Genomic DNA, 72,089 nt, shown 5'->3' on the forward strand with positions numbered 1-72,089 from the left:
TGACCTGGGGAGTTCATCTTGATATTCATATTAATTCAATAATTTTATTTAAAAATCTCAACTTGAGAACTTACCTTAAGCTTATTAATAACAGCATCTCATAGGCCCAATCTTTTGTTAAGTTGAGAATATTCCAAGACCTACCCAAGATTTCTTACTCTATATAAATTTTAATAACATACAAATCAGGGAATGACTCTAAATTCAGGAATTTTTCCTTTCAGAATTGTATTTAATTTTTAAGTGCAAAGATATCTAGTCTGTTAGCACATGAAATGAAACATATTTGTATATGAGAGAAAAGGGAAAAATATGTCTTGTATAGAACTCTGTATTTCTTTGAAGTATGACTAAATTACAGCACAATTTCTTAGGTTTCAGGTATTACTTAGGAAGATAGACATTTTATCTCTATTGCAACATTTTTATTAGTATATATCAACAATAGAATGAAATTCTGTTGAATACCAAGGTAGGACATAGGCTTTAATTATAAGCCAAATAACTTCTTTTTTCAGAACCATTTGCTATAATCTCATATTGATCTGCCACAGTTAAAGCTGACCTGTTCCTTCAAATGATACAGACTGCAGAAAGTGAAAGTGAAAGTCACTCAGTCATGTCCAATTCTTTGCGACCCCACGGACTATACACAGTCCATAGAATTCACCAGACCAGAATCCTGGAGTGGGTAGCCTTTCCTTTCTCCAGGTCTCCCGCATTTCAGGCAGATTCTTTACCAGCTGAACAATCCTATAAAAAGATCAGAGAAGATCAAAAGCTGTCCAATGTTCCACAGAATAAGCATTGGCTGTTTTAAAAATTTCCCAGCAAGTACTATTTAATTTGTTGAATTTTCCCGAAGTCTGTCCTTAAGATTCCAGGACTTGGAATTTTATAATCGCCATTATCTCAGATTTATTCAGATGGATAACTACTGACATGTATTATTCTCAACCACGATCTAATCTGAAGAAGAACTACACAGTGATTTGGACAAAGAAAGTTACAAATAACTATTAACTATATCAGATCTTTGCAGTAATGACAGATTGGTTAGTAATAAGTAAAGAGGACTTGAAAATAAAATAGCAATAACAGATATAAGGAATATGCATTATCTTCAGAACCGAGATTGAGCATCCAGGAGGAGACCCTAGGACTGAAACCCAGACTGTTGGCGTTGCTATGGCTCACAGAATTGCAGAAAACTTTGTGGTACTACTTTGCTGGACCTCTCAGGACAGTCTTCATGGTGAACGGTCCCATTGGAAGCACTTGATTACACAGCCATCCTGGGGGTGCTGAAGGGATCTCCTGGCCATTGGATGTGTTGACCAGCATATATTTCAGGAGACGTTCTCTGAACAAGCCACTCACACTGCAGGGTCATCAGGAGTCTGGTGCTGTGACAGTTGCATATGCTGCAAAGTTGGTCCCTTAGAAGAAAAGAGCAGATTTTTCTTGATAATTTTTTCTGTTCTCACTAGCGTTTCCTGGGCTTCCCAGGTGGAACAGCAGTAAAGAATCCACCTGCCAATGCTGGAGATGCAGATTCGATTCCTGTATTGGGAAGATCCCATGGAGGAGAATGGAGAAGGAAATGGCAACCCACTCCAGAACTCTTGCCTGGGAAACCTCATGGACGGAGGAGCCTGGTAGGCTGCAGCCATGGGGTCGCAAAGAGTCAGTCACGACTGAGCGACTTCACTTTCACTTTTCACTTTAATGCACTGGAGAAGGAAATGGCAACCCACTCGAATATTCTTGCCTGGAGAATGCCAGAGACGAAGGAGCCTGTTGGGCTGCCGTCTATGGGGTCGCACAGAGTAGGACACGACTCAAGCGACTTAGCAGCAGCAGTAGCAGCATGGAGGAGAAAATGACAACCCACTCCAATACTCTTGCCTGGGAAATTCCATGGGTAGAGGAGCCCGGCAGGTTACAGTCTGTGGAGTCACAAAGAGTCGCACATGACTTAGCACGCATAAAAATTGGTATTTCCCAATACCCAGAGCAAACTCCACAGGAGGCAAAAAGAAAACCCAGAGAACTCATCACCATGCTGCTTCTCAAGCCCTAGTCCCCTAGTCCATCTTCCTTCTTCTGTTCGCCTTCTCATGCTGGACTGATATGTAGTAACTGTCATTCAACCCAACTGAGGTCTGCTTGCTTGACACATAGCAAAGCCATCTATGGACACCAGGCTGTGGTGAAGGAAAGCACAATACTTATTGCCAAGCACCAAGTAAGGAGAGCAGTCAGCTAGTGTTCAAAAAGCCCAAACTTGACAGTGGCTTTTGAGGAAGGGTTTTTAAAGGCAAGGTGAGGGAGAGGGTTGTATGCAATTAGCTCGTGTACATCCTTCTGGTTGACTGGTGGTGAGGTAACACGATGATTTTTCAGGAAACTCAATTATCAGTTTTCTGGTTCCCACCAGGCTGGGGTTTATGTGCTGGTGGTCAGCATGTAGTCAACTTCTTCCCTCTTCAGTGTTTCAGTATCTGCAGAACAACTGCAAGGTATGGCTCAGAATATGACTTACAGCACTTGAGGAACTAAGTGTCCTTGACTCTGTTTTATGGCTAAACTAAAAATTGTTTTGTTTTGCCTGACTGCTTTTCTGGGACATGGAGAGTGGGGTGTCTGGCCCTGGGAAGGCCCACAGGGTTCTGCTCAGTTTTACTTCTAGGGCTTTTAGCTGTACTTAAGAGAAGGAATGGAGAGAAAAGTTTCTACTCCGTTTCCCTGAGACCAAAAGTTTACCTTTACATTTAAAATTGTTTTGCTAGAGACAAGTGGTTAGAAGCACTGATTTTCTGGCCTTTAAATTACTCTTTGGAGACATTATCTGCTTTTTTTTCTCTCTTTTTCTGGCACTTACATTGGTGTTTATTTTTGAATTTTTTTCCTTTCCTTTTTTTTGTCTTCTTTTCCTCTCTCTTCCTCCCTTTCCCTTTCTATTTTCCCTCCCTTCCTGTTCTTCACTTCCTTTTCTCTCTGCCTTCCCTGTCCTTTCCTTCCTTCCCTTCTCCTGCCACATTCAGGGACTATTATCTTAAGAATTAATTTAATAACTGTTTATATATCATTAACCTTTCCAGTGAGATCATCTCCATGTTTATATTGGTTTTGAAGTGTGACAGGTAAAAATACAATTGTGGCAAATCAAAATATAGTTTATCTACACAAGTTTTGGGGGTAAAAATCGAGTTTTCATCACCAGAAATAATTTTATTATTTATTTTAAAGCAATTCAATGTAACTGGTAGCAAAATGGTACACAGAAAGTAAACAGAACCAAATCCCATGGGGATTCAAAAGCTAATATTGATTTCATATTTTATTTTCATATGCAAGTGTAAGTAATTTAAAAAGGCAAACATTTGTTTAAAGGCTTTTATAAGTATGTTTTTATTCTTAAATTAAAAGAAAGACTAATAAACCATCATCATTATAGCAAGCTGATCTGAATTGTGTTAATTATTAAATTTGGACTAATGTTCATAATCAAAAATAATTATTTTAAAATTTATGAAGCATTTTTTTTTAGTTTCATAGGAAATGCAGTCAGGACCCAGCATAAAATCCTAGTCTTGGCACTTGTCATAATGCAAAAATGCTCAACTTGAGATCTTGGGGGAAATAGAAGATTTCATAAAACCTTACATTTATTCCTAAATGTAGCTATAATAGAGTAAAGATATGGCAACTCAAAGAAACATCGTACTTAAACATCAGTGTGCAAATATGAAAAAAATTCTTTAAATTTATTGTTGTTCTTCATTATATATATTAATTCAATTGCACCTTCAGTTTGAATAATTTCCATGTGAATATGTTTGTCAAATGCATTTCACCTGTGTTTATAACACATACACATACCATCTTTGTTTTAAGCTATGTTTCCAATTTTAAGTAACCTGTTATAAATTCTACTTCCCTGTTTGGTTAAAAGAAAATTAAATATAGGGTCTCCCTATTTTAGGGGAAATTCTTGATGCTCATGTCTTTCTAAAATGAGAGTAATGTAAAATAGTAAATAAAAACAATAGCAACAAATAGGCATTTCATATTCTCAAAGCCCAATTATACAATAGCTATAATCTATAATATCACATTTTATGCTTTATATTTTATATTCACAGAATTGTTTGGGGAATATTAGACTTTCTTTTTTTATTACCTTTGATCCTATTTCCTTTTCAATTTATTGGCTTCTTTGTGAAAAGAAATGATACTATATCTCTAAGTCCTACTTTCTGTTGAATTAAGATTCAACCTAAAATTCAGAAAAAAAAAATGGAAGAAAAATATCTTTAAAAATTTTTCAGTATCTCTTTCATGGGAATGACAACACATTCCAACTACCTTGCAAACTAAGCTCTGTGTTTTCCAATCTGCTTCTGAAGGGGACTAATGCAGTAGAGGTAAGAGCATTGCAGTCACTAATGGTTAATATTTCTTTATTTAAAACTGTCAAATTCTGTATGGTTTGCATTAAATTTAAAAGGCAAACACTACCTTTTCTTTTTGGCCACACCACACAGCTTGCAGGATCTTAGTTCTCTGATGAGGGATAGAACCCAGGCTCTTGGCAGTAAAAGCACAGAGTCCTAACCACTAGACCACCAAAGAATTTGCCAAACTACCTACTTTTATTTTGTATGTTTTCTGCACAGTGCTAAAGTACAGTTCCTGTAGTCCAAAATTAGATTTAAAATTTGATATAGCATTTTTTGGAATATGATTACTTTAATGCTAAAAGTATAAAGGAGGACTTTTAATGTTTTGAAATTCTTTGTATTCTGTAAAAAGCATAATTTTACTTCTTTAAATGTAAAGTATCTTTCTAATGAAGTATACTATATAGATATATAAAAAATGTTAAAGTTCAATATTCTAATGAAAATCACTACTGAATATTTCAGTTTTAATTCTTGGATTATATTTAAGTCAACAAATGTGTTTCAAGTATTTTCCTTATGCTAGTTATCCTTTTGGGAGAACAATAAATATTTGATTTTAACTTTGCTTGGTATACAAAGTGTGTTGAACATAAAGTCAGGGAAAACTTCAGGTAGTTGATATCTTTTTTGGTTTGTTTTGGTTTCTTCAGAGTACCAAAACATGCTATGAACATGGCAATTTCGAAAAAGGATATGATATATAAAAAGGCAACAAAATGGTTAAAATGACTTAAAGATTCATGTTCTAAAGCAAACTATGATTCTTACACAGAACTCAGCCACATAAGTTTGTTTATCTGTGCAGAGATCAGTAGACGCAGTATGATGAGCTATTTTTATAAAACATCAAGTTTAAACAATATAATAGGACACATTTAATTTTAAGCAGAGCCAAAATCTATGTTCACTGGGATGCACCAAACGTAGTTAGATTTCTAGTGCACTTTCATAGTACCTTAAAACTTTTTAAAAAGTTGACTTCATATAGCTGTATCATTGTCAAACAAGGAAACATTAGGTTTTCAAAGTCATTTCATTGATGTCTTCAAATAGTAACAGGGGGAGTACTAACAAACAATGCTTCAAATTTCAAAATATTCTAAACTTCCAGGAGAATAGTTTGTTGTTTTTTTTAATTATGAGAAAATTTGGATATATTCCAAACTAGTTTATTTCATGCGAGAAACGCTTTTGCTTTTCTAAGACTTAAAGTTGTTCCAGGAAGTATCCTTGGAGGAAAAACAAACGGTCTCTTATTTTCTTCTTATCAAATCTGAGTTTTCTCTAGAGAGTCCTGGACCGCGGTGCTGCAGATGCTGTTCTTTCGACTGGGTTCACTGTTGGGTAAGTAAGACAGTGGATCCAAACAGATTCAGTTCAGTTCAGTCTCTCAGTCGTGTCTGACTCTTTGCTATCACATGTACTGCAGCACGCCAGGCTTCCCTGTGGATCACAAACTCCGGGGCTTACTCAAATTCATGTTCATCTAGTTGGTGATACCATCCAACCATCTCATTCTCTGTCATTCGCTTCTCCTCCCGCCTTCAATCTTTCCCAGCATCACGATCTTTTCCAATGAGTCAGTTCTTTGTATCAGGAGGCCAAAGTATTGGAGCTTCAGTTGTCGGCGTCATTCCTTGCAATGAATATTCAGAACTGATTTCCTTTAGGATTGACTGGTTGGATCTCCTTGCAGTCCAAGGGACTCTCAAGAGTCCTCTCCAACACCATAGTTCAAAAGCATCAATTTTTCTGTGCTCATCTTTTTTTATGGTCCAACTCTCACATCCATACGTGACTATTGGATAAACAATAGTTTTGACTAAGCAGACCTTTGTTGGCAAAGTAATGTCGCTGCTTTTTAATATGCTATGTAGGTTATCCATAGCTTTTCTTCCAAGGAGTAAGAGTCTTTCAATTTCATGGCTGCAGTCACCATCTGCAGTAATTATGGAGGCCAAGAAAATAAAGTCTGTCACTATTTCCATAGTTTCCACATCTATTTGCCATGAAGTGATGGGACCAGATGTCATGATCTTCAATTTTTGAATGTTGACTTTTAAGCCTGCTTTTCATTTTCTTCTTTCACTTTCATCAAGAGGCTCTTTAATTCCTCTTATCTTTCTGCCATAAGCGTGGTTTCATCTACACATATGAGGTTATTGTTGCTTCTCCCGGCAATCTTGATTCCAGCTTGTGCTTCATTCAGCCTGGCATTTTGCATGATGTATTCTGCATATAAGTTAAATAACCAGGGTGGCAATATACAGCTTGGTGTACTCATTTCCCAACTTTGAACCAGTCCGTCATTCCATGTCCGGTTCTAACGGTTGCTTCTTTACTTGCATACAGATTTCTCAGGAGGCAGGTAAGGTGGTCTGTTATTCCCATCTCTCTAAGAATGATCCACAGTTTGTTGTGATCCACATAGTCAAATGCTCTGGTGTAGTCAATAAAACAGAGGTAGATGTTTTTCTGAAATTCTCTTGCTTTTTCTATGATCCGACTGATGTTGGGAATTCGATCTCTGGTTCCTCTGCCTTTTCTAAATCCAATTTGAACATCTAGAAGTTCTTGGTTCATGTTCTGTTGAAGCCTGGCTTGGAAAATTTTGAGCATTACTTTGCTGGCAAGTGAAATGAGTGCAATTGGGTGGTAGTTTGAAAATTATTTGGCATTGCCCTTCTTTGGGATTGGAATGAAAGCTGACCTTTTCCAGTCTTATGGCCACTGCTGAGGTTTGCAATTCGATAGCATATTGAGTGCAGCACTTTCAAGGATCATCTTTTAGGATTTGAAATAGCTCAACAGGAATTCCATCACCTCCACTAGCTTTGTTTGTAGTGATGCTTCCTAAGGCCCACTTGGCTTCACATTCCAGAATGTCTGGCTCTAGATAAGTAATCTTGGTTATCTGGATCATTAAGATATTTTTTGTATAGTGCTATGTCACCCCTTCTTAATATCTTCCTCTGCTTTCAGGTCCATACCCTTTCTGTTCTTTTTTGTGCCCATATTTGCATTAAATCTTCCCTTGGTATCTCTAATTTTCTTGAAGAGATCTCTAGTCTTTCCCATTCTATTGTTTTTCTCTATTCTTTGCATTGATCTCTTAAGAAGGCTTTCTTATCTCTCCTTGCTATTCTTTGGAACTCTGTATTCAGATGAATATATCTTTCCTTTTCTCCTTTGCTTTTCCCTCTTCTTCTTTTCTCAGCTATTTGTAAGGTCTCCTCAGAAAACCATTTTGCCTTTTTGCATTTATTTTCTTGGGGATGGTTTTTATCAATGCCTTCTGTACTGTGTCACGACCATCTGCCCGTGGTTCTTCAGGCACTCTTTCTATCAGATCTAATCCCTTCGGTCTATTTGTCAGTTCCACTGTATAATCATAATGGATTTTATTTTGGTCATACCTGAATGGTCTTGTGGTTTTCCCTACTTTCTTCAATTTAAGTCTGAATTTTGCAGTAAGGGGTTCATTATCTGAGCCAGTCACCTCCCAGTCTTGTTTTTACTGACTGTATAGAGCTTCTCTATCTGGGGCTGCGAAGAATATAATCAATCTAATTTTGGTGTTGACCATCTGGTGATATCCATGTGCAGAGTCATCACTTTTTTTGTTGGTCAAGATTGTTTGCTATGACCAGTGCATTCTCTTGGCAAAACTTTGTTAGCTTTTGTTCTGCTTCATTTTGTTCCCCCAAGGGCAAATATGCCTGTTATCCCAGGTATCTCTTGATTTCTTACTTTTGGATTCCAGTCCCCTATGATGAAAAGGGCGTCTTTTTTGGGTGTTAGTTCTAGAAGGTCTTGTAGGTATTCATAGAACTGTTCAACTTCAGCTTCTTCAGCATTAGTCATTGGGGCATAGACTTGGGTTACTGTGGTAATGAATGGTTTCCCTTGGGAACTAACTGAGATCATCCTGTCCTTTTTAAGGTTGCACCCGCACTGCATTTCAGACTCTTTTATTGACTATGAGGGCTACTCCATTTTTTTCTAAGAGATTCTTGCCTACAGTAGTAGATATAATGGTCATCTGAATTAAATTAATCCATTCCAGTCCATTTTAGTTCACCAATTCCTAAAATATTGATGTTCACGCTTGCCCTCTCCTGTTTGACCACTTCCAATTTACCTTGATTCATGGACCTAACATTCCAGGTTCCTATGCCATATTGTTCTTTACATCATCAGACTTTACTTCCATCACCAGTCACATCCACAACTGGGCGTTGTTTCTGCTTTGGCTCTGCCTCTTCTTTCTTTCTGGAGCTATTTATCCACTCTTCTCCAGTTGCATATTTAGGCACCTTTTGACCTGGTGAGTTCATCTTTCAGTATCTTACCCTGTTGTCTTTTCATAGTGTGCGTGGGGTTCTCAAGACAAGAATACTGAAGTGGTTTGCCATTCCCTTGTCTAGGGGACCACATTTTGATAGAACTGTCCACCATGACCTGTCCATCTTGGGTGGCCCTATATGGCATGGCTCAAAGTTTCTTTGAGTTAGACAAGGCTATGATCCATGTCTGATTAAATATCTAATAAAAGAAAACAGTAAATGACTGCAGTAACAACTAAAAGGCATCCACATCAATGCTAGATTGTTACTTCAAGTTTATTTGTTTAGTGTTTATGGTTATCAAAATTTGTCTGTATATAATGTTGGTGGATGGACTTGCTGTTTATTTGGTCTGTAAAATTTTGCATAGCTTTTATTATTTCTGTACCTAAAAATGATGTGAAGTGAATATGGATCAATTTCAAATCATTGTTGTTCAGTTAAAATCCATCACCACTTTCACTTTATAAAACATTTATGTTTTATGTTAGTATTTTGCTGATTTATTATTTTTTTTTTCTTTTGAACTTTTTATTTTGTATTCTGGTATAGCCAGTTAACAATGTTGTAATAATTTCAAGGGACTCAGTCATACATATACGTGTGTCTATTCTCACCCAAACTCCCCTACCACCTAGGCTGTCATATAACATTGAGCAGAGTTCCATGTATTGTACAGTAGGTCCTTGTTGGTTATCCATTTTAAATATATTGATTATTGATTTATTATTCTTTACTTTGGGCTTCCCTGATAGCTCAGTTGGTAAAAAAAAAAAAAAAATCCTCTTGCAATGTAGGAGAGCCCAGTTCAATTCCTAGGTTGGGAAGATCTACTGGAGAAGGGATAAGATACCCACTCCAGTATTCTTAGGCGTCCCTTGTGGTTCAGCTAGTAAAGAATCTGCCCACAATGCGGGAGACCTGGGTTCGATCCCTGGGTTGGGAAGATCTCCTGGAGAAGGGAAAAGCTATCCACTCCAGTATTCTGGCCTGTTGAATTCCATAGACTGCATGGGGTTGCAAGAGTCAGATGCGACTTGCACTTTTTTTGGCTATTTTTCTATTGAGGTGACCTAAATTCTAGCCATTATTATGTTACTTGATTGCTTTTAGTTTTATCATTCATAGCTATTAATAGTTTGATCAAGTTATTTCTATAGTCTTTTAATTTAAATATTCTATGAGTTTACAATTTTGATGATTTCAGAAATGCTATGAAGAACATTATATATAGATAATATTTTAATTATTGGAAGATTAATTAACCTAAAATTCAGGTTATGCTATAGTAAGCAATCAGATAAAAAAATAATCCTCAATTCACTCTGTTAATAAACAGGTAAATGTTCACCTGCCAAACTCACACATTTCAATGTCAGAATTTGTTTCAAGAAGCATGGTTTACTTCAGACTGCCTAATGATATGAGTGTCTGTTTCTTGAGCATCTCCAGACTACTAGACTAGGATCTGAGGATATGAAATCCACATGCTCTGACCCCTGCAGAGTATTAGTGGAGTGTAATTTACAAAGCAGGTAAAAGGATGAAAAAGAAATTCCAAACATTACAGAAAGATGAAAAGGACAGTAGAGAATGAGGGGATGGTTTATTGAGGGAGTTGGGTTGATGTCTCTCCAGGGAAAAGTGGCAAGGAAATGGGACTGAGGAAAAAGCCCCATCCCAGGGATGACCTTGGCATGTTTATAAAATGAATATGACTTCAGAGGACTTGTTAGATCAGGAAAGGAGGGGAGGTGAATTCATGAAGGAATGTAGAAAGCCATTAACGAAAGGCTTTCAGCTTCAGGATAAGTTTCCATTTCTGTTCTAAAGGCAGCTGGAAGTCAATGAGCCTTGGAAGGGGGAGGTGGAAAGTGAATATATTTAATGCAGCTCCTAAAAAGTCGAGTTCAGGTGCAAATGCAGTGAGTATTTCATCCCTTTGCAATGTTAGGAGTTACACAAATAAATGGAGAAACTAACAAAAGTGGGAACTATAATGAAGATTTGTACTTCTCTTAAAAACCAAAAGGAAAATATTCATAAATATGCCCTTTAATGAAAATGATAAGGGCAATTTAAGGCACTGCAATCTATTTTCTTTGATCAAATGAAAGTTGGAATTTGCTTACTTGGACCTTTTGAGTGGATTTTGTTATCCATGTACCTACTTTATAATTACTGTGAATATCAATAGCAAGGTAGATCAATGAAGAAAACTAATAGTGCCAATTAAGCTTTTTAACACCATATCATCTAGTGATTTATTGTTTTTTAAATCAAATTAATGTTGTGCCTTCATTTAAAATGAACTTTTGAAAGTGGTTCTTTAGAAAACCATAAAATGTATGAGTAAAATCCATTATCCCCAAAATTCATTGATTCAGCTGCAGAAGTCCCCTTCCATATTATAATTACCACTAAATCTATGAATATAATAAAATAAATTTCTTAAATGTGCTTTTTGTACATCTTGTCATGATAACATTTTTTTCTTGCTCCAGTTAATTATCCCAATGCCCAAAATACACAGAACATGGAAAAAAGAGTTTTTTTAATAGCAATCAATTTGGTGTTTTCAGTTTAGTTCAGTTCAATCACTCAGTCGTGTCTGACTCTTTGCGACCCCATGGACTGCAGCACACCAGGCATCTGTCTGTCAACAACTCCCAAAGTTTACTCAAACTCATGTCAATTGATACAGGTAAAGTAAGCATGGAATTTTCTGCCTTTTAGAGTTTTTTTTTTCTTTCTTTTTTAGTTTTAAGCTGGACTTCAAGGAAATCCAACCAGTCCATCCTAAAGGAAATCAGTCCTAAATGTTCATTGGAAGGACTGATGTTGAAGCTGAAACTCCAATACTTTGGCCACCTGATGCGAAGAGCTGACTCACTGAAAAAGATCCTGAAGCTGGGAAAGATTGAAGGCTAGAGGAGAAGGGGAAGACAGAGGATGAGATGCTTGGATGGCATCACCAACTTGATGGACATGAGTTTGAGCAAGCTCCAGGAGTTGGTGATGGACAGGGAAGCCTGTCATGCTGAAGTCCATGGGGTTACAAGAGTTGGACACGACTGAGCAAGTGAACTGACTGACTGCTTCATTTCTACAGATCACACTTTTAAAACAACACTTTAACACTTTCATGAACATGCATAATGCAAATTACTACCATAGATCCTCTCCTAATAGGGGTTTTGACCAATTTTACCTTGGCTTTGAGAAACTCTAAGGTATTTAGAATTAGATAGTGTGGGATATTTTAGGTTTTCTTTTGAACCACTTTCTTCTTTTTATTTCACAGATTTTCTATCATTTTTCCAAATGTATATTTGCTCACAGAAAACAAAATTCATGCTTTTTCTGTCTTCTATACCTCTACCATCCTATAATGATTTTGTATAGTATAGCAGACAACAATACACAATGCAGTACACAAAATGTATTTGTTTATTGAACACCAAAATTCTAATTAAACTTCAATTTTCTAAGTATTTATATCACAGAAATGATAAGGGGCTATTATGGGAGAAATAAAAATATAAAAATAAGTAAATTTGTGGTTTTCTAAAAATAAAGCCTTATGTGAGATCCATCAACTTACACAATATCATTCAGCTCCAGTCTGTTTTCTGGAGATGGGTCTATCAAGATGTAGAAGTGGATATTTTGATGATCATTTATATCATCTACAAGATAAATAAATGCCAAGCTCGTTACACCACTTACAGAAAATTATAGCAATTATTGCAGAGCATCTGACCTTCAAATCCCATAGCTGTCAACAAAAACTTGCTATAGTTTTGCCCACAGAATGACTGTGTATGTAACTTTGACTATTTTCAAATTACTGCCACTGGAAATATCTGACAAGTACTCATTTTTTGTTCCAAAAGATGTTAAAAATAAAGGATCTAATTCTGGTCAGAACAACCACAGTTATAAGCTATCTTGTAAGCTATTACACTATAAAATATTTCTATTACAGAAATGGCTAGACAAGATGTTTATTTGATTTGTTATGCTTTAATAATTATATATAAAAAAACAAAACTGTAGTTATAAATGGCCACCTCAGACAGGAACATTCATATGGGAAATACTGTGAAAAAATCATCTAATGACATTGTGTTTTAAAAAACACAACAGAAATGTATCTAAAAAGCATGAATGTCCTAAATATGTTTGAATTCCTTACATGATGTATCTGATATATGCCATGGTAATATTCTGGCAGAATGCAGTGTCCTGCGGATCAGATTTAATTGTAAGTTTCAAGGGAAACATACCACTAGATCACTTGCTTTTTCTCTAAATCAATACATATTCAAAAAAGAAACAGCTGTGCTCTTTAAGTTTTGTCAGTTCACTCTGAAGACATCATCAGACTTCAGGTTTGGAGAGTTGACTTGGCACTGAAAAGGAAAAGAAAACAGCTTTGAGATTGAAGTTTTTTAGTTTCCAAGACTATGAGAATGTGTAAACATAGAGCCATGAGGACACATACTCAGTAAGTGTTAATTCTCCCAAGGGTGAAGTTTTTAAGGTGGAAGGGCACTGTTTCAAAACCTGCTCTAGAGCCAGAGTGCTCTCTAGACACTTCAGTTAAATTTGGCTCCTAAAAGCGATATGAAATTTTCCAGTTTGATCCAAAAATCTAAAACTATGCTTCATAGCCGTAGAGATATATCAACATGCAAATAACTGCATAAAATTAAATATCATTTTTAGCCCAATATAGCTGATCCTAATAGTTTTCTACACAGGAAAATATATATTATTTTCATAAAATAGTATCTACCACTCACTATGTGCTTCAAACTAGAAACCTGTCATTGGACTGTGAAAGATAATCTTTTCAGTTATGATCTTTCAAGTTGATATGCAGATGCGACTTATTATTAAGTCTATAAATAAAAGTCCTTATCTTACAAGGCAATTAAACTGCAGTGTAATTGAAGCCTCCATAAACTTTCCAGTAAAACTATTACAATCGTAAGATTATCAAATTAATAGTCAAATAAACGAATATATTTGTTGCATAACCCTGGGGCAGAAACAAGGAATTGTATCCTGCCATGGGGAGAAAGTTACCAGGCCCTGTGAAATTTGAAATTCATATTAAAAATTAACAAGTTTTAAGCATATTTATATATCAAATATTGAATGTAGCATGCTTATACTAAAAATCATTTGTTGTTTATCTGAAATTCAAATTTAACCAGGCAACCTGTAATTGTTTTTGCTAAATCTGCCAATCATACCGAGGGGTGTGTGGTTATAGCTAATTCAATCAGCTGGAGCTTGGATTTCCAATGAATATATAATAAGCTTACTCCAAATAAGGTGCAATTTCACCTCAAAGCATATTGTACTGGCAGGAGATTACCAGAATCCTTTTTCTATATAGAAAGCAATTTTAACATATGTATTGTTTTTTAGGAATTTCTCCTTTGTATGAATTTCCACATAGGCTAAACAAACAAAAAAACATCCTGGAGACTGAAGCATGATGCCCTGAAACGTAATAGGTCATTAGAAAATCTCCACATCATTTGGCTCTCAACTAACATCTAATTGATAATGTGAAAAAGTAAAATAAATACATTTCTGTACAGAAAGTCTAAAAGGTTTTGGAAAGACCTATTTATTTATTTATTTTCATTTTAGCAGTTGAGTATACTACTTTAAGAGCTTTCCAGGTGGTTCAGTGGTAAAGAACCTGCCTGTCAATGCAGAAGAAATAGCCTGGAAGATCCCCCGCAGGAGGGAATGGCAATTCACTCCAGTATTCTCGCCTGGGAAACCCCAGGGACAGAGGAGCCTGGGGGACTACAGTCCAGTCCATGGGATCACAAAGAGTCAGACACGACTTAGAAACTGAGCACGCATACTACTTTAAGCTTAATATCTGAGATTGAAGAAAAATGTATTGAACATATTATCTGAACATTTTAAAAGTAAGTATGGCTTTCAGTTTTACAGCTATGCTCTAGTACCTCCAAATGGCTTACAGGAAGCATTTTTACCATTAGTTAATAATCATAATTTATCACACGGTTTTTGTTATTTTGCGCTCCAATTTAATCATTTAATAATGTTAACTAGGCATGATTGTGCTTCCCTAGTGGCTCAGATGGTAAAGAATCCTCCTGCAATGTGGGAGAACTGGATGTGATCCCTGGGTTGGGAAGATCCCCTGAAGAAGGGAATGGCAACCCACTCCAGTATCCTTGCCTGGAGGATTCTATGGACAGAGGAGCCTGGCAGGGTACAGTCCATGGGGTCGCAAAGAGAAACGACTGAGCAACTTTCACTTTTCACTTTTTTAGGCATGATTAGTTACAAATAATCCTAAATCTGAAGACAACGATGAACAAGTTAGGCCAAGTCTACAGATTTACCCATAACAAGTTAGCTGTAACCTTTCTGTATGATTTTAAGCATATCATTTCAGTTATCTTAGGATATTCACTATTACTCTGTTGAAATTCACTAATTCCAAACGCATAAAATAGTGCAACCTCTACTATAATTATGACATAAAGCATTTCTGTGATGACAAAAAGTTCTCTTCTGACCTTTTCAGTTAATTCCCCTCATGCCCAGTCCTTAGAATCACTAATTTCTAGAAACAATCACACATTAGGATCTTACAGTGTGTTTCTGTAAGGCTTTTTTCCCCTTTGTGAAATCTTTTTGTTGAGTATGCAAGTAGTTGAATGGATCTACTTTAATATTAATAGTTATTCAAATTTTCTTTAATTTATGATTACATGAAATATAATTATATGATTTTACTTTTAATCTATTTATTTCTTTATATTTTAAATGGTCTCTTAGATGACATAAAGCTGGATATTGCTTCTTTTAATCCCAACTGATGACTTCTTCCTCTTAATTGAAATGTTTAACCCATGTGTATGTAATATAAATATTAATATTGTTGTTGTTAATTGTTCAGTCCTGTCCAGCTCTTTGAGACCCCATGGACTGCAGCCCACCAGGCTTCCCCGATCAAATATCAATATAGTTGGGTTAAAATCTACCATCTTGCTAGTTGTATTTCACTTGTTCCAGATGTTATTTGTGCCAGTTTCTTTTTTTTTCCTGCCTTCTTTGAATTAATTGAGGTTTTAAACAGTTCTTTTTGTAATCATTCCATTTTATTTTCACTATCGGTTGTTACATCTCTTTGATTTAGTTATTTTTTGGCTTCTCTAGGTCATTGTTTGGAAAATTTTTTTTTTTTCCTGAAGTGCCAAGTATTTAATATTTTAGACTTTTTAGGTCATATGAGCTCTGCTGTACTTAATAAACTTTTTCAACTATAAACTGAAAGCAGCCATAGAAAATGCAAAAATCAGTTAGAATGATTACTTTTATTTTTTCCCAAAACTGGCATGCTATCATTTGCTGTCCCTTGCTCTACAGTTTAAAATACACAGCTTTAGTTGTTCAATATCTGCTCATATATAACACATCACTTTACATGTAATTCAACAAACTCGCATGTGTGCTAAGTCACTTTGGTCATATCTGACTCTTTGCGACCCTATGGACTATAGCCTCCATGCTCCTCTGTCCATAGGGATTCTCCAGGCAAGTGTACTGGAGTGAGTTGCCATGCCCTTCTCTCAGGGGATCTTCCCCACCCAGGGATCAAACCCATATCTCTTATGTCTCCTGCATTGGCAGGCAGGTTCTTTACCACTAGCACCACCTGGGAAATCCTTAACAACCTTACTATATTCTGTTTCTACTTTTTCTTATTATTTATTATTGTCATACTTTTTTGTTTCTCTCTATATATATTATAAACTTTACAATGCTTGTTATAAACAGTAAATTATCTTTGAACAAAATTTTTAAAATAGCCATGCATCTTTTACAATTGCCCATATGCTTACTTATTTTGTTTAGATCTAAAGTTCCAACAGGCATCATTTTTCTTCTATATTAAGATCTTCTTTTAACAAGTTTTTCATATTGAAGAGCTGCTGTTGACAAATTTTCTCAGGTTTTGTTTTCTAAAACTTTCCTTATTTTCTTTTAGTTCAGAAATATATTTTTCCTATGTATAGAGTATTAGGTAGTTTATTTATTTATTTATTTTCAGGAATCTAGACAAGTTTCTCAATTGTGATTTGGTTGGAGAAGTTTCAGACAAGAAGGTCCCTATTGTCCTTATATTTGTCTGTTCTTCTTGAAATGTCTTTTTTCTTTGGCTTTTTTTGAGGTATTTTATCGTTCAGATCCAGCAATTTTTTATATTGTGTCTTGGCATTATTTTATTTGTTATATTTATATTGCTTGAGCTTCACTGAGCTTCTGAGATCTTGAATAGAGTTCCCACCAAATTTGGAAAAAAAAAAATGTTGATCATTATTTCTTCAAATATCCATTCTCTTCTTCCTTCTGTTACTCCAATTACAAAATTACTCCATATTGTCCCACATGTAACTAGCACTATTTTTTCAAAGCTTGTCTACTCTATTCTGCATTTTAGATAGTCTATTGCTATGGCTTTATGTTCACTGATGTTTTTCTTCTGCAATAGCTATTCTTATGTAAATCTCATGCAATATATGTTTTACTTGGAAAACACATATTTTTCCAAGTAAAATATGGAAAATTAAAGAATTACAAATTCTAACTTACAGGAGGTCCATGTCTTCAATTTCTCTCCTTATCATTCTGATTTTCTTTACCCTCTTGAACATATAGAGCAGATTATATTATAATAACTACCTGAATATTCATTCTTTCTAAATCTGTTTCTGTTGATTTTTTTTTTTCTACTGGTACTGTTCATATTTTCTTATTTGGGGTCACTTACATGACTTCCAGCCTGCAAAAGGCTTAAATCATTTGTTAACCTTTTCTCAGGTAACAAAATTATATGCTAATTTTTTTCCAATATCTGTACACTATTGATTTATGTTGTTTCCAGTTATTTAAATTGAGACTATAAACAGTCATCATAATTGGAAATTTCTTCTTATTGTTTCAATGCATTTAGAAAGCTCATTTTTGCTCTCATTGACTATTTATACACAACTCATAATAAAATACTGAAAGTAAAATGTTCATTCAACTAATTAAATTTTTCTCAATGAAAAAATCTTTTATTTTACTCAAATGTCCACATTTTTCTTACACATATGCCAAAACACAGTATTTAATTTCTAGTTGTAAAGATAAAATATATGTATTAAGTTCAATTAACAGTGAAGTTAAATTATGTAAAAATATTGATATCATTAAGAAGTTAATGTTCTGGGAAGGATATGATACAATTCCGTGAAACAAAACTTTATAGCTTTACTTCTGGGAGATATGGAAAATTCACTGCAGAAATAATTACATTCACCATAAATTGTTATCAACTCAGCAGTTACCTCTTTTGAAAGCTTCGTTACTTTATGTATTAAGAAAACTGCAGAGTTTGTTTCTTTCTATTAACATTCTATATACAGAATGAGACTAACATAAAACCCATGGATGTATCCTTCTGTGTCTGCCTCCTTGTGAGAATGGGTTAGTTCTGGAGATACATAATAACATAAAATCATCCATTTTCTGGAAATCTATACTGGCAGTATATTGATTATATGTATCAATACTATTGTATTCATACTGGGAAATGGTAAATGATATATTTCAAAAAACAATAAAAATTCAGTATCAGTTTCTTTTCAAATAATGAATTATTGTTGAAATCATTATAGTGATCTCAGATACTTATGTTATTCCTCCTATGTGCTAAAAGTTGTAAAATATTTTAGAAAAATATCTAGCTCTGGTGCCTTTTCCCTCTTTGGTAGTGTATTTCAGGATACATTTTTAACCTTTTACTAGAAAATGTACTTGACCTATTGATTAGAATTTGGGGGAATTTTTAATTAAAAACTTACATGAAAATGACCAATGATTTATAAAAGAATCTGAAAACAGAAGTTGATGGTATTACTTTTACTATTACTGCTATCAGCACCACAATATATATCACAGGTTTGAGTGGGAATAACAGTCCTTTCTCGTTTCTATCCCATAAAAAAGAATGGCTAAGAATTAAGTCATCATTTTAACTATATAACCAGTTCTTGGTTAATCTGTCAATTATTTCAGACAAATTATAAGCTTATTTAACACAGAAACTAAGGCTTCCTGATGGACGTAATGAAAGCTACATCTAACAAGTAGTTACCTCTGTCACTTACAAGGATTTCTTTTTTTTTTCCCCTTGGTGTTTGCTTGTTTACTAACAGTATGAAATTTAAAACAATCTATGTCAAAATCAGAACCTGCAGCACTGGTCACACCAGGAACACTTACTTATCAACTGATAATGGTAAAATATTTATATTATACATAACATATTATATATATATATATATAATATAAATATAGAATATTCAAAATGTGGGTCATACTAATAGTTAAGAATATATCAATAGCTATTAAGAATAATTTTAGTGAGTATAAGAACCATAAATTGTTGAATAATGATGTCAGTTATTAACATAAAGAAAATAATAATTGTATATCTGCAGTACAGCCTATAGATTGAAGAATCTTTTGTCACATGCATTCTATTATTTTATGTCTATTACATTTTATATAGATATATTTATATATTATATGTATAATATATACTTATATATTTTTATTTGTATATTGATTATATATATAATATATACAATATATATTTGTATTATTTATATAATATTAATACTATATATTTATAGATATATTTATATCTATTAGTTTATATCTACTATATTTATATCACATCTCTTTGGGAAAACCTGACTACCCTTATCTGTTGGTTAAAGAACATGACATTCAGGGATACAGTGACTTACCCAAGGACACATGGCTAGTTAGTAGATAATGCCATCACTTTGAGGTGAATAAGTTTAAATTTAAATAAGTTTAAAATTATATTGAAGATATTTTCCAAAAAAAAATCAAAAAAAGGCAAGTAGAACTTGTAGATCATCACATTAGTTAATTTCTAAAGGCAAGCATGTTCTCAGATTCTGTCTCCCAAACCCTTGTGGCCAGATGTGCCCAGTAGTAAATTTTTTAGATTTAGAAAGTAATATTGGGTGCATAATGTATTTCATGTAATATTCTCAGTTTTTTCTAAAGCAGCGAAGTGCATATTTCTGCAGCAAACATATGAATATCCACTACAAACATCATCAAAGATCCAAATAGTTTCAAACAGTTTGGATCAGTTTCTGGGCTTAAACAAGTTTTGGTGTCAAACCTACTTGAATATTCAATCTCCAGAAATTTTGGATTTTAAAAGTACAGTGAGAGACTTCTCCAAGCCAGGCTTCAACAGTACATGAACTGAGAACTTCCAGATGTTCAAGCTGGATTTAGAAAAGGTAGAGGAGCCAGAGATCAAATTGCCAACATTTACTGGATCATTGAAAAAGCAAGAGAGTTCCAAAAAAAAACTACTTGTGCTTTCTTGACTACAGCAAAGCCTTTGACTGTGTGGATGACAACAAACTTTAGAAAATTCTTAAAGACATGGGGATGTCAGACCACTTTACCTGCCTCCTGAGAAATTTGTATGCAGGTCAAGAAGCAACAGTTAGCACTCCAGTCCACATGGAACAATGGACTGGTTCTAAACTGGGTAAGGAGTACATCAAGGCTGTATATTGTCACCCTGCTTATTTAGCTTAAATGCAGAGTACATCATGCAAAATGCTGGGCTGGATGAAGCACATACTGGAATCAAGATTGCTGAGAGAAATATCAATAACCTCAAATATGTAGATGACACCACCCTTGTGGCAGAAAGCAGAGAAGAACTCAAGAGTCTATCGATAAAAGCGAAAGAGGAGAGTGAAAACGATGGCTTAAAGCTCGACATTCAAAAAACTAAGATCACGACATCCAGTCCCTCACTTCATGGCAAAAAGATGGTGAAACAGTGGAACAGTGAAAACAGTGACAGGCTTTATTTTCTTGTGCTCCAAAATTACTGCAGATGGTGACAACAGCCATGGAATTAAAAGACGCTTGCTCTTTGGAAGAAAAGCTATGACCAACCTAGACAGCATATTAAAAAGCTGAGACATTACTTTGCCAACTAAGATCTGTCTAGTCAAAGCTATGGTTTTCCCAGTAGTCATGTATGGATGTGACAACTGGACTATAAAGAAAGCTGAGTGCTGAAGGATTGATGCTTTTGAACTGTGGTGTTGGGGAAGACTCTTGAGAGTCCCTTGGACTGCAAGGGGATCAAACGAGTCCATCCTAAAGGAAAGCAGTTCTGAATATTCATTGGAAGGATTGACACTGAAGCTGAAATTACAGTACTTTGGCCACCTGATGCGAAAAACTGACTCATTGGAAAAGACTCTGATGCTGGGAAAGACTGAAGGCAGGAGGAAAAGGGGATGACAGAAGATGAGATGATTGGCTCCCATCACTGATTCGATGAAGATAAGTTTGAGGAAGTTTGGGGAGTTGGTGATGGATAGTGAAGCCTGGCATGCTGCAGTCCATGGGGTCACAAAGAGCTGGACATGACTGAATGACCGAACTGAACTGAGGGATTATATACCACTAATCTAACTAATCATCTTTCAGGATTTGAAATAGCTCAACTGGAATTCCATCACCTCCACTAGTTTTGTTCATAGTGATGCTCTCTAAGGCCCACTTGACCTCACATTTCAGGATGTCTGGCTCTAGGTGAGTGATCACACCATCGTGATTATCTGGGTCGTGAAGATCTTTTTTGTACAGTTCTTCTGTATATTCTTGCCACCTCTTCTTAATATCTTCTGCTTCTGTTAGGTCCATAGCATTTCTGTGCTTTATCGAGCGAATCTTTGCATGAAATGTTCCTTTGATATCTCTAATTTTCTTGAAGAGATCTCTAGTCTTTCCCATTCTGTTGTTTTCCTCTATTTCTTTGCATTGATCACTGAGGAAGGCTTTCTTATCTCTCCTTGCTATTCTTTGAAACTCTGCATTCAGATGGAAATATCTTTCCCTTTCTCCTTTGCTTTTCGCTTCTCTTCTCTTCCCAGCTGTCTGTAAGGCCTTCTCAGACAGCCGTTTTGCTTTTTTGCATTTCTTTTCCATGGGGATTGTCTTGATCCCTGTCTCCTGTACAATGTCATGAACCTCTGTCCATAGTTCATCAGGCATTCTATCAGGTCTAGTCCTTTAAATCTATTTGTCACTTCTACTGTATATTCATAAAGGATTTGATCTAGGTCATCCCTGAATGGACTAGTGGTTTTCCCTACTTCCTTCAATTTAAGTCTGAATTTGGCAATAAGGAGTTCATGATCTGAGCCACAATCTGCTCCCCGTCTTATTTTTGCTGACTGTATAGAGCTTCTCCATCTTTGGCTGCAAAGAATATAATCAATCTGATTTCAGTGTTGACCATCTGGTGATGTCCAAGTGTAGAGTCTTCTCTTGTGTTGTTGGAAGAGGGTGTTTGCTATGACCAGTGCGTTCTCGTAGCAAAACTCTATTAGCCTTTGCCCTGCTTCATTCTGTACTCCAAGGCCAAATTTGCCTGTTACACCAGGTGTTTCCTGACTTCCTACTTTTGCATTCCAGTCCCCTATAATGAAAAGGACATCTTTTTTGGGTGTTAGTTCTAGAAGGTCTTGTAGGTCTTCAAAGAACCATTCAGCTTCAGCTTCTTCAACGTTACTGGTCGGGGCATAGACTTGGATTACTGTGATATTGAATGGTTTGCCTTGGAAACGAACAGAGATCATTCTAACATTTTTGAGATTGCATCCAAGTACTGCCTTTCGGACTCTTTTCTTGACCATGATGGCTACTCCATTTCTTCTAAGGGATTCTTGCCCACAGTAGTAGATATAATGGTCATCTGAGTTAAATTCACCCATTCCAGTCCATTTTAGTTCGCTGGATCATTGAAAAAGCAAGAGAGTTCCAGAAAAACATCTATTTCTGCTTTATTGACTATGCCAAAGCCTTTGACTGTGTGGATCACAATAAACTCTGGAAAATTCTGAACGAGATGGGAATACCAGGCCATCTGACCTGTCTCTTGAGAAATCTGTATGCAGATCAGGAAGCAACAGTTAGAACTAGACATGGAAAAACAGACTGGTTCCAAATAGGAAAAGGAGTACGTCAAGGCTGTGTAGTGTCACCTTGCTTATTTAACTTATATGCAGAGTACATCATGAGAAACGCTGGGCTGGAAGAAACACAAGCTGGAATCAAGATTGCCGGGAGAAATATGAATAACCTCAGATATGCAGATGACACCACCCTTATGGCAGAAAGTGAAGAAGAACTAAAGAGCCTCTTGATGAAAGTGAAAGAGGAGAGTGAAAAAGTTGGCTTAAAGCTCAACGTTCAGAAAACTAAGATCATAGCATCTGGTCCCATCACTTCATGGGAAATAGATGGGGAAACAGTGGAAACAGTGTCAGACTTTATTTTTGGGGGCTCCAAAATCACTGCTGATGGTGATTGCAGACATGAAATTAAAAGATGCTTACTCCTTGGAAGGAAGGTTATGGCCAACCTAGATAGCATATTTAAAAGCAGAGACATTACTTTGCCAACAAAAGTCCGTCTAGTCAAGGCTATGGTTTTTCTAGTGGTCACGTATGGATGTGAGAACTGGACTATAAAGAAAGCTGAGCGCCAAAGAATTGATGCTTTTGAACTGTGGTGTTGGAGAAGACTCTTGAGAGTCTCTTGGACTGCAAGGAGATCCAATCAACCCATCCTAAATGAGAGCAATCCTGGGTATTCATTGGAAGGACTGATGTTGAAGCTGAAACTCCAATACTTTGACCACTTCATGCGAAGTGTTAACTCATTGGAAAAGACCCTAATGCTGAGTAGGATTGGGGGCAGGAGGAGAAGGGGACGACAGAGGATGAGATGGTTGGATGGCGTCACTGACTCGATGGACATGGGTTTGGGTAGACTCTGGGATTTGGCAATGGACAGAGAGGCCTGGTGTGCTGCAATTCATGGGGTCACAAAGAGTCAGACATGACTGAGCAACTGAACTGAGCTGAATCTAACTAATTAATGTTCTTTGGAAGATAGATATATGAATATCTTAGACAATTACATGCACAAGGATTTACATTATTTCAACCTAACCTGTAGAGACAGGTTGTATCTTTTATTATGCAGCATTCTTCTGCAAGTTCTATCATTTGTCGGAAAAAGAAAGAGGATCTAGGAAAGGATATTGCTGTAGATAGATGAAGGAAAGTAAGACTCCTTTCTATCTGATAGTGTCTCAGCAAAGGGATAGAGAATAAATGTGTTGAGAATAAAATTGAGGTGATGATGTAAAGACTTTAAATTGTTGCCTCACCAATTTAAGATGAAAGGTTGTTGCTGAACCATGAAAAACACCAGGATTCTTGGCCTCCGGAGGAGAAGAAATCAATCTGGGGCCAGTGATGAGGATTGATTGCTCAGATTTTGTGTAATAAAGTTTTATTAAAGTATAAAAGAGATAGAGAAAGCTTCTGACATAGACATCAGAAAGGGGCAGAAAGAGTGCCCCCCTGCAAGTCTTTAGCCAGATGTTATATAGCTACACGTTTAGTCACTCAGTTGTATCTGACTCTTTGTGACCCTATGGATGTAGCTCAGCAGGTTCCTCTGTTTGTGGGATTCCCCAGGCAATAATACTGGAGTGAGGTGCCATTTCTAGCAGTCTAATTAGAGAAAGGAAATGTCTCAAAACTCAGAGACTGGCACCAGTTCCCTCACCCGCAACATGCATTTTGAGATAACATTAGCACAAGATGAGCTGTCTTGGGCCAAAAAATGATTGACATGAATCCTGAAGAAAGGCAGGTTTCCAAGCAAATACAGTCTCATTAACATAGCTTAAGAGAAGATTTGTATGAGTGAAACATACTGGTTTGTCAAGTCAGTTCTGAGTCTTAGGTGGAACTGACTTGAAGATAGAGTCTAGGGTAAATACATAGTTCATTAACATAGTTTAAGACAAACATTTCCATAAGAAAAATGCATTGGTTAGCTCAAGGTTTGAGAAAAGTTAACTTCAGGTGGAACCAGCTGTCATCATGGCAACACAGAATTTTACAAGAAACCTTTTTTTTAGATTTGTATAGAGAAGGGATTAAAATCTAACACTAATTTGTTTCCTCCTGCCACTTAAGAAAGAGATAAAAAAATGTCTGACACTTGCACCCTATTTCCTCCTTTTGGAGACTCCTGGCCTTCCTTCTTGTTACCCTCTCAGAATGTAATTCGTAGATAAAAGAAAATACAAGGGACAAATTGAAGATTAAGGAGTGTGTGTGCACACATATGTGGACATGTGTTTGTTTTAGGATTAAGGGAAGGAGGCCTGATTTTCTTAGAAAGGAACTAAGAGAAAAGAAAGGGATAAATATGACAGATTAGGAGAGTGGGTTTAGATAATAGAATTTGGATTTGAAAGACCTAGGAAGAAGGAGAACTAAAAGTAAAGGGAAATAATCCTTTCTTTTCAACAGAAGCAAACAAGTTAATTATAAAATTAATTAAGAAGAAGAAATATCTAAATATAGCTAGGCAAATACTGACAAAGAGTGAAGTATCCCTAGCCCTACCAGATATTAAAATACACTATAAAGACTGCAATTAAAACAGTGGGTGCTTTTTATCAGAACAGGCAGACAAACCATTGTAACACAATAGAAAGTCTAGAAATAGACCCAATAACGTGTGAATTTGAGATCTGCTAAAAGCAGGACTTAAAAATCAGGGGAATGGGATGTGCATTTTAATATGTGGTATCATATAACTAAGGGCTTTCCTGGTGGCTCAGATGGTGAAGAATCCGCCTGTAGTGCAGGAGACCTGGGTTTGATCCCTGGGTCAGGAAGATCCCTTAGAGGAGGACATGGCAACCCACTCCAGTATTCTTACCTGGAGAATCCCCATGAACAGAGGAGCCTGGTGGGCTACAGTCCATGAGATTGCAAAGAATTGGATACAACTGAGTGACTAAGCACTTCACAGCACATCATATAACTCAATGTAGAAAAACATCTTAGAAAATATAAAAATGTGTTCCCTTGCCTACCATATATACCAGAATAAGTTCCAAATTGATCAAATATCTGAATGCAAAAGGTGAAACCAAATAAGTAATGAAAAACATAAAAGAATTCTCCTCTATACTGGAATTCCCCTATAATTTGAAAGGTGTCTCTATTATTCAAAATAGATCTATAATAACGGAAATAATTTAAAACTTACATTGAGATATTAAACAACAAAAGTATAGGGAAAAGTCTAAACTGAAAAAGAAATATCTGTAATTATATTCAAAGTTCTAATTTACCCAATATATGTGTGTGTGAGTGCTCAGTTGTTCAGTTGTATCCAAACCATGGACTGTGGCTAGCTAGGTTACTTCTGTCCATGAGCTTTCCCAGACAACAATACTGGAGTGAATATCTCTGAACAAGAATATCTCCTATTCCAGTGGACCTCCCTGACCCAGTGATGGAACCTGCGTCTCTTGTGTCTCCTGTATTGGCAGGCAGATTCTTTAACCATTTAGAGGAAATCCCCCTCTAAATTAATAAAAACAAAAATAAATCTATAAAAATTGACTAGAAATAAAAATTATTCACTGAAAATGACTCAATCCCATGAAAAAATGTTGAACCTTATTATAATAAGAAGGCACACTGAGATATCAGTTTAAAAAATCTATTAGAATGGCAAAGCACATGACAATCTAGCAATACATTCTGCTGGCATGATTTTGGGAAAATAGTCTCTTACACTTTGCTGGTAGAAATGCAAAATCATACACGTTTAAGGTTGAAAATGTTTCCAATAGCAAAATTATATATACTTAATCTTTAATCCAATAATTTCACTTTTAGATATCTATCCCAAAGGAACACTGGAGAAAACACTAAAAGATGTATGCATATGCCTATTCATTGCAGGACTCTTCATAATTAAAAAAGACATAAAGGACTAGTTTAATAGACTATAATACTTCTATACAATGAAGCATTAAGCAGCTTTAAAAAGAAATAAAAACTATTCCTATATTTTACCAAATCAGTGATCTCCAGGATAAACTGTTAAGTGGAAGAACCAACGTGGGAGAAAGAGAAAGGAACATATCATGCTACCAACTACATTTGAAAGTTTGCATTTAAAAATGGAAGAATAATCCATAAAGTTAAAAAAAAAAATTACTCATGAGGAAAGAAGGAGATTGTGTAGACGTAATGCGGAGTGATGTTAATTTTTTTTTGAATATAACTGTATTATAACTGAATATAACATGTATTAAATATTTGGCTTTGAATTGTGTACAAAGTTTTCATCACTAAAAAAACAAATCAAATTTTATGAAAAGAAATTCTTAAACATTGAAAACAGAAATGGGTCTAATTTGATATCTAATTGACTGTATAACCACATCAAGAAGAATTTTTCCAAGACTCAGAATGATTTTGCTAGACAATCCTATTGGGCTAGTCTATAAGGAGTACATTAAAAATTCATGCTTTGGCAACTATACTGTTAAGAGTAGCACTGTGATATTATTCTGAGACTGTTTTATGTAAATTGTGAAAAAACAACATGATTTTTACAATTCTGTCATTTCTATTGTTGCTGAAGAACATTAATCTTGATGTAGAAAAAAGCACAGATATAGGGACAGAAAGTTAAATAAAAACCCTATAGCTTGCACTTTAATTGTAAGTATCTTGATGAAATGGTGAAATGTTTTATCTGTCTATCTATCTATCTTCTGCCTAATCTTTTAGTTCTCCCCCAAAAGCTTAGAAAAAGTTACAAATGCAATAAAAATTAACATGTCTAAAATTTGATTACATGTTGAGTGATCTTGGGAGAGATGACTTATTTTAGGTGGGGAGCATTTAGTCCTACAGAGAGCAAGGCAAGTCCATCACAGATGATTGACATTATGACAAATGGACTCAGGAAGCTATTTGAAGAGGCTTCCACTGGTCAAATTTAGAACTGATGAATAATTAATAACATGCAGATTAAAACATAAAATACATTTAAATCTAGGAATTCATAATAATAACAAAAGATAGTTAAAGAAAAGGCAGGGTATAAAATGAACCAATTTAGTTTGGAGATTCAGAATCCAGGAAACCACAGAGTGTGTTTCTTCAAGAAATAGATTGAGTGGGAAAAATAAACAAAGGAGAAACTTATAAATGACTTAACAAACATGTCACCTACCTCCATGAACAGACCTTAATTGATCCTGATTTAGATAAAAAGTGTAAAAAATCATGACTTTTGTGAGATCACTGGAAATTTGAACACCAAGTGAATACTTGATGTTATTAAAATTATTTTTAAGTGTGAAAATGGTAGGTGGTTATATGTTTTAAACTAGCACTTACATGATAGATGTATATATTGAAATATATGGCTCAGAAATTTACTTGAAATTAAAATGAGAAGTGAAGGAACTTGGTGGGCATATACATGGAACGAGATAGGCTACGACCTGATAATTATTGAAGTTGAAAAATGAATATATGCATGTTCCCTAGGGCTTCCCTGGCAGCTCAGTGATAAGGAATCCACCTGCAATACAGGAGACACAGGTTCAATCTTTGGATTGGGAAGATTCCCTTGGAGAAGGAGATCACTACTCACTCCAGTATCCTTACCTGGAAAATACCAGGTGGGCTACAGTCCATGGAGTCACAAAAGAATAGAACACTACTAGCAACTAAGCAAGAACAAGGTTTATTATACTAGTCTTTCTATATTTATTCATGTTTGAAATTTTCTATATTAAAATTTTTAAAAATCAAGAATAAGACAAGAAGTTCAGTCTTGCACAGAAAGGACACACTTTCCTCTGAAACTTCAAACATTCTGGCTTATTTTTAAAGCATTCACCTTTTTACTCTTTCCATCATTCTCAGCAAAGGATTTTACCTCTTACTATCATATAAAATATTACTCAACTTCCTGACAAATACCTACAAGCTTATGCATTTTAAAATACCCATCTTTTCTTCACTTCCAAGTATCTAAGCAAGGGCTCCAACTGTGCTTTCTTTCCTGTCTTTTCCTTCAACTTCTGCACTGGTGACTTTATCTTATTATGTCAACATTGTCATAGCTCTCTGCTCTTAAAAAACAAAACAATTCTTCTTCCCTGTCCACTTCCTCATCCAGCTACTTCCATATTTCCCACCTCTCCTTCAGAATGTGGTGGCGGTTTGGTTGCTAAGTCGTGTCTGACTCTTGTGACTCCATGGACTGTAGCCTATCGGGCTCCTCTGTCCATAGGATTCTCCAGGCAAAAATACTGGAGTGTGTTGCCATTTCCTTGTCCAGGGGATCTTCCCGACCCAGGAATCGAACTGAGGTCTCCTGCATTGCTGGCAGATTCTTTACCGACTGAGCTACGAGAATAAAATTGCATAAAAAATATAACCATTCTGGCAGAGATGGATAATTGTCTCAATAGCCATTTATCTTGGCTTCTTTAATATTAGATTTTGGCCACTGAAAACAAAGCATACAGCTCACCAGTGGGACATACTGGAAATGGTGTATGCAACTACTTGGTACTATCTTTTAACTGAGGAAACAATCTTTTCTTCTCTGGCCTCACTCTCCTTTCTCCTGGATGGAATGTGGACAAAATGACTGACATTTCGATGTGCATCTAGTACCATGATATGGCTTTGGCAATGGAAGCCATAAATTGTGGAGCAATAAGAGAGAAGAATAAATTTCCAATACCTCGGGGTCCCTAATATATGAAATCCACTATATCCAAGTCTTAATTCCTCAAGCTGCTTGGATGTGCCTTTCACACATGCCATCTGATTGACACTTAACCGAGGTCAGCAATGACATATCACTGTACTTTCTGCACTATTAATCACTCCTCCTCTACTCTAAAGGTTCAATATTTTTATATTATATAACACATAAGAAATACAATTTTATATCACATTGGGGTAGCAGACAAAATTGCTTGTGACTGGAAGTGACCAGCCTCTGACAACCCAAGGCCTCACCTGCCTTCAAAATGTATAAAAGATCAATGTAATGATAAGCCACATAACTAGTCAATAGCATACTATTGTATTATGATACATATTCGGGGTAATTCAGTTCTAGACACCTCAGCCTCCTGTTTTTTCTTTTTTAAATGCTTCTTCTGTCATCATTCCAGAAGTATGTGTATTTTCTGGAGTTCTGTAGTCTTTCACCTGGGCTTATTCCATCAACATCAACTTTGATCACATTGAGTGCATGCATGCTAAGGTGCTCCAGTCGTGTCTGACTCTTTGTGACCTCGTAGACTGTACCCCGTCAGGTTCCTCTGTCCATAGGAATTCTCCAGGCAAGAACACTGAAGTGGGTTGCCACGACCTCCTCCAGGGGATCTTCCTGATCCAGGCAACAAACCTGTGTCTCCAGCATAGCAGACAGATTCCTCACTACTGAGCCACCGGGGAAGCCCTCTATCACCAGGCTGATGATGTCCAAGTCTATAAACACATCTCATTTCTTTTTCTTGAACACCATTCAGCAGTAACCTAGCTTCTTATGATAGTTATCCATGTGAAGTCTTCCAAGCACTCAAATTAATATTATTATCTTCACTCCAAGTATTCTTCTTCTTTTAAGCTCAGTGAATGTCACCACCATGCACTCCTTGCTCAAGCTAGAGCACTTGAAAGTCATTCTGACTTTTCCTTTTCCTCTCCTTTCTGTCTCATATCTAATAGATCAGAAGAAACCAGTTTATGCTCTTGAATCAGGCCAGACCTACTCAGGAAATATTAGACTGTGACTCATGGTTAAATCAAACATCATGGATTGTTATAAAACACTTAAAAACATTTCAGATCTGTAAAATGCTACAAAATACTAGCAGTAATGTAGGAAAAATAAGTGGTCCAGTGGAGACACAAGAAGATATGGAATCAAAAGTCACAAGTTAAAGCACTTACTCGAATGTGTACTATGTTGGGTGATTCAAGGAAATAGTGTATATTTGAAACCCTGTTTTCTCATCTGTAAGCACTCTGGTTGTTCATGCAATCAACATGCAGTTACTAGATTCCTGTGTGTCAGGAAATGTGTAAATTGGTTGGCGATACAAAGATTAAAGGATAAGACATTTCCTTTCCCTCAAAAAAAAATAAAGCAAACATGCAAAACAATAATTGTTTCATAGCATGTATTTATAGTGAATACAACATTGCTCCAAAAGATGCAAACTGTTTGTTTGTTGAAGTGGGGGGAAGAAAAAAAGACCATACTATTTTTATATATGAAGCACAGATAGACATGCAGTTCTTAGGCATACAGTAGATTGGTGGATAAGCTGAATGCCAGTTCTGGGCTAAGCACGTTATTATTCATTACCCATTTGTCTTTCACAACAAACCCATGACATAAGGATTATTATTTCATTTTCACAAATAAAAAAATAACCTTGAGAAGTTAAATAATACAACAAATCTACTGGCTGAGGCTAGAATATAAATTCCATAAATGCAGAGGTCTTGTCTAAATAGGTCATTGTATTATCCTCAGTGCCTAGAACTCAGAAGGCAACCTAATAAAACCTGTTGAATGGATGAATTATTGTGGATTAAGAGTAAGTGGAGAAGTTCAGAGGTCCCTGACATTTAGATTCCAAATCCTGTTTTCATAATCTTTATGTTATTAGAGATGTCTAATATAGAGCTTGGGGCTTCTCTGGTGGCTCAGTGGTAAAGAAAGAATCTGCCTGCCAATGCAGGAGACGTGGGTTTGATCCCTGGGTTGGGAAGATACCCTGGATTAGGAAATGGCAACCACTCCAGTATTCTTGCCACGGAAATCCCATGGACAGAAGCCTGGAGGGCTAAGTCCATGGGGTTGCAAAAGAGTTGGTCATGACTGAGCAACTAAACAAATATGCAGTATTTCTATATTACAATTACATATCAACATAGCATAACAATCATTGAGACATACCTGCACTATAAGAGATCAAGCACTGTTTGAGCTTCAGATTAAAGGTTTTGAAGACTCTGTGTTTCTGGATCACAACAAACTAAACAAATTTTATAGGAACATTTTTATTCATTTGTGGCTCATTAATTTAGTTGCTTACCAATGCCACAAATTTATTTTATCCCAGGCTTCTAAAATGAGATGCAGTTTGTGTGTATATGTGTGTAAAACAGTCTTTGGAGCCAGATAGAACTGTATATAAACCTCAGTCAGGTTATTAACAAGCTAATTAGCAAGTTATTTAGTTTCCTTATCTCTAAAATGGAAGAGTTTTTGTGAAAACTAAAATTAAGATAATTCTTGTAATGGGTTCAGCATGGTGTCTAGCGACCTGAGCAAATACTTAAAATTTTCAATGCTCTCTTTTTAATATGATGTTTATAATTGTCTCTAGGAGGTTAGACCTGTCACTAGTCTCTTCAAACTGAACTTTGAAACAAAAGGTGATTCTTAAATTATTAAATTAGAGCCAACTCTGTTCCAACTAATGGAAAGAAAACACAAGCCCACATCATACAATACTTGTAAAGAGCATACCATATCCCACTGTAGCAAGACCCAAGTGTTTCATTCTATTTTTCACAAGTTCAGCAAGCTCTTGTCTTTCTGACCTCCTGTAGAGGTTCAGGCGCTGCTGGGTCACTTTCTCCGTGGTTCTGCTGGAATGTTTGGGGCCTTTCCTGCTCAGCCTTTGGGCCCATTGCACGCTCTTCCTCCTCAGCAGCGGATGGTCCGACTGGTCGCTGGATGTCGAGTTGCGGTGGTTACTTCGGTGGTGACCTTGCTCTTTAGCATCTTTGGTGTATCCCCACACTTCTACACTGATGGATATCTGAGACTTTAAAAGAAGTGCATATTGGCAATTAGATATTTTAGGAATCATGTAGCCTAGAGTTCTGTTCATATATTTTTTTGCTAAATCTTGATATAATTATATATCTCATAAGAGTTTCTACAGACAGAGCAAGATCATCATTATTGATACTAATTTTATGATACTAAAAATATTAGAAAATGTGTTTTTTGAACTTGCATGTGAAGCAGATATCCTTGCATACTCCAGTATGTTTCTTTATAAAAAGAGTTTAATATTTTATGTATCAAAGTTACCAAACAACAACTAGCATAGAGTTGTTTGACACCAAAACAAAAAGAACTAGATATTTTATAACTTTATTCAAATGAAGTCAATGTAATGGACTTTTTTCAGTTTAGTCCTAGTATTCCAAATGAAATTCAAATAAGATTATGAAAGTTGGTTTATTTTGTGAGTTAATAATATTTTTAAAGTTTTAAATTATTATGCTATCTAAAGAAGACATTGGCATGAACTTTATAAAATGTGATTCTTTTTTGTTGTTTGTTTGCTCATATGACCCTGAGGGAAAAAAAAAGCACATTTTGTTTAATTCACACATTAAGTATTTACTTCAAAAATAATTTTGAATAAAACATTACAATACACTTCAAGAATTGTTCTAAGTGAAAGTATGCTATAATACTAACATTTCACAAATATATTCTAGAATCACAAAGAAAACTTACATTAGGCTATTCTCCATAGGAAGGAAAAAACAATGAACAAATTTTCAAAGTCCATTTTGATCTAATCTTTTACTACTACATTTGATTCTAAAGTGAGAAGCTTTCCTTTGATTATAGGCCCTTAGTGAAATGGAGCAAGACATTATGGTCCTTGCACTCTCACCATGACCTCTGCCTGCCTTTTATCTGTGGAAAACATTAGTCAATAAGTTTAATCAGAGAAATACAGAAACAAGGGAAAACAGTCAAAGGAGACTTCAGTTGAGTTCAGTTCAGGTGCTCAGTCATGTCCGATTCTTTGTGAGTCCATGCACTGCAATGCACTAGGCCTCCCTGTCCATCATCAACTCCCAGAGATTACTCAAACTCATGTCCATTGAGGTGGTGATGCCATCCAACCATCTCATCCTCTCTCGTCCCCTTCTCCTCCCTCCTTCAATCTTTGTCAGCATCAGGGGCTTTTCCAATGAGTCAGTTCTTTGCACCACGTGGCCTAAGTATTGGAGTTTCAGCTTCAGCATCAGTCTTTCCAATGAATATTCAGGACTGATTTCCTTTAGGATTGACAGCTTTAACCTCCTTGCAGTCTAAGGGACTCTCAAGAGTCTTCACCATTACCACAGTTCAAAAGCATCAATTATTTGGTGCTCAGCTTTCTTTATAGTCCAATTCTCACATCCATACATGACTATTGGAAAAACCATAGCCTTGACTAGACGGAACTTTGTCGGCAAATTAATGTCTCTGCTTTTTAATATGCTGTCTTGGTTGGTCATAAATTTTCTTCCAAGGAGCAAGCATCTTTTAATTTCATGTCTGCCTTCACCATCTGCAGTGATTTTGCAGCCCCCCCAAATAAAGTCTCTCACTGTTTCCATTGTTTCCCCATATATCTGCCATGAAGTGATGGGACTGGATGCCATGATCTTTGTTTTCTGAATGCTGAGTTTCAAGCCAACTATTTCACTCTCCTCTTTCACTTTCACCAAGAGGCACTTTAGTTCTTCTTCACTTTTTGCCATAAGGGTGGTGTCATCTGCATATCTGAGGTTATTGATATTTCTCCAGGAGATCTTGATTCCAGCTTGTGCTTCATCCAGCCTGGTATTTCTATGATGTATTCTGCATATAAGTTAAATAAGCAGGGAAACAATATACAGCCTTGACGTACTCCTTTCCCAATTTGGAACCAGTCTGTTCTTCCATGTCTGGTTCTAACTGTTGTTACTTGGCCTGCATACAGATTTCTCAGGAGGCAGCTCATGTGGTCTGGTATTCCCATCTCTTTTTTTCAATGTTTGCTGTGATCCACACAGTCAAAGGCTTTGGCGTAGTCAATAAAGCAGAAGTAGATATTTTTCTGGAACTTTCTTGCTTTTTCAATGATCCAGCGGATGCTGGCAATTTGATCTCTAGTTCTTCTGCCTCTTCTAAATCCAGCCTGAACATCTCAAAGTTCAAGGTTCATGTACTGTTGAAGCCTGGCTTAGAGAATTTTGAGCATTACTTTGCTAGTGTGTGAGATGAGTGCAATTGTGCAGTAGTTTGAACATGGCACTGTCTTTCTTTGGGATTGGAATGAAAACTAACCTTTTCCAGTCCTGTAACCACTGCTGAGTTTTCCAAATTTTCTGGCATACTGAGTGCAGCACTTTCAGAACATCATCTTCTAGAATTTGAAATAACTCAACTGGAATTCCATCACCTCCACTAGTTTTGCTTGGAGTGATGCTTCCTAAGGCCCACTTCACTTCACTTTCCAGAATATCTGGGTCTAGATGAGTGATCACACCATAGTGGTTATCTGGGTCATGAACATCTATTTTGTATAGTTCTTCCGTGTATTCTTGCCACCTCTTCTTAATATCTTCTGCTTCTGTTAGGTCCATACCATCTCTGTTCTTTATTGTGCCCATCTTTGTGTGATATGTTCCCATGATATCTCTAATTTTCTTGAAGAGATCTCTAGTCTTTCCCATTCTATTTTTCTCCCCTATTTCTTTGCATTGATCACTAAGGAAGGCTTTCTTATCTCTCCTTGCTATTGTTTGAACTCTGAATTCAAAGGGGTATGTCTTTCCTTTTTCCCTTTGCCTTTTACATCTTTTCTTTTCTCAGCCATTTGTAAGACTAATATAACAATAGTAAATACTAATATTTATAATAATAATAATGTAGTCATGAAGCATAGTCAAGTACCTTTAGTTCTTTCCTAAGGGCTATAGATAATATTCTGAGCCATATCATTGAGCTATTTTATAGATACTAAAGTGAAGTGAAGTCGCTCAGTCGTGTCCGACTCTTTGCGACCCCATGTACTGTAGCCTACCAGGTTCCTCCGCCCATGAGATTTTCCAGGCAAGAATACAGGAGTGGATTGCCATTTAAAACAACAGGTAAATTAGCTACATGATGATCAGACTGTAACCAGGACATGAGCTGCCACAATTCCAAGAATTGGCCTCAGAGAATTGGGAACAAATGGCCGCTGGAAATGAAAATTAACTGTACCTAAAACAATCAAGATGATGCTAATCAATTTGAAGATGACTACCAGAGCTGACTGTGCTGTTTCTGCATGTAGCCCCTTCTTCTGTGTATAAAAGCTCTATCCCCACTGGTTGCCAGTGTAAGGGGGAGAGAGTGAGTCATGCTTTGGACAGACGTCCACCACCCTCCTCTCCCCAGTTGCTGGCATTTGAAATAAGGCAAACTTTCCTTTCAGCCAATATGGGCTGTTTATTGGCTTCTGAGTGGTGAGCAACTGGACCCCATCACACTCTTTTGGTAACATTAATATAAACAAAAGTTTACTGTTTCAGAATTGTTGCTTTTCTTACCAGGAAGTCATATGAAATTAAACATGGTTCAAAGCAGAAAGCCTTACTTTCTAAGGCATGCACATGTAAAGGGAAACTTCCTGCATTTCATTGTGCTTAAAAGCTGTGTTCATGAACTCACTGTTTCCAGCCTGTGGATGGAAGTTTGAGCTTCAGCTACAACATGCATGTGTTGCTGGCTTCCAAAGTAATAGAATTTAAATTACCAATTTAAGTAAGGTCAGAAGGCAGATCCAATAAGATCCTTTAAAGTGCATATAAATTATGGAGGCTCAGTCAGTGCCCTACACAAAATTCTGAGTGGCAAGCTATGAAATCAAAATCACTCACACTTAAATTCAATAAAAATGTTAATATTCACTCACATTTGCTTCAAAACAGTTCTGTAGAAGAGTTGTATCAAAACAATTTGTTTAACCTTTATTGCTTCATAATTAGAGACTATTTCTCTCTTTTTTAGATTGAGTTTTTTTTTTAAGTTAGACTATAGTTGATTCACAATATGTTAGTTTCAAGTGTATAGCACAGTGATTTAGTTATATATATGTACTAGTTTAGTTATATATATATATATATGTACATATATATATTATTCCATCTACAAAAGAAATAGTCTCTTATGAAGCTATGAAGGTTAAACAAATTATACATGTATTATATATATATATATATGTAATTTTTTTAAGATTCTTTCCCCTTATAAGTCATTATAAGATACTGAGCAGAGTTCCCTATGCTATACAGTAGGCCCTTATTGGTTATCTATTTTATATATACTAGTGTGTATACATTAATCTCACTGGAATAAGAGAATATTTCACTCAAAATATGGAATCCTCCTTTTAGCTATAGAACATAGGTTGGAAGTATTAAAAATTCCAATACCATGGCTTTGCAACAATGGATGCCTTTGTAAGTCTTAACTTACTCTAGTCTTACCTGATTGATAATATACTAAAAATCCTCTTCTCTGTAAGTAAACTACATAAACTGTCAATTAATATCTACCATCAGTAAAGAATATCAATCTATGTTCAGTAGTTTCAGTTTACATGTACTTTGTAGCAAAAATGAAAAAGTGTTAGTTCATTCATATTCAGATACTTGGCTTGCACAGATTTGTGAACCACAATCTTAAGTTTATTTGAAGTACTCTTTCTAGTCATAAGTCCCTGTAATAGTTTGATTTCCTGCAAATATGTGGAAACATTAATTTTGTCAGATCAAATACTCAAGATATTATGCTCATATAATGTCACTGACAATTCAAGTCACAGAACCACTAGTTAATAAATATATTAGGGGAGGAGTTGAAGATTTGCTTATTTTCCAATAGAGGATAAAACACTGCTTTTTTGTCTTTGTGAATACTTTTCTTAGTTATGTGTCCAGGAATTATATCAAGTATATATGAGCTAAATAATACTGGATCCCTTAGTCATCTCCGTTTGAATTCCCCCAAGGAAAAGGATATCAATTTATATTAAAAAAATCCATAGGACTTGTAAGGCATTTTTATCATTATTTCAATAAAAGTAACTTTTTTTAATATTTCATTTTAACTAAAGAAAAAGGGAATTAGAAGGATTGGGGGATTAATTTTAAGAAATCTAAATTCATGACACAGAGATTTGTATTTGCATGTTTGGAATCTGCATTCATTTCTTCCCTCCTTCCAATAGGATATAATAAAAAGAATCACAAATTTGAGTGATATTTTGGATATTTTCTATCTTTGTGCCTATAATAAAACTGTGTAACCACTGTGTAAAATAAGAATAATGATACTTTCTACCTCATAGAAATACTGTGTGAATTCATATAAAACATCAATATATAAAGAAAACATGTCATCTGTAAACTACTATATACAATAATAATATATCCTAGAAAGAATGATGATCCACAATAACAGTCTTTGGAAATAAACATGAAATTATTCTATTGCTGGTTACTAAATTGTGTTTGGGGGATGTACAGATGCATGTGCTTGTGTATTTTAAAAGATCTATTTATAAAAATAGTTTCCCATAGCCATTTCATCACCTGATTGTAACTATTGTGTTCCTAACATGACATCATGACCAACTGGAAATATTAAATAGAGTGGTGCTAGGATACAGGATCATGATTCATGTAGCACCGTTTCCTGAACTTAAAGTCAGAGTTATGGAGTGCTTAAAAACAAGTATTCTGGCATCAGATAGAGCTGGGTTTAAATACTCTTACCTGTTCTGTATTCCTGATTATGTAACTTAAACTCTCTAAGTTAAATCCAGTTTCCTATCTGAAAAATGATAATTATATTCTTACTTTGCTCACAGTGCTTTTCCAAGCAAATCTAGGAGATGGTGCATGAGAGGTAAATAACAGAGTACCTGTCTCAGTAAATGCTCAATAAATATTAGTTAATATTATGGTTCATAATCTTACACAAAAATAGAGAAAAGAAAAATAAATAATTATGAGGAGCTATCTAAAATCAAAAGTATGAAAAAGACAGGAATAACTCATATTTTAGTGTAATTTTTCTATCAGTGACTATATTTTATAAGAAATCAAGGTACTATAAACAAATTCTTGGAGAAAAAAGTTTCTTTGGTTAAAGTTTTGTGGAGTATTAGAAACAGAATAAGTATGTAAGTCACAGAGGAGATTTATGGTTTTGCTTCTATGAATTATTTTTCACTATTTCTATGTATAATGGGAGAACTGTGGCTTGACTAATTAGTACTTTAATTGTCAGAAGCCTCACATAATAATTAACTTAAGAAAACAAGATTTAACATGTGAGAATAAAAATATATTTACATGTTGTCATGGTCTGATCTGAATGCTTGTGTCACCTCAAAATTCATATGTTGAAATTCTAACCCCCAAGCATATTTTTAGGTGTAGTCTTTGGGGTGTGATTAGGTCATGAGGGTGGAGTCATTATAAGTGGGATTAGCTCCCTTATAAAGGAGACCTCTAGCGCTTCTCTGATGGCTCAGAAGGCAGAGTCTGCCTGCAATGCAGGAGACATGAGTTTGATCCCTGAGTTGGGAAAATCCCCTGGAGAAGGAAATGGCAACCCACTTCTGTATTCTTCCCTTCAGTATTGTCATGGTCTGATCTGAATGTTTGTGTCCCCTCAAAATTCATATGATGAAATTCTAACCCCACAGAGAATCCCGTGGACAGAGGAGCCTAGCAGGGTACAGTCCATGGGGTCACAAAGAGTCAGACATGACTGAGCAACTAACAGAGTGATCTCTAGCCCTTTCCACCATATGAGGATACAAAGAGAGTTCTGTGATCAAAACGGGACCATCACTTAAAGGTGCTTCCACCTTTATCTTAGACTTAAGGCTTCCACACTGTGAGAGATAGATTTTGGTTGTTTATAAGCTACCCAGCCTGTGCTATTTTGTTACAGCAGTGCAAACAGACTAAGGCACATATTTTATATGCAATGATTCTAGAAATATATTTATATAGTTCAATAAGGAAATGAAAAGTTCACATGGCTACTCCAACAATTTTCATTTAAAATGAAAATTTTATCTTTATAAAAGTAACATCATTTTCCAAATATTTATAACTTAATATTGTTGAAAAAACAAAAAGTTATACCTTCATAATAATGACTTGAAGACTTTATAAATGAGATGTTTCTTATGTGAAACTGCTTAATTATTTTAACTTTCAGAAAAGTATAAAGTGTGAAATTCCCAAGATATAGTAAATATTCTTTTCCACACTTTACATATATACACGCTCATAGGTGACACAATTCAGCTATCTCTCAATTTTTTATTGAACAGTTATTCATGTCATAGTTTACTGAGCATCTGTGGAACAAAGTGGTATTTTAAAATAAAGCAATTCACCCAGTAGTTTGAGAGTAAGTGTTAGTAATCTGGATTCATGACTCGCTTAAGAATAGCTTTACAGCTTTTATAATAGACTTAAATTGTGCCAGCTAATTTATGACTGAAGACATTCTGAATTGATGCTAAAGAAGAAAACAGAGGAAAATGAAATCATTGGAGATGTGTTAGTTGAACATTTTATGAAAGAATTCCTATAAAAGGTTTTCCATTACAGAAAGGTTATATTATCATAATATTTGAGAGATCATTGAAATTTAAACCCATAAGCACCATAGCTAGTGACTCTGAGTCCTCTTGATTTTTCTTTTTATTAGTATAAATCCACAGAAAGTTGTCTCTCCAGTTTTCAATAAAGACTCAGTTTTTTAGTCTAAGAAAAGATAGAAAATACTTACATCATATTTAGATGTATTTTCAGAATCGGAAATAAATAAAGAATAAGCAATATTATGGTCTTAAAACCTGCTGTATTTGGAATCAAATGCTGGGTTATATTTTTAATCACATCAGGCCAATGCTTCATGACTTTGGGAAAACCAACTAAGATTCTTGAAAATAGTGATAGCAATTCTTATCCTGGTTTTCATAGCAAAAATAAACAAAAACTTACAAGAAAATAGTAGCAAACATCTCACATAAATTCTAAAGCCAAATAATTACTCAGGAATTCAGGTTCAAATAATAGATTTTCTAAAGCTAATAATTTGATGGACTAATGAACATTATTCTAATAGTTTGACTTCATCCATATCTAGAAATAAGATAATTCATATACATGTTCTCTTGGGTACCTTTCAATTTCATCTATTATTCTATAAAGTTTACTAGTAGTAGTTAGAATCTCCATTAACTATTAACTCACCAATTCAACCTAATAACTTCAAAAGTCACTGTTTAATTCTATGTCCAAGTGAAAAAAATTTCAGATTCTCTGCTTAAAGATAACATTGTATAATCTCCAGACCTTTGTTCCTTGTTTTCCACTATGGTCAGAACATGTGTTTTCCTCTTCCTCCCCATCCCCTCATCCCCAAGCCCCGCTTCCTTTCTGTCTCTCTTTCTCTCTCTGCCCTGTCCCTCTCTGTCATATGTAACACCCTTCTGTTATTATCTGTAAAAGAAAAATCAAACTTAGTTTAATTTTCTATTTACCATTCAAAACCCTTTTTTGGTTATTTATGTGTTCTAAACGTACACATTAAATTATATCTTCACACATCTTTGTGATCTGGTTTCAATGTGTATGTGTGGGGTGGGCATGTGTTTAACTAAATCTCTGCTTTCTTTGCTCTCTGTGAAATTTGAAACCCAGCTATTTCATTATCTCGATATTATTTCTCATATTGGTCACTGATTTTTTTTTCCCCTTGAGCCTTCAATGCTGTCATTCAGAAACAACTGGTGTACAGTGTTTCAATTAGTCTATGCCTTTCCTAGTGCTTTAAGCCCAGAAAATCATACATTTTTCTTCTCTGTTTATGATCTTGAATAGTGTTATCGTGTAATTACTAACTACATGGTAGATGTCTTCCCTTAAGACAAAAATTAATTTTATTATTAGCCTAAATATTAATTTAATTAATATGTTAATTAACCATAAATTATTAAAATTAATTATTTTAATTTCATTAATTTAAATAACTCATCTCTGTTCATAAAAGAAAACTGAGAAATAATTTTGACTTTATTTTCATTGGTTGTGTTATTTTCCTAGGAACCTCATAGAGTGATTCATAAGTATGCAGACATTAGGGAGCATATTATGTTACTCATTTTACTTTTTATCACATGATTAGGAAGTTACATTTCTAAAGAACTACTTTAGTTTTTAAATTTTTGCAAACCAGTGTCTGAGGGGCATGTATGGATGTTAAGGATATGGGATAATGGTGGAAGATTAAGCCGGATCAGGCAGAATTTATTGATGTGGGCTCAGTAAGCACTTAAAGCTGCAGTTTGGGGAGTCAGAAAGGGCTCTAAGGGTTGTAACAACTAACACAGCAAGCAGGGTATTCAGGCCATGATGGCCAAATGGAGGCTCTTTTTTTTCCTTTTTGACTCTGGCTTGCTAACTGGTTGTACCACCTGCTGATAAGCACACTTGCTGAGTTGTGTCCCTGTCTACTGTCAAGTGTTTTATTTGAGCTGCACAGTTTTATGTTGCATTTGTTCAGCCGTCTCAGGCTTCTGTCTGGGTTTCACCAATTTAAGCTAGAAGCTTCAATCTTTGGCACTTAAGGACAAGAGGATGCAGCTGGGGCTCTGTGTCACAGGTCTCAGACTTCTCTGTGTGATTCATATTGAATTGCGTGTCTAGATTCTAATAAAGGGCATGACTGACACTAAGTTCAGGGGAAGATCCTTATCCCATGACCATTGGCTGTGTGTCTAAAGCAGACATCAAACTCCATTGCACGGAGTGTTGGGGGAAAATGCTGACACCCGGGGTACCACAGAGGTAGATTATGTGGTTACTTGTGTGGAGGAAGAATAGTTCATGCTGAGATCCACACTCCTGAAAACAGCTCACTGGGACCCTACAAAATGCTTCTGCTGCTGCTGCCTGTACCTCTGCAAAAAGAAAGATGCTGATACCCAGAGTCATAAGGAGAAGTACCCATGGGACACTGTGGCTTAATTAAACCTCAATGAATATTCATATTCTTATGTAAAGAATCTATATAAAACAGTATTATTGATCCAAGTATATCAAGGATTAGAAATTATCACTCCCTTCTGAAAACTGGAAGGACTCATATCAGCTTTATAATTTTACATTCAGTTCTGATTTTGTAGACTCCAGCAGCCATGCACCAAGAAGCTGTGAGTAAAGGCTTAATTTATTTCCTGTGGCAGGGCAAAATGAAAGAATGATGTGCATGCAGCTTAAGCCATTAAGTGAACAGAAAGCCAGAGCTATATAGTTAAATCAAACAGATTGGATGCATTTAAGTAGCTTCTTGCTACTAGGTGTGCCAGTGTGATTCTTAAGTTGAAGTAAGTAAGTAATGCAAGTAAGAAATGCTTTCCTAGGGTTGAAAATAAACAAGACAAGAATTAGTAGAGCTAGGAAATATTAGAAAAAGGAGCAATAGAATAAATAAATAAAAGTATTCAAGGGTAAAAATTTTATAAGAGGAAAGTAAAAATAAGAGGAAAGTAAAAGAAAATTATATATCAGCTCAGACTCATGGCATATGTATGTGTATGAATTATAATGCATTTCAGGTTAGTGAATATATCTATATTTGAAAATATTATAAGGTGTTTATCCAAATCACTGGAATACTTACTAATTTTTATTTATAAATTTAAGTGTATTGATACAAACATTTTCTGAAGCAGTGTCATCCACTCAAAAATAATGCAGCAGTGAAAAATGATGAGAAAAGATCTATGTTAGTCCATGTACGGTGCTGCATAAAATTATTTCCAATCAACTATGAACAATTCATTTAACACATTTCCTATATTTTTCTAATTAGTGAAGTGATAATAATAATCTCCCTACTTAATTTCCACTCTGCTGTGCATAGAGAACAACCCAAGTTCACACACAGCTAATAAAAGTAGGAGACAAGTTTAAGCATATATTATGTGGTTCCAAGTCCAGTGCTTATTTGGTCGGGCAAAATAATTGGATAAATGATTCTTCTGGGAACAGAGACAGAAGGAACATAAAGAATGGCTAGAACACAGAAGAGTCTTAAATCCAGGAACAAGAAATTGACTTGGTATTACAGGCATCAAAAATTCACTATATGAGTCATGCAAGGAAAATGATCCTTCATCTGTATGAATTATGCAAGATCTTGAAGGGAAGAGAATTTGGATATAGTATATCCACCAAGAAGTCATTAAATCCAAGAATAGGCATGAAAAATTCACGCCCACTTACTGAGAAATTTTTCTTACGTGTTTGCTGACTCATTCCAAGCACCTAGGTGAGTGCATCTGCAGCCCGGTGGTGTTGCAGCCTGGCGGAGCAGAGACCAGAACCTGCCCCATAACTCGAGGGTGCGACTAACTGCGCCCTTGTGATTGTCCCAGTAAGCATGCCCAACGGACATACTTGGGGTGGGACCGTGCTCTCTGCTCCTCTTCACTGCCTGCCCCTGCTTTCATCCCCGTGGAAACGAAACAAGATGCTGCTGAGCAACCGCAGGGTCTTAATTTTACTCCCTCTTTATCGTGCACTGATCCAACTTCCCAGTATAGCTATTTCCTAGTTATCTCATGAGACTTCTACCAATAAAAGTGCGTGCTGAAAGGGAAGGTTTTGTCTTCCTGCCATGGAAAGCAGGAGGGCCCCCTGACTCCCTGCTTGCCAAATTATATGTGTCTGTTTTTTCATTATGTGCTTGCCACGTTTCAGGTCTTTCTCACCCACTGTGCTGGACATTGGCATGGCGGTGCTCAGGAAATGTCTCTAATTCTGGGAGATAAGATGGGGAGGATCAGGCAGATAATGAGTTTTCTTCATGTTTAGGAATTAGAACAGCGAGCATAGAAAACACAAACGTGCCCTCCATCAAGCTCAAAGTAATGACTGAAGCTACAAGATTCAACCACTGTTTCAAGGTCATGTGCAGAAGAAGAGGGAAGACTATACACATAGCTTTGGTAAAGGTCTGGTTATGGTTCAAGTGTCAGTTCCCATATTGATTCTCATACAAAGTACTTTGAAATCTCAAAGCAGGTGGTGGAAAAGAGAGAAGTGGTCAGAAATTGGCAGAGGCTCCTTCAGTGAACTCTAATGATTAAAAAAAAAAAAAAAAGGCTCTTGTATCAGTATGTGATTAAACTCAAATACAGGTCTGCTAATTCCTAAGTTTTTATTTTAGCAAGTTAAAGTGCCTAAGTCTCTGCTCATTTACAAATGGGAATAACATCATCTGCCATATTAGCTTACAGTGTGGATTAAATAAGAAAGTGTTCAGCACTGGGCAGAGATCAAGATTAACACTCTTGGGGAGACAATCTGCAGTGAAACTTCAGTTCAGTTCAGTTATTCAGTCATGTCCAGCCCTTTGCAACCCCATGGACTGCAGCACACCAGGCTTTCCTGTCCATCACCAACTCCCAGAGTGTACCGAAACTCATGTCCATTGAGTCGGTGATGCCATCCAACCATCTCATCCTCTGTCATCCCCTTCTTCTCCTGCCTTCAATTTTTCCCAGCATCAAGGTCTTTTCAAATGAATCAGGTCTTCGCATCAGGTGGCCAAAGTATTGGAGTTTCAGCTTCAACATCAGCCTTTCCAGTGAATATTCAGGACTGATTTCCTTTAGGATAGACTGGTTGGATCTCCTTGCAGTCCAAGGAACTCTCAAGAGTCTTCTCCAACACCACAGTTCAAAAGCATCAATTCTTCGGCGCTCAGCTTTCTTTATGGTCCAACTCTAACATCCATACATGACTACTGGAAAAACCATAGCTTTGATTAGATGGACCTTTTTTTGGCAAAGTAATGTCTCTGCTTTTTAATATTCTGTCTAGATTGGTCATAGCTTTTCTTCCATGGAACAAGTGTCTTTTATTTTTTATTTATTTATTTTAGTTGGAGGCTAGTTACTTTACAATATTGTAGTGGTTTTTGCCATATGAATCAGCCATGGGTTTACATGTGTTCCCCAACCTGAACCCCTCCCACCTCCCTCCCCATCCCATCCCTCTGGGTCATCCCATTGCACCAGCCCTGAGCACTTGTCTCATGCATCGAACCTGGACTGGCAAGTGTCTTTTAATTTCATGGCCGCAGTCACCATCTGCAGGGATTTTGGAGCCCCTAAAAATAAAGTCTGACACCGTTTCCACTATTTCCCTATCTATTTCCCATGAAGTGATAGAACCAGATGCCATGATCTTAGTTTTCTGAATGTTGAGCTTTTAGCCAACTTTTTCACTCTCCTCTTTCACTTTCATCAAGAGGCTCTTTAGTTCTTCTTCACTTTCTGCCATAAGGGTGGTGTCATCTGCATATCTGAGGTTATTGATATTTCTCCCGGCAATCTTGATTCCAGCTTGTGTTTCTTCCAGCCCAGCATTTCTCATGATGTACTCTGCATATAAGTTAAATAAGCAGGGTGAAAATATACAGCCTTGACTTACTCCTTTTCCTATTTGGAACCAGTCTGTTGTTCCATGTCCAGTTCTAACCGTTGCTTCCTGACCTGCATACAGATTTCTCAAGAGACAGGTCAGATGGTCTGGTATTCCCATCTCTTTTAGAATTTTCCACAGTTTGTTGTGATCCACACAGTCAAAGGCTTTGGCATAGTCAATAAAGCAGAAATAGATGTTTTTCTGGAACTCTCTTGCTTTTTCAATGATCCAGCAGATGTTGGCAATTTGATCTCTGGTTCCTCTGCCTTTTCTAAAACCAGCTTGAACATCTGGAAGTTCACAGTTCACATATTGCTGAAGCCTGGCTTGGAGAATTTTGAGCATTACTTTACTAGTGTTTGAGATGAGTGCAATTGTGCAGTAGTTTGAGCATTCTTTGGCATTGTCTTTCTTTGGGATTGGAATGAAAACTGACCTTTTCCAGTCCTGTGGCCACTGCTGAGTTTTCCAGATTTGCTGGCATATCGAGTGCAGCACTTTCACAGCATCATCTTTGAGGATTTGAAATAGTTCAACTGGAATTCCATCACCTCCACTAGCTTTGTTTGTAGTGATGTTTTCTAAGGCCCACTTGACTTCACATTCCAGGGTGTCTGACTCTAGGTGAGTGATCACACCATCGTGATTATCTTGGTTGTGAAGATCTTTTCTGTACAGTTCTGTGTATTCTTGCCACCTCTTCTCAATATCTTTTGCTTCTGTTAGGTCCATACCATTTCCATCAATTGTATTAGGAAAGTATAAATAAACTTGAAAAGAGAGCATATAAAACCTTTTCAGCGTAATTGTTTTCTTTTAAAATCTGAATTGGTTTGTAAGGTAAGTTTGGGAGTTGAGAACTAATTTGTTGGTGTATTGATGCTTCAATTTCTTTGTGGGTTTTTTTAATATTGGAATTTGCATATACCTTTTGTGTTGTGGTGTGGTCATACTTTAAAAAAATGGGAAGTATTCCATCTATAAATGGGAATTGATTCATCTGTCTTGAAGTAGAGACCTTTTGGGTGTATACTGGATAAATGAGTAAAATATAATTGTGAGCATAGTCATAGGCTCACAATTATATTTTACTATGCTATTGTAATGGGCTGCGGACCCAATATGTGTTAGGGTCAGAAGAGCAATGGCCTCTGAATGGTTCACTCAACTATTATGCAATCTCACATTTAGAAGTGTTTTGTTAAAAGCAGGGAAAAGAGGTGAGATGCCATATGTAGAAGCATTTATCTTATTGTGTCAGGAGAAAAAGGAGTCAGGACTACCAGCTAGTCGTGTGGAGGGCTGAGATAAAACCCAACAGGGTACCCAGACAAAAGAGCTGAAACCAAATTCAGGAGATAAAACAAAAACCCACTGAGGATCCATCCGAGTTTCTAGAAAGAATTTATCAAGTTTATAGGTGCTACACAGATACAGATCCTGAGGGCCCTGAGAATGTAGGAATGATAAATATGATCTTCTTCAGGCAAAGTGCCCCAGAGATTAAAACACATAGAAATGAATCCTTCTCAATTAGTAGATGTTGCTTTTAAAGTATTCAGCAGCAGGGAACAACGACAGAAGCAAGGAGTTATGAAACACATCTGGAGTGGGTTGCCCTTTCCATCTCCCGTGGATCTTCCCGACCTAGGCACTGAACCCTCAGCAGTCAACTGAGAGGCTGAGCACGCATGAAATGTGTAGAATAGCTCAGAGAGTGAACATCTTATCGCATCTTAAAGGTCATTTTAAAGGTTATCATATCATTGTTGTTGTTGTTTAGTGGGTAAACTCTAGTCTAGTGGCTAAAACGTGCCCGACTCTTTTGCAACCTGATGAACTGTAGTCCGCCAGGCTCCTCTATCCATGGGATACTGGCAAGAATACTGGAGTGGGTTGCCACTTCCTTCTCCAGGGGCTTCCCGACCCAGGGATTGAACCAACGTTTCCAGCACTGGCAGGCAGATTCGCTAGCACTGAGCCACCAGGGAAGCACTATCATATCATTAAGCCTCCATTAAAAAAAAGAAATAAAAATGTATCTTTTCAGTGTCCTAAATATGCGTGTATAGTTAAGCTGTCCTTAAAAAATATAGGAAATGATTATTTTCTAGAATATCCTGATATGTTTAAATTTTAAGCATGCCATTGGACATGATGAAAGCACTTCTAGATTTTTAATAACAAAATACTATAAGTTGAATAAAATAGAGAATATTTTTAGAAAATTTGTAATGACTAAAATTTACAATGAAATATCAACTAGTGTTTTTGGTTTTTGTTTAAAGCCCTATGGATATTTTTTTTCTCTTAATAGATATATTTAGAAATTATCTGCATACTTGAATCAAAGAATATGAAAAGTTGCTGTTCTGTTTCTGGAAGTGTTAAAAAAAAGGATCTTAAAATGCTTGTATAAAATAAAATCCTTGTGAACTTAGCTATGATGAAATAATGTAAAACTTTGGTATTCAGAAAGAAACTGAATGGTTCTTAGAGGCTGTAAAATTTTCCTTACATGTAGGCAATAGTTACCAGATGTTGAAAATGTCCTTGGTTTGTCAGTTTATTGACATTATTTGGTATCTTATTTTTTTAAAAAATGTGTATTAGAAAGAAAGGTGTCTTTTTCTTAACCTAGTAATTCTTTCTTAACTTTTATTTATAGTCTAATTACATGCTTAAAGGAATATGCAAAATATATTCAAATGTCACATGAAACATTGGAGGACACTGGTGTCAAAGAATGCCTAATATCATCTCATGGATTATTTTGAAAAATTATTTTTTCTTATGATATGATGCATAGGCACATTTAGATCATTAAATACACATTTAACGTATGCGATAAAATATTGAGTTACTTCCAGGGCCAATTTTAAGTTGACAGCTCCATGAGAAACACTAGTTGTATCATTTGTTTGATGAAATCAAAACAAAATAGAAATTAAATGCTTTAGAGAACAACAAGAAATACCATGTATATGGGAAAGAAACATGTCCAACATGCTGATACTGAACACCCTCCCAGCAACAAAAGGCAGTCAGAGCGTGAAGGCCAAGTTAGAACCTTGTTCTTTTTCTTTCCATTCAGAAATTTAAGAAAAAAAAATTTGTAAGCATTCTTCTATCTTATGATTTTCTGCTTAGTTCAATTCTCCTATCAAATGTGAAGAAAGTCATTTATATCATGTGGTTCTTAGCTATGATTGTGTCATGACTTCACCTTTAATTCAATTGCTAATGTCCCTTTACTTTTCATCACCGTGCATGTGTGCTCAGTCCTGTCTGACTCTTCTGCAACCCCCATAGGCTGGAGTCTACTGGGTTCCTCTGTCCATGGGATTTCCCAAGCAAAAATACTGGAGTGGCTTGCCATTTCCTTCTCCAGGGGATCTTCCCAACCCAGGAATCGAACCCACGTCTCCTGCATTGGCAAGATTCTTTTCCATTGAGCCACCCAGGAGGCCCCTTTCATAATCAAGTTTTCTTAATTAAAATGCCCAACAGTTAAGAAAGCTGAATCCTTTCATATATTAAAATTTTATTTATACTTTGTTACATATTTCTTAACAGGACTTGAAGTGATGTTAATAAAAACAACAAGCACAATAGCATCATCCCATCAAATTTGCAAAAAATCCTAAAGACACACAATGTACTATAATGTCTAGAATACCAGCTTTTAAATATTCTCATATATGAGCACACAAAACATGGGAAAATAGGAGAGATCACAACCAGTGGATTCTAGCTTTCAGTCATTTGAGTTTTAGTGTGTCCTATCAAATTGTAACAGCCATAGAAAACTTCAACTAAACTTATATAAATGACCCCCCAAAAGTGTGTGTATAAGCCAGAAAGAGGAAAACAGATATCACATATTAAGGCATATATGTGGAATCTTGAAAAATGGTATAGGTGAACTTATTTTCAGGGAAGGAATAGAGATATAGACATACAGAACAAACATATGGACACCTAGGGGTAAAGGAGGGTAGAATGAAATGGGAGATTGGGATTAGCATATATATATATATATATATACTATTGATACTATTATAAAAGAGAAAATTAATGACAATCTACTGTTTAGCACAAGAGAAATAAAAAGAAGGTACAATCTGTATATGCCTTATAAACAGATCATATCTTCTTTGTGAAAGAATACAGATAAGAACTATACAAAAAAGGTCTTCACTATCCAGATAACCATGATGGTCTGATCATTCACCTAGAGCCAGACAGCCTAGAGTCTGAAGTCAAAGGGCCTTAGGAAGAATCACTACAAATAAAGCTAGTGGAAGTGGTGGAATTCCAGCTGAGCTATTTCAAATCCTAAAATATGATGCTGTTAAAGTGCTGCACACTCAATATGTCAGCAAATTTGGAAAACTCAGCAGTGGCCACAGGACTGGAAAAGATCAGTTTTCATTCCAATCCCAAAGAAAGGCAATAACAAAGAATGTTCAAACTACCACACAATTACACTCATCTCACACGCTAGCAAAGTAATGCTCAAAATTCTTCAAGCCAGGTTTCAACAGTATGTGAACCATGAACTTCCAGATGTTCAAGCTGGTTTTAGATAAGGCAGAGGAACCAGAGGTTAAATTGCCAACATTCACTGGATCATAGAAAAAGCAAGGGAATTACATAAAAAACATCTACTTCTGCTTTATTGACTACACTAAAGCCTTTGGCTGTGTGGATCACAATAAACTGTGCAAAATTCTTCGAGAGATGGGACTACCATACCACCTTACTTGCCTCCTGCAAAACATGTATGCATGTCAAGAAGCAACAGTTAAAACCAGACATGGAACAACAGACTAGTTCCAAATTGGGAAAGGAGTACGTCAAGTCTGCATATTGTCACCCTGCTTATTTAACTTATATGCAGAGTACATAATGTGAAATGCCAGGCTAGATGAACAATAAGCTAGAATCAGGATTGATGGGAGAAATATCAATAACCTCAGTTACGCAGATGACACCACCCTTATGGCAGGAATTTGAAGATGAACTGAAGAGATTCTTGATCAAAGCGAAAGAGAAGCGTGAAAAAGTTGGCTTAAAACTCAGCATTCAAAAAGTGAAGATCTTTGTATCCAGTCCCATCACTTCATGGCAAATAGATGGTGAAACAATGGAAACAGTGAGAGACTTTATTTATTTATTTTTTCATTTGGCTCCAAAATCACTACAGATGGTGACTGTATACATAAAATTAAAAAACACTTGCTCATTGGAAGAAAAGCTATGACCAACCTAGACAGCACATTAAAATACAGAGACATTACTTTGCTGACAAAGGTCCATCTAGTCAAAGCTATGGTTTTGCCAGAAGTCATGTATGCATGTGAGAGTTGTACCATAAAGCAAGCTGAGGACCAAAGAATTGATGCTTTTGAACTGTGGGTGTTGGAGAAGACTCTTGAGAGTCCCTTGGACTGCAAAGGGATCAAATCAGTCCATCCTAAAGGAAATCAACCCTGATTATTAATTGGAAGGCTGATCCTGAAGCTGAAGCTCCAATATTTTGGCCACCTGATGTGAAGAACTCTCTCACTGGAAAAGACTCTGATGCTGGGAAAGATTGAAGGCAGGAGGAGAAGGGGACAACAGAGGATGAGATGGTTGGATGGCATCACCAACTTGATGGAAATGAGTTTGAGCAACATTTGGGAGTTGGTAATGGACAGGGAAGTCTGGCGTGCTGCAGTCTGTGGGGTTGCAAAGAGTCAGACACAACTGAGCAACTGAACCGAACCGAACTGAACTGAACCTTAAAAATGCATTCCAATATACAGTAGCTGCAAAATATACTGTTTGATTTCACTCACATGAGGTACCTAGAATAGTCAAATTCATAGTCAGAAAGAACATTGGTAGATGCCAGGAGTCAAGGGGTGGGAGGACGAGGGGTATGGGGAGTCAGTGTTTAAAGGAGACAGAGTTTCAGTTTAGGAAGGTGAAAAATTCCAGAGATGGATGATGGTGAGTGCTGCAAAACAACGTGAATGTACTTAGTGTCATCACTGAGCTGTACAGTTAAATATGCTTAAAGTAGTATATTTTATATTATATGACTTTTACCACAGTTAAAAAAAAATTAGCATGTGTTTGTGTGTATAATGGTGTATGAGGGCTTCTTTTGAAATAAATCTGTTGCTATTATTGCCCACTAATAAATGCTTAAGAGCAAATATTTGTGTAAGATTGGAACAAATTTCTTAAGAATGAAACTTCACCTTGTCTCAAGTGTTAACCTCAAGAATGCTCATTTCTCTTTTTGCCAGCTTACCCTATACGGGAAAGACAGACACAGCAAAGCAAATAAAAACATGAATCCTCACTCTCTGATGCATTGGAAGGGGACTCCAATCTTCTAATGCAGAAAATTTGGGAGATCTCAGGGGAAGAGATGGCTCCAGTTCCATCATTTTAGGAATGGGTGGGAAGGCATACTGTTGACAGAGAGGGTCTTGGAGATAAACGGGGCCACTGCTGCTGCTTGTTATCTAGGGTGCTAGGACAACTGGACTCCTGGGCTTTCCCTGGACAGACAGGTAAGCCTGGGCTCAGCATCAGCCCTGTCAGGGAGAAAGAGGAGTTACTCCACCACATCTATCATGTCTCCTAGTTGAGAAGACTGTCCAGAGTATAGGACATCCTGACTTGAAATGTAGGGAGAAGGAAGGATATGCAAGTGGTGCCCCCTTGGTATCTGTGTCCTGGTATCAGTGATTTGCATTACATCACAATGCAGTCACTGACTTATTAGCCTTGGTGTCAACAATGCTTATTTGAACCATCTAGATAGGCAGTTTGGACATGCTCCGAATAAACTGTCTTACTACAGAAATAGGTAGGATTTCCTATGAATCTGGTACCACACGTGGTTCTTAAGTTGTGCCAAATGCCTGACACACAGACAGTCAATAAAGTTTTATTGAACAAAGGAATAAATCTTTTCTACTTACAATACTTGTCTACATCTAAAGAAAATTTGTTGCATAAAGTTGATAGCATTTATATGAAGAGGTAAATACCCTTGGTCTTACCTATCTCTGCCATTTGGTTTGCTATTGTGAACATATGGTTTTGTTGGAAGAAGACATTTGTTTCTGGAAGAAATTGTGGTTTCTTTAAACTGTGTCCATCCCGTGCCACATGGAATTAGATGATAACATGGTTGGACTTAGAACAGTGTGGGAGGTGAAGAAAAATCAAGGATTTTATTGGCATCCATTAATGGTTTCTATCTGTACTTTCTCAACTACAATTCTTCTACATGCCTTGATTCTTTTTCCCAGACCCAACACATAGTAATACTGTAACACCAAATCTAGTGGCTTTTCCTACCATTCTTTACATGACATCTTCTCTTCTTTTCCACGCTTTTCCTCCCTCTTTCTCTCCACCCCTACTCTAATTCACCAACAGCCCTCAAATCTTCTTTCCAAATTCTCATATCCTGGCCGAACTAACTCTGGCTTTCTTCTCACAAAGTTGCTTGACCAGGGAGTGACCTTTGGAATTCAAGTACAGAAAACCCTCATAGTAAAATACAAGCGTCTTCAACGAGTTGATAAGGTTTTGTGTATCCTGCTTAGAGCTTTCCTAGGAAAGAGTCTCAGGGGTGGCAAAGCAGCTCTGAATGTGTATCTCTTCCAGAATAGGTTTCCTATTAGAGCTTCTCACTGTAGTGCGTGCTTAGGAACTGAGGAGACAGGGGACCCTGAGTCATCGTGGCTTTAAATTGATCTCCCTTTCTTTCATTTCTTCTTCGTATTGCAAACAGAAGGAGGCAGTTCCAGTAATAAAGAACATTTCTCTGCATTTCCAGTTTTCTTCTTTCTGGAAAGAGTAGATTCCTACCACACCCCCCACACACATGTGAACACAGACCCACATGAGCACACGCACACATGCACACATGTCTGTTTCAGTCTCAGTGGTAGCTTAGAGGGGTTGCATTGGCTGGACACTCCAGGAATCCATCATGCTTATGAGAACTCAAGGCGAACTTAGGCCCATGTCCTCTAACACCCTTGAGTCAACCCAAGGCAAGCTCATGCTGAAGGAGTTTGGGGTGTGCGAGACCCACGTCCTTGTCTTAGGGAAGAATGCAATGTCTTCGAGGTAGTTATTACACTCCTCTACTAAGATACACATGGTCCTTGCCTTAGAAATAGGATGATAGATGTAGTTTATCATCCAAATCAGGACCTCTTCACAGTCGCACCTAGTCAGTATACTGAGACAATAGCCATACACCAGAGTGCTGGGCAAACTGGGACTCCAACCATGCAACTTATAACTTAGAAATATGTACTCTGCAAACAAGACACACAAATGGCTGCCTGCACCCTGTTCTCCCCTGAAGGCCCTGATGCTCCAGAGAATTGAGAAATTTGGAAAATTGGAAGCTTCTGAGAAACATGTGGGCTTATAATAAAGAAAGGATGTTGAAGAATTAAACATGAATTTTTAGAGGGACACAAGCATTCAATCTATGGCAACTTTGAACCTATGGTGTGAAATCATAAACTATGCACATTCTTCAGTCTGTTTGTTTGTTTTTCTTTTTTGGCCACACCATGGCATCTTAGTTCCCTGACCAGGGAGTGAACTCGGGCCCCAGCAGTGATAGCGCCAAGACTTAACCACGCTATGCACATTCTTAAAATACATTTGTACATTAAAACAGTTGTGTGTGAGAGAGAGAGAGACATCCAGGGAAATCATGTATCATCACTCGTCTAGGTCAGACAGTGGTATATCACATTTAAAAGCAATAGAAACTAATTCATAATCACCTCAAATTCTTTCTGCACCAATAGGGGTAGGTAAATATTCTCTTAAAAATTGGATGAGAAATTTTCCTAATGAATCATGAAGATAGCACCAAATTCCCATTCAGCCATTCTAGCACTTAGATTATGAATAAAAAAAATTGTCCAAATTGTTTGAAGAGGAAAAAAGAAAGCATAAGGCAATGTGGTTTTATTCATTCCTATATATCTATGTCTCCCATCAAACCAAAAATTCTATGTGTTTTATTCAAATTCATAACTTCCTGCAGTGAGCAAAGAATATGGCTCATAGTAGATGCTCAGTAAATATTCAGTGGCTTGAATTTAAATTGAGAATATGTAAAATCTTGCCTTCTTGCTTTTACACAGTGAATATGCTAAAAATAACTGACATTCTTGCCTATTTTTCCCAGGAGCTATTTCCAATAGGTATTAGTTTGCTCTATGATTGACTACATAGCAGTATATAATTTATTGACATGACCCTTTATGAAAGTGTTGTTAGTTGGTCAGTCATGTTCGACTCTTTGTGACCCCATGGACTGTAGCCTGCCAGCCTCCTCTGTTCATGGGATTCTCCAGGCAAGAATACTGGAGTAGGTTGCCATTCTCCTCTCCAGGGGACCATCCTGAGCTAAGATCGAATCCAGGTCTCCTGAACTGCAGGTAGATTCTTTACCATCTGAGCCATTCTGACACCAACAGATGTCAATTCAATTCAGTTCTAGCACTCATTACTCAGAATTGGCTCAGATCCCACAAAGTAGGGACTCACTCACACAAGACTGCTCTCATTTCAGCTACAAGCTCCAAGTACTCGGTGTCTCCAATCCAATAGCACCTCTTGCCCATCCAGCTACAAATCTAGGGTTTCCCACAACTCCCTGAATTTCAGTAATTTTCCAGAAAGCTCACAGAACTCATGAAAGTGTTATATTTAAGGACTACCATTTGAATATAAAGAATGCAAAAGAACAGCAAATGAAAAAGTACACTGGGCAAATCTGGGAGAGTCCTAAGCACAGGAGCTTCTGACTCCATGGAGTCTGAAGGCACCACCCTCCAGGTACATATGTTCACCAATCAGGAGCCTCTCTAAGCCTCATTCTTCAACATTTTTATCAAAGTTTCATTATGCAGGCATGATTAATTAAATCATTAACCACATGATGAAACTCAGTCTTCAGCCCCTCTTCCTTCCCTGGAGGCAGGGAGGTGAGCAGGTACTGAAAGTCTCAGTTCCTAATCACATCTTTGCTGTTTCTGGCAACTAGCCTTCATCTTAAAGTTGTCTCCATCAGTTGGCTTGTTAACATTAAATCAAGTATGATAACAAAAGGCACTCCTATCACTTAGAAAATTCCAGGAGTTTTTGAAGCTCTGTGTCAGGAACTATGGGCAAAGACCAAATATTAACTTTTCTTTATACTAGTTATCTCATGTTTTCATTACTTTGCTTCTTACATCAATACGTAGTTAGTATATGATTGCTAAAGTGTAATTATGATCATCACTGGAGAAAGGTTCAAAAGCAACTTTAAAGAAAGCAGGCTTGAAGCTCACTGCACTCTCAGTTCAGTTCAGTCACAGTCATGTCTGACTTTGTGACCCCATGGACTGCAGAACACCAGGCCTCCCTGCCCATCAACAACTCCTGGAATTTACTCAAACTCATGTCCATTGAGTCAGTAATGCCATCCAACCATCTCATCCTCTGTTGTCCCCTTCTCCTCCCGCCTTCAATCTTTTCCAGCATCAGGGCCTTTTCAAATGAGTCAGCTCTTCACATCAGGTGTCCAATATGTTGGAGTTTCAGCTTCAGCATCAATCCTTCCAATAAATACTCAGGACTGATTTCCTCTACGATGGACTGGTTGGATCTCCTTGATGTTCAAGGGACTCTCAAGAGTCTTCTCCAATACCATATACATGAATAAAAGGCATTTTTATGAAGTGCATCAAAATAAGAGAAATTAAATGTCTTCAGAGGAAAATGAGACAAGCTTTTTCTTCTTTTTCTGTTGTTTTCCTCTTCAGTTTCCTTATTACCAGTCACATTTCCCATACCTGCTGAGCTCTCATACCATGTTTCTGATGCCTGCTATATCAGGCTTGTTAGGAGGAGTGTCAACGACCCAATGATCAATGACAGAGAACAAAAAGTACAGTTGGCATGCCATATCTACAGGTTCCACGTCTGCCAATTTCAGCCAAATACAGACTGAAAATATTTGGGGAAATCCTCCAGAAATTTCCCCAAAACAAAACTTGAATTTGCTGCCTGCTGACAACTATTTACATAGAATTTACATTGTATAATACTAGGTATTACAAGTACTCAAGAGATTATTAAAAGTACACAGAAGGATATGCATATATAGATTATATGCAGATACTAAATCATTTCATATAAGGTACTTGAGCAGCCTCAGATCTTGGTCCTGCTGAAGAGTGGAGAGGGAGGGTACTGAAACCCATCCCCCATGGACACTGAGAGAGGACTCTATTATTGGATAAATAATACCAGTGAGGTAATGTGAATATCCAGGACAAGAAAGGTAATGTGAAACAAACAAATGAAAAACAACAACAACAAAAGAAAAATCAAACTAAAAAAGTTAACTAAAGCATGATGTTTAGAAATGCTTAGATTGATCTCACAAATTTGAAGGAAGTAAGGGTGATATTTCACATATGACCGAGAATATTGACTGTCTACCTGAACTCATTGCCCAATTGGTTAGACATATGGTTGGACTACCTTTCTCAGCTTCCCCTGAGGTTAGGTGTAGTCACAGGATTGAGTTCTAGCCAACTGCATCTGAGTAGGCTCTGTGTGCCACTCCCAGACCTGGTCCAGGTGAATCTCCATCTAATTAATATTGATGTGTGAATTCTACTTACTGCAGTCAGTTGGATGTTATAAAAAGACAGTAGTTCAGGCAAGAATTAACTTCAAGTTCCCAGGTGGTGCTAATGGTAAAGAACCCTCCTGCCAATGCAGGAGATGTAAAAGTCATGGGTTTGATACCTGGGTCAGGAAGATCCCCTGAAGGAGGACATGACAACCCACTCCAGTATTCTTGCCTGGAGAATCCCATGGACAGAGAGACTGGTGGGCTACAGTCCATAGGGTCACAAACAGTAGGACACGACAGGGAGTCAGAGATTAAGAGTCTCCTATATTTATAATGTGTGTGTTTCTGGCTGCCTACAACTGAAAAAAGAATGATTAAAGAACAAAGTCCAACACTATTGCCTCAATAACGGAGTTTTGAGAGCATAGGAGAGAGATGCTAAGGGTGAGAAGACAAAGAGATAAAGAACTTAAACATTATATTTAAGAAGGAACTTTAGGCATATTCTGGCTATAAAAATGAATGAAATTAAGTATACCAGAAATTTGCCACATTTTTGAGAGAAATGAGTCCAGTCTGGAAAATCTTTAATAGATTATAGAAGTCTAGAAAAAATGCCTTTATGAGCTTAAAAATCCTTACTTTTTTCCCCTAACTTGCATAAGCAAGAAGTAGGTTATAAAAGTAGTAAAAGGGGACTTCTCTGGTAGTCTAGTGGTTAAAAATCTGCCTTCCAAAGCTGAGGGAGTGCGTTCAATCCTTGGTTGGGGAACTAAGACCTCTCATGCTGCATTTTTGTTGTTCAATCCCTCAGTTGTGTCTGACTCTTTGAGACCCCATGGACGGCAGCACGCCAGGCTTCCCTGTCCTTTACTAACTTCTGGAGCTTGCTCAAACTCATGTCCATAGATTTGGTGATGCCATCCAGCCATCTCATCCTCTGTCACCCCCTTCTCCTCCTGCCTTCAGTCTTTACGAGCATCACAGTCTTTTCTTCGAATCATGTGGCCAAAGTATTGGAGCTTCAGCTTCAGGGTCAGTCCTTTCAATGAATATTCAGGACTGATTTCCTTTAGGACTGACTGGTTGGATCTTCTTGTAGTCCAGGGGACTCTCAAGAACCTTCTCCAGTACTACAGTTCAGTGATAAAAAGGACCAGTTAGAAATGAACAGTTACCATTATCACTGATGGCATGTGTGTAAGATTACCAGCTCTGCAATAAGGAAATGTTATAAACAGAATGGCTAAAACAACATAAATTTATTGCCTGTCAGTTCTGGAAGCTCAGAGTCTGAAATCAAGGTGTTGCCAGCTTTGGTTCCTTCTGAGGACTCTGAGTGATGGATTTGTTCCAGGCCTCTCTTCTTGGCTTGTGGATGTCTGTCTTCCCTTTACATGTGTCTGTCTCTATGTCTGAATTTACCCTTTTTATAAGGATGCCAATCATTATGGATTAGAGAGTGGCCTAATAGCCTTCTTTAGCTTGATTACCCTGGTAAAACCTTTTCTTCAAAGAATTTCACCTTCAGAACTAGTGGAGGCTAAAATCCAACACAAATTTTGGAGGCGAGAGAGGGACACAATTCAACCCGTAGTAGTACAACAGCCTAAAATGTTTCTATGTGACAATCCTATTTCAATGGATATAACTGACACTAAGTGAATTAAAATTCACTTACTGAATTTTAGTGGATTTTCAATGGCTTTATAACATTCAAACCATTGATTTCAATTCCACTTCCCTTAACTCTTCTGTTCTTAATAATTTGGTAATATATTATTTTTTATTCTTCTTGGAAAATGTCTAAAAGATGCAAGTGAAAGAAGAAAGTGAAGCAAAAGTGTTAGTTGCTCAGTCATGTCTGTCTCTTTGTGACCCCATGGACCCTCAGGTCTGCCAGGCTCCTCTGTCTATGGGATTTCCCAGGCAAGAATACTGGCATGGGCTGCCATTTCCTACTCCAGGGGATCTTCCTGACTCAGGGACCGAACCCAGGTCTTCTGCATTGCAGGCAGATTCTGTATCATCTGAGGCACCAGGGAAGCCCCACAAAAGATGCAAGGGTAAATATAAATTTCAAGAAATAAATGAATTCCCTAATGCCAAAAAGAAGGAAAACTCTCTCCTTCTCCTTCTTTTTCCTAGAGGGTTTCCTTTTAGAAAGTTTGCAATTGCAAAGCCTTTCCTTGTCTCGTAGAGATAGATTGCAAAATTTTTGAAAACTTGAATAACCTCTAGCCAGCTTTGCATTCCAGGAATGTCTTGAGGGCCTTGGAACTATCTTCTTGAAATGTGAACGTAAAGTACCCTGTCTGTCTCTTTGGGAGTTTAGCCTAGATGCCAGATTCCAAATTGTAAATTCTTGTTTGCTGCAAAGATAGATGACATTTTATTTTTCCTTTGGATCAAGACAATTAACATGTATATAAATAATTGTATCTGCCCAGCTATATAAACAGATGAGATGTCTAGAAAGACATGTCTCATTACATGTCTTTGTAATTTCTTTAGTTAATTGCTGAGATGGATATCATAGTTTGGTTTAAAGCTTGTTCAAACAAAACCTTTCTACATTAGTGAAGAGGATTTTTAGGTTGGAGGAAAGTTTTTATTTTTAATTAATTCCTCAACACAGGTCAAAATTTCATCTTATTTTTTCTTTTCCTCTAACACAACTGACACAATAGTATTCAGTTCAGTTCAGTTGCTCAGTCGTGTCCGACTCTTTGTGACCCCATGAACTGCAGCACGCCAGGCCTCTCTGTCCATCACCAACTCCCGGAGTTTACCCAAACCCATGTTCATCGAGTCAGTGATGCCATCCAACCATCTCATCCTCTGTCATCCCCTTCTCCTCCTGCCCTCAATACTTCCCAGCATTAGGGTCTTTTCCAATGAGTCAACTCTTCGCATGAGGTGGCCAAAGTATTGGAGTTTCAGCTTCAACATCAGTCCTTCCAATGAACACCCAGGACTGATCTCCTTTAGGATGGACTGGTTGGATCTCCTTGCAGTCCAAGGGACTCTCAAGAGTCTTCTCCAACAACACATTTCAAAAGCATCAGTTCTTCGGCACTCAGCTTTCTTCACCGTCCAACTCTCACATCCATACATGACCACTGGAAAAACCATAGCCTTGACTAGACAGACCTTTGTTGGCAAAGTAATGTCTCTGCTTTTAAATATGCTATCTAGGTTGGTCATAACCTTCCTTCCAAGGAGTAAGTGTTTTTTAATTTCATGACTGCAATCACCATCAGCAGTGATTTATAGACACGCAGATTCACCAATACTGAAAACAATTTCCACAATTATGACCTTACTATATCAACTGACCTGACATCAAATTAAATACACATAGAAAAGACCCTGATGCTGGGAAAGATTGAAGGTAGAAGGAGAAGAGGGTGACAGAGGATGAGATAGTTGGATGGCATCACCAATTCAATGGATGTGATCTTGAGCACACTCTGGGAGTTAGTGGAGGACAGGGAAGTCTTATGTGCTACAGTCCATGGCGTTGCATGACTTAGTCACTGAACAACAGCAATGAAAGAATATTTGTTAGTGATGATGTCAGCAATACTGATTTATAATTATGCTTTTGAGACTATTTATTTGAGCCCTGATTATATGCCCAAACTGGACTAAATATTGTGTCTAGATTGTGTGATGTGATCTTTGCAATAACCGTATCATTTGGCTATCATCACTATTTTCCAGAGCAACTGCCAAGGACTATGAAGGTGTAAATGTTTTATCCATGTTCCATTCCTAGACAGCAGTAGAGCCATGGATGATCTGACTGCAGAACCTGTCTGCTTCATCATGGCGTGATCCTCCCTTATATGTCATGAAGGAGACTGAGACACACCAGGCCAGCATCCATTCCACTGGCTGCTTATTCCTGGGTTTGTCTGTGGATGCTGAGCCATTAAACTCTGATTCCTACCCTTGGTGTTAAGGCAGTGTATGACACAAGGAACGTTTTCTGAACACAAATGGCTTTATGTTTCTTTTATGCCCTGACTTGATGAAACTGAGCAAGACCCTGTCTTTTTTTTTTTTTTTCAAGTTTCCTAGACCTTCCTCAATTTCCAAAGGGCAGATTCAGTTACTAATTAGGGGAGTGAAGGAATGCAAAAGAAATGACAGTGTTCCATTTAAAGCTATTATAAACTATTGTCTGTATTCCCTGTGTTATACAATATATCCCTACAGCTTATTTTATACCTAACAGTTTCTACCTCTTAATCCCCTATCCCTATCTTTCCCCTCCCTCCTTCCTTGCCCCACTGGCAGCAACTAGTTTGTTCTGCATATCTGTTAGTGTTCTTTTTTTCATATTCACCAGTTTGTATATACTTTAAAAATTATGACCCACCATACTTTATATTGACTATACCTCAATAAACAAGGAAAGAAAAGGGTAGTACAGCTATGCTTCCGGGTCTGGGCTCCTCCTTGGGGGATGTACATACAATCTGATCCACCTCTGAGTTCCATAGGAACTAAGGCCCCCACCCTAGTGGAAGATGGTAACTTCAGACTTAGCAAACGCTCCTGAACTCCAGACTGATTAGAACCAGAAGGCTATTCATTGAGATTCCTGGAACACAGCCTCCAACCAGTCAGACGAGAGTTACACACCCTGCAGTCCCCCTCCCAATTTTGCCTATAAAAGTCTTCCTGGGAAGCCATCAGAAAGTTCACCTCTTTAGGGCAGGAGCCTCCCCTTTCTCCTTGCAACACCCTGCAGTAAAACTTTCTCCGCTCCAAACTCCAACCTTTCTGTTTGTTTGGCCTCACTCTGTGTTGGGCACATCAGTTGGTTCCGACAACATTGATAGCTATATGATCTTGAAAAAAGAGTGATTTAATCTGTCTTAAACTGAGTTACCTCATCTGGAAGCAGTCTCTAACAACAATATAACTGTGCTTGTAAAGAAGCAGTGCTAAGACTCTACTAACATAATGTATGTGACCAACATTGAATATGGAAATCATCAGGCAAGAGCACAGAAGAAAGTTCGCTCAAATATATGTCACCCAGGGATCAGGACATTGTCTGGCATAACAAAGAATTGAAATAAAGTGAAAGAAAAAACTAATCAAAAAAACCATAAGCCATCCTTATCTCTACCTTGTATTATTACAAATAATGAAGATGACATAGATTTGACACGTTTTCACATGTATAAGACCTGATCTTATTTTTTCTCTTACATCAAATTCTTCCAGTATACTAGTGTCAAGTACACCTTGAATGCAAAATCTGTTTATCCCCATGGCAGCCTGGACACTGAGAATGGAAACCACACATTTCTGTCCCCATAATATGACTGAGCAATAATGCCAATGTTTCCCTCATCATTATTCTCATATCCTCTCAATCTTAATAAGTCCCCACATGGAAAGAGTCTCATTCAATAAAATTTCAGTTCTTGATAAGCTTTGACCTTCCTTCCCCTACTCCAAGGCATTGACAGAGCTCGCTTGAGTCTTAATTAGCTCTACCTCATTTCAGGCATTTTTTTAGATTTGTGCTGAGAAAATCCATCTTTGGCTATTTTAAAACCACTCTTCTCAGGTGGACTTGACACTTTGACATGTCACGGCCAATGTTTTTTTGATCACAGGTATACATTTTTTAGGGCTTCCCAGGTGGCACTAGTCGTAAAGAACCTGCCTACCAATGCAAGAGATTTAAGAGCCTTGGTTCCATCCCTGGGTCAGGAAGATCCTCTGGAGGAGGGCAATGGCAGCCCACTCCAGTATTCTTGCTTAGAGAATTCCATGGACAGAGGAGCCTGGTGAGCTACAGTCCATAGTATTGCAAAGAGTCGGACATGACTGAAGCAACTTAGCACAAAGCACATACATTTTTATCTGTGGATGGCTCGCTTGGGCACAAATTCTAGACACCTTTTACATAGCATTGTGAAGAGAGGTGCTGACCACAAGGCAAGGAACAAGGAGTTTAAAGCAAAGGAAGATAATCTATTATCCAGAGAATTTCAAGGGCATTTATGACAGCAGCCATACATCTTAGCAGTTGATAGGCAGTTGGATGGATGCTCATGGGACAGAAGACCAAATAACTTTTAATTTTAACAAATATTTACAAACAAAGCAAAAACAACTCTCCTGAGGTGACAGTTCCCTTACTTTGTTGTTCAGTCACCAAGTCATGTCCAATTCTTTGCAAATCCGTGGACTGCAGCACACCAGGCTTCCCTGCCCCCTACTATCTCCCAGAGTCTGCCCTAGTTCATGTCCATGGAATTGGGATGCCATCTAGCCATCTCCTCCTCTGTTTCCCTCTTCTCCTTCTTCTTTCAGTCTTTCCCAGCATCAGGGTCTTTTCCATTGAATCAGTTGTTTGCATCAGGTTGCCAAGTATTGGAGCTTTAGTTTTAGCTCTGTCCTTCCAATGAGTGTTCAGGGTTCCCTTGCCTCCCTGTAGCTCAGTTGGTAAAGAATCCACCTGCAATGCAGGAGACTCTGGTTCGATTCCTGGGTCTGGAGAAGGGATAGGCTACCCACTCCAGGATTCTTGGGCTTCCTTGGTGGCTCAGCTGGTAAAGAATATACCTGCAATGTGGGAGACCTGGGTTTGATCCCCTGGAGAAGGGAACAGCTACCCATTCCAGTATTGTGGCATGGAGAATTCCATGGACTGTATAGCCAATGGGGCCACAAAGAGTCAGACACAACTGAGTAACTTTCACTTTACTTATGTAAGCAATAAACTTGACTTTGTCTCAGATTGTATGTCAGATTTTCTCATTTGGGGACTGACTTTCAACAAAGTCCATGGGTTTTCTAAGATTTAAAGGATTTTTGAGAACTGCAAATTGCAGCAAATATAGATGTCTTGACATAGCACTAATGACACTATCAAAATAGACATTATACGTGAGTATATATATATATATATATATATACATATTCAAGTTTAATTCTTTAAATTCTGTATTCAATTCTTTCATAAATCATGTTTTCAATTTATGATTAATGATATCAGAATGAAATATTTCCATCATGTTCACTTGTGATATCAATGAATCAAATCCATCAATATACACTTAAAAAAAAAAACTTTATAAATTAAGATTTTAGCCCTCACATAGGAATTCAAAACAGTATTTTTATTTTTTTTTAAATTTCATGGCATTTCTTTCTCTTTCAATCCAAAAGGTTAACTGTAACTTACTTGATAATGTGGCATCTTACCTTTTCCAGTTTTGAAAGAGCAAGGGAGTAACGGTCTTTGGCTCTGAATTGCATGAATCTCATGTTGGCTGGTGGGTGAGCTCTGTGATGATACTGAGACTGTAAAACAACCTACATTTCAAAGAAATATTTGCATTACATTAACAATCCAAAATGGTGTTTTTATAAAAACAGGCTTAGGAGTGAGTGATTTCTAGCCACAGGCAATAAACTACATGCAATTACGAGAGTAGGTCATGCCACATAAACTGTTTTGTGGAAGAGAAATGCAATGCTGATTTCCAAAGAATATTTTAACCAACATTTTAGAATTGTAAGAAAAATAAATTCAGTAACTTGGCTTTTATTAGGCATTTTCTCACTACAAACTCAAAAGCTGATTGAAGAATTTACCTTGTGAATAATACTGAACTATAAATTTATAAGATGGATATGCAGATTGGCAAAAATTTCGCACAATGAGCTATGGTCCATAATGTGAGTTGTAAGATTTCCTGTGGCTCTCTGTTCTCACAGTATGTGCTTTTAAATGTCAAATCTTATTACAATGAACTTCTGAGAAGAGCAAATATTGCTATTGAAATAACTCATTGTAATGAATTGAGGACAAAGCTCAGTGGATAGTGCTATTATAGAAGAATCCTGAGAATTTCCACTTATCCTAGAGTTTTACATAAGCTTTCTTGCTATTTACCTCCTCCTTCACAAATCCATGTGCACTTGCGCACATGTGCACATGTACACACACATATACACACACTTGATTTTTTCCCCCCCAGAAAAATGGAGCAAAATAAAACTATAGCAAATGCCTTACTGTTGCTGTGATTGGTGATCTGACCTTGAGTTGATGTCTCTACATCACTGGTAGCTCTCTTGGTTCACATATTTTGAGATTCCCCATGGCAACCACTTGAACCTGGGTCTCTTTACCATCTGAGCCGCCAGGGAAGCCCAAAAAATTAGAAGAGTGGTCTAATGGCAAAAAATATCAGTTGACTTTTGGGCTGGTACAACTCCATCTGGTAAGCCTAGAAAATGTCACCAACTGACAAATCTCATACCATCTGAAAGTTTCAAAAGTCTTCATTTAAGAAATATTTTAAAACAACCATGTCACTAAAGATATTTACCATGATATGATCTGTCACAAACAATATTCAATCATCTGTCACAGTAGAAACTAAAATGAATATATAATAATAGCAAAATGGACAGTGAAGATAAAGCAGAGTCTCGTTTGGAGAATAAATGGAAGATTCATATTCTGAGCTTCTGAAAAGGAAAATTAACTGACCTAAGAGTGTTTTCTTTGCTCACTTTTTAAAAAATCTTTTGGAAGGTTAAAGAAATGTCCAAAACTGGAAACTTCAGTTGTCATTCCAATTTCAAAGAAAGGAAATGCCGAAGAATGTTGAAAATACTGCACAATTGCACTCATTTCACATGGTAGCAAGGTAATGCTCAAAATCCTTCAAGCCTGGCTTCAATACTACCTAAACAGAGAAACTCCAGAGTTTTCCAAATTTGCTGGCATATTGAGGCCAGCAATTTATTAGCATCAACTTTTAAGAGTTGATATGCAAGTTGGATTTAGAAAAGGGAGAGGAACCAGAGATCAAATTGCCAACATCCATTGGATCATAGAGAAAACGAGGGAATTTCAGAGAAATATCTACTTCTGCTTCATTGACTACACCAAAGCCTTTGACTATGTGGATCACAACAAACTATGGAAAATTCTTCAAGAGATGGAAATACTGGACCATATTACCTGCCTCCTGAGAAACCTGTATGTAGGTCAAGAAGTAACCATTAGAACTGAGCATGGGAAAACAGACTGTTTCAAACTTGGGAAAGGAGTATATAGTAAGGCTGTATACTGTCACCCTGTTTATTTAACTTCTAGGCAGAGTACGTCATGGGAAATGCTTGGCTGGATCAAGATTGTCAGGAGAAATATCAGCAACTGCAGATAAGCAGATGATACCACCTTAATGCAGAAAGCGAAGAGTAACTAAAGAACCTATTGATGAAGATGAAAGAGGAAAGTGAAAAATCTGTCTTAAAACTCAACATTCAAAAAAACTAAGATCATGGCATCCGGTCCCATTATTTCATGGCAAATAGATGGGGAAAAAAATAGAAAAAGTAGCAGACTTTCTTACCTTGGGCTCCAAAATCACTACGGATGGTGACTGCAGCCATGAAATTAAAAGACTCCTGCTCCTTCAGTAAAACCTATGACATAGTTATCACGTTAAAAAGCAGAGACATCAGTTTGCAGACAAGTGTGTGTATTGTCAAAGCTGTTTTTTTCAGCAGTCATGTAAAAATGTGAGAGCTGGACCGTCAAGAAGGCTGAGCGCCAAAGAACTGATGGTTTTGAATTGTGTTGGAGAAGACTCTTGGGAGTCCTTTGGACTGCAAGGAGATCAAACCAGTCAATCCTAAAAGAAAGCAACCCTGAATGTTCATTGGAAGAACTGATGCTTAAGCTGAAACTCCAATACTTTGGCCACCTAATGTGGAATCTGCCTGCAATGCAGGAGACCTCAGTTCAATCCCTGGATCAGGAAGATCCCCTGAAGAAGAGATAGGCTACCCACTCTAGTATACTTGGGCTTCCCTTGTGGCTCAGCTGGTAAAGAATCTGGCTGCAATATGGGAGACCTGGGATCAATCCCTTGGTTGGGAAGATCCCCTAGAGAAGGGAAAGGCTACCCACTCCAGTATTCTGGCCTGGAGAATTCTGTGGAGTATACAGTCCATGGGGTCACAAAGAGTCAGACAGGAATGAGTGACTTTCACTTTCACATAGTAAACTTCGGATATCTCCTATTTTTAACATTTTAACCCATGTAAACTAAAAATATTAAAATATTTTTGCACTATATAAAGGAATTACTCTTGCATTGATACCTTTTCAGTATCAGTATTTTTGAATTACATCCCAAGTGCCTATGGTTGCTATTTCTTCAGTAAGACTATAACTGCTAGTGCCAAGCTAGAGATAATATTCCTTTTATATTTTTATTTTTAACATGATGTTTTTCCTGCTGTAGTCCAATTCAAAAATCTTCTAACTGGTTGGTTGTCACTCGCTCTCACTTTTCTTCATGCCAGTCTTCACATTGTAGCTAAAATAATATTTTATTTATTTCATTTTTTAATTAATTTTAACATCACTTTGCAATTTTGTGTATCTAATATTTTAAAATACTGTATCTTTCAATAATTCCCTGTTAGTCTTAAAGCGCAACTCATTAAAGTGCTCTTCGAAACCATGAATAGTCAGGCTTCTGATTTCCACTTTAGCCTAAGTTGGACTTTCCCTGGCTCTGCTCCATGGTCTGTTTAGTTCCCAGAGTCTTGGTATTTGATGCCCCCTTTTGGAATACTCTGCTCATCTCTAAGCCCACTCAGAGTTTTTTTTCTAGTAAAAGCGCCTGTGTGCTCAGTTACTGAATGGAGAAGGAAATGGCAACCCACTCCAGTATTCTTGCCTGGAGAATCCCAGGGACGGCAGATCCTGGTGGGCTGCCGTCTATGGGGTCGCACAGAGTCGGACACGACTGAAGCGACTTAGCAGCAGCAGCTCAGTTACTGCAGAGAAGGCAATGGCACCCCACTCCAGTACTCTTGCCTGGAAAATCCCATGGAGGGAGGAGCCTGGTAGGCTGCAGTCCATGGGGTCGCTAGGAGTCAGACACGACTGAGCGACTTCACTTTCACTTTTCACTTTCATGAATTGGAGAAGGAAATGGCAACCCACTCTAATATTCTTGTCTGGAGAATCCCAGGGACAGGGGAGCCTAGTGGGCTGCCGTCTATGTCTATGGGGTCGCACAGAGTTGGACATGACTGAAGCGACTTAGCAGCAGCAGCAGCAGCTCAGTTACTGAGTTGTGCCTGTAGCTTTGTGACCCCATGGACTGTAGCTCACCAGGCTCCTCTGTGCATGGGATTTCTAAGGCAAGAATACTGGAGTGGGTTGCCATTTCCTCCTCCAAGGGATCTTCCTGACCCAGGAATCAAACCTGCGTCTCCGGCATTGAGGGCGGATTCTTTACCACTGGGCTTCCTGAGCTGCCCTTCTAGTAAAAGGCTGGTAACCAACTCTTCAGGGAAGTATTCCTTCACCCACTGGACTAGATCACATAGATTCTTCTATTTTCTTTGGTTAGTTGCCAAAGATAATCCTTCTAGTAAAATCTTTAAATGACTTGCTTAATACTTTCCTTGTAAAGTGGAGCAAAACTTGCCACTTCAAAATGTCTTTGGCATTTGAAAGGGTTGTTTTTTATTCAAGGCACATTTTGATGTGCCTATTTAAGTTGAAATTAGATACTAACACTTGTTCGTAAAAATGCTAAAACCTTCAACATTTCCCAGATGTACAGAGTCTTTTGTTAGCAAGAGAAATTTAAATTCGAAAGTGAGGACCTGCTTTTCTTTCAATTTGGAAACTTTTTAAGGAATCTTTGTGCCTGGAAGACTCACCTGAGTGGTTCTCTGAGATATGTAAGGAAAGGTGGGTAGGCAGGTGGAAGAAAAATTGTAACAGGATCTAAGTTGACAAAGGGGGCTTCCCTGGTGGCTCAGGCCAATGTGAGAAACACAGGAGACACTGGTTCCATTTCCGGGTTGGGAAGATCCCGTGGAGAAGGAAATGGCAACCCGCTCTAGTATTCTTGCCTAGGAAATCCCATGGACGGAGCAGCCTAATGGGCTGCAGTCCAAGGGTTGCAAAAGAGTTGGACAACAACTGAGCAACTAAAGAGCAACAACAGTTTGACAAAGACCTTATCTGCTAATGTCTCCTGTGCTCTGAAATGGCCCTTAGGAGCAGGGGTCAATTGCTAGGGATTCCAATAATCTCTTCTGAGCAAAGCAGTGGGGGGGGATCTGGCAACCTCTGGGCTAGAGGTCATCCCAGAGGAAGTTTGCTGCTTTATGGAGCAACTAAGAGCCCACAAAGGAAAACTCCCCAGGAGAGGAACACATCTGGGTAAGGACCTGCTCAGGTCCTTCTGCAGAGACAGTTCATGCTGGCACAAAGCAAGACTGAGTCTGGAGGTTCCTCTTGGTCCAGCCATCCTACCACACACCTCAGGAGAGCCCAGTAAATGTCTGAGTGTTAACACTCTGGGTATCTCACTCTAAACTTTGTATGCTAAAGATGAATCACTTCCTGGGTGGGTATTTTGGGACCAAAACAGGTAACTGTCACACTGGATGAAGATACATTAAACTGTGTTGTCCAGTGTTCAATCACAAGGCTATGTTTCAGATGCAACTCCAGGTGGAGGGAAATTCTCCCCGAATCCCCCAAAACTCCCTAAATCCTCCTCGGACAATTAGCGGAGAAGAGAACCCTGGCCCGTAAAGTTGAGTGTCCTAGTAAGCTGGGTGGGTAGGCGCTCAAGTGGTCAGCCTGAGCTTACGAATAGGAAATTCAATATTATTCCAGACGGGTCATATCAATTATATTAGAAAGTTATGAACTAAAGCACTCTTATTTTCATTTCATAATTGAATTCTATCCTTTTTTGTCTCTAATATAAGCACAAGTTTAAGACTTTTCTAACATATTTCTTCATAGTTTTAAAAAGTGAAAAGTGTAAAATTCCAAAGCCTTCACATCCAAACAGAATACCAAAATAATCAAGTTAAAATGGCATGGCTCAAACTGCTACACAGACAGAAATGTTAACATAAAATGTAGCATCACCCTATATAAAGTAACAAGCAGCAGCAGCATACAGTGATTTTTACTTGTCTAAACATTCAGATACTAAGGAGATCAGAAGATTTGATTGTCCCCTAGAAATATTATTTATATTATTATATAAATATTATTTAAATATTATATATGACAAAGAGATAATGCATCTAAATTATAGTCCCAATTTTATAATTAATAAATTAATCATAATGTCTGCTTACAGATTTTGGTGGCCACAGTATTTTAGAAAAAGCAACTTGAGGACACATTCTTTTAACAAGCAACAACTGCCAATTATTATCTCCCTATTATATACTTCTCAGAAATCATCTCATTTAGTCCTTTCAACAGCCTTGCTTGGCAGGACGATGCAAGAGTTTGGGTACATTCAGACTGCCTAGATTAAAGTGAAGTTGATGTTAGACTTTGGAATTCTTCTGATTTAAATCCCCAACTTCATCAGTATCAGCTGAATGACTCTTAGGCTATCTCTCATGTTAAACTACTTCAGCATAAACAGTGTAATAGGTTCAAAGGTAGGTTTAAGATAAATTCCAGGTGCAGCTAGCATTTAATTTCACCACCCAAGGTGGCTCAGGTTTTTTTATTTTTCTTATTCTTTTTTTCTTTAAATCAGAGAGTGAATGTCCCAAAATTGAAGTGGCTTCTATTAGCTTCTACCAACTAAGTTATGTCCAATGTCCAACTCTAGCGACTCCATAGACTGTAGCCTGACAGGCTCCTCTGTCCATGGGATTCTCCAGGCAAGAATACTGAACACTGTGTGCCTTACTAATTAGCTAATTAGAACTGACTCTCCTTTGAGGAAATGAATGATGGTTATTAAAATGCAAGGCCTTGCTGAGATATTTTAGAAATACTATTGTTGAAATAAATTCTAGGTCCAAGATGAAATGGCTCCTGCCCAGGTGCCATAAATGCAAACCAAAACTTAGATCTTGTTCCTATCCCTGTAAATGTCCCACTTGACCAGAAATAGATTACATCCAGCCTGCCAATCCCCAAATGCCAAGCCAACTCTGGGCTCGGTACTTATTCCCTTATTCATTCTCTATTTGTTTCTATTCCTTGTTTCTTATTATTTAAGCTTTAAAACTTCCTTCCTCCCACCCCGTGGCTCAGCAGGTAAAGAATATGCCTGCAATGGAGGAGACGCAGGAGACA

At 37.2% G+C, this 72,089-nt stretch overlaps 1 protein-coding gene across 1 annotated transcript; it reads right to left on the reverse strand.

Moving 5' to 3' along the window:
* Window positions 1-12,821: 12,821 nt before the first annotated feature.
* On the reverse strand, window positions 12,822-52,996 carry LOC145505076 (potassium channel subfamily T member 2-like). Its single transcript, XM_081486784.1, has 3 exons — window positions 52,617-52,996; window positions 32,429-32,729; window positions 12,822-13,230 (listed from the first exon to the last, which is right to left on the reverse strand). The coding sequence occupies exons 1-3, from the start codon at window positions 52,701-52,703 to the stop codon at window positions 13,199-13,201; spliced, it is 420 nt and encodes a 139-aa protein (XP_081342910.1). The 5' UTR covers window positions 52,704-52,996; the 3' UTR covers window positions 12,822-13,198.
* Between the last annotated feature and the right edge of the window lie 19,093 nt (window positions 52,997-72,089).

The sequence above is a fragment of the Giraffa tippelskirchi genome, chromosome 5 (genome assembly GCF_054371585.1).
Source record: "Giraffa tippelskirchi isolate mGirTip1 chromosome 5, T2T-mGirTip1v1.2.pri, whole genome shotgun sequence".
In the NCBI taxonomy this organism is placed as follows: domain Eukaryota; kingdom Metazoa; phylum Chordata; class Mammalia; order Artiodactyla; family Giraffidae; genus Giraffa; species Giraffa tippelskirchi.

Coding starts and splice junctions, on each gene's coding strand:
- LOC145505076 (XM_081486784.1), bottom strand. CDS start 52,703: ATGATGGAACTGGAGCCATCTCTTCCCCTGAGATCTCCCAAATTTTCT. Junction 32,730..52,616: donor CCCTTCCAATGCATCAGAGA/GTGAGGATTCAT, acceptor CTTCTTTTAAAG/TCTCAGATATCCATCAGTGT. Junction 13,231..32,428: donor TCTTGCTACAGTGGGATATG/GTATGCTCTTTA, acceptor TTTCCTTTTCAG/TGCCAAGTCAACTCTCCAAA.